Here is a 58225-nt window from a genome sequence, read left to right as displayed (position 1 = left end):
TTATATATAAAGCTAATTAGTTTCACATGAAGGAATTTCTTGAGCTTACTATGCGTGTGCCTTATTTCTCGTAATTGTTAATTAACAGCTTATATATAAAATTAAAATTCAAAGCGCTCTATTGAACGAAAATTGCATTGCAAATACTTATGCCAACAGTAAGAGACATGAAACGCATGTATTGAAATCAATATTTCTGTTAGTCAGACACCATGAGCTATCAAAGCTGTAGTCAGTGATACATTGAGCCCTTTGGCATGTGTATTGGATAGTGTTAGAGACAGTCTCTAGTAGAGACTTCTTTGCAGACTGCAGTTTCGAGGTTATAAGATGAAAGAATAAATGATTCTGAGCTGCAAATGTTATCAACTATTTTTCAGATTTCTTATTATATGACAATGCATTTTTAACTTTAATCTAATTTAAATTAACTAAAGATCAGTAGCAAGACAGATTCATTTGTTATGAATTGAACGGCTGTCTATTGCTAAAAGTCAAAAATGTTTTTCGCGCCTTCCAAATATTATATATGTGATTGATCAGCTTGTGTACTCGAGCTTAGTTTCTATGGTGTCTTTGATATTAAATTCGATTTTTAATGATGCCTTAAATCCAATAAAATTCGAGTTCAGTTTAACACTAAGCTAATTAATTTATTTTTCTAGAGTTTTACAATAAATTCGTTAAATATTACGCGTGTTATCGTATTGCTCAGGTGGTTGGTCCATTTGAGTTAGCCCATCTCTAGCTGAATGCCACTGTGTTGGAGGGTTCGCTGGAGGCCAACTGGCGCAGCGACTACATTTGGCACTTAAGCCAGGATTTTTATTATAAAAGGGTTACGCTATATATACAAAGATGTATAGAGCGCATAGTCGTGCGGATTGCCACACATAAAACGAGTAACTCCCCTACAGCAGATTTTTATTGCTAACCAAAGATATTGTCATAGATTTTGTGCCAGATACCGTTGCGCTGGAACATTGAGCTGACATTCGCCTGCTCCACATACAGTTGATAGCGCCTGAGGGTCTTGGGGTCGGCTGGCCCCCAATTGGGCAGTGGCTCAAAGGCTTTGCGTATGCGCATCAAAAGACCCAGCTCTACGGGTTGGCGCCTCACCGCGGGCACCGCCCATATTAGCAGTTGACCCACGCCAAAGGCGCTCAAGCACCAGCCAAAGACTGTGTGTACAAAATTAAATTAGTTGTGGATCTAATTGGGATTAGAGTAGAGCTTACCATAAACGCCTGACTGATAGGTGTAGTCCTTGTACTTTAGTGGCTCATACAGCGCCAGCATGTAGACCAGTATGATGAACATTAGCAGCGGTGTTATCACGGCCCAACAGATGCGGTAATAGATGGACGTCTTTATGCCCAGCATAAATTCTACATCGCGACAGACACGCTTTACGCCGTACACCCAGCCAATGGCAAGCAGCTCAAAGATGGCCAACACCAGGGCCACAAATGTGGCACCAAAGAAGTCCAACAAATTCAGTATGAACTGTCCACCGGGTGTGATATATAGCAGACCCAACAGATATCCTACAATCGATATGAAGACCACGATGTGCCACTGTTTGATCTGCGTAAACTGTTCCTTCAGCACGGTCGTCAGGCAAGAGACCATGCCCACGTTGCTGCCAATGCCCAGGACAAAGAGCATGAGGAAGAACAGCACCGAGAACACCTGCGGCAGCACTTTGAACTTTGCTATAGCATCCGGATAGGATATGAAAGCCAGGCCCGGCCCGCCATTGACCACACTCGATATATCAGTTGTGTTGTTCTCATAGGCCAGATTGCCCAGGATGCCAAAGATGATGATACCGGACAGCAGCGAGGTGAAGGTGTCCAATGTGGTCACAATATTGGCATCTCTGTAATGTTGATTTCCAGATTTCAGAAAGGATTCACAATGTTGATTTTAATAAATGAAGGCCCAGAACTTTGGATTTTAATGATTTCAAATTTTAAATAGAATTTTCCTTATGAATCGAGGATCGACTTGATTGAGAGTAAGAATTATTATGATTTATACGCTCTCACTTTACTCTTTTTCGAAAGACGTTCATGCTATATTTTTTGGTGAAGAACCATAAAATAAATAACTCACCTATATATGTTCTGGCCAAATCGGTTGTAGGAGGCATACATGATTATATTGCCAAAGCAAATGGCTAGCGAGAAGAACACCTGGGTGACAGCTGCATACCAGACCTGCGGCTCGAGCAGCTTGTGCCATTGCGGCTTCAGGAAGTAAAGGACACCATCAGTGGCACCCGGCAGAGTCAGCGCACGCACCAGCAATATGAGCATAACGACATAAGGGAACAGTGCAAGGAAGTATGAAGCCTTGCCAGAGCTTTTGACGCCACGGAACATAATGCCCGCTATAATGAGCCAAGCGACAGCCAAAGTCAAAGATAAAGTCCAGCTGGGATAACCGATGCCATCATCAATGCTTGACTTCTCACGCAAAATGATGTTGCTGAAGGAGCCGATAGAGAAGACGCATTGATATCGCACATTTTGCAAGCCGATTTACTTACGTAAAATAAAACTCAGCTGAGGTGGTGCGCACCGTTGACTGATTGCCACCCACCACGCTCTCCTGCTGTGGTGCCGAATCCAGACAGCTGGGACCCCACTCTTCGCGACAATAGCTCCACGGCAATGTGGGATAAAATGATTCCACAAAGTAGCGCAGCGTGAGCGCCATTAGGGTGGCGTAATAGGTCGTCACAATACCTGTGGCCAGCACCTGGCCATAGCCGATGCCTGAGAGGAAACTGTTATTACAGATATATATACACACACACACACAGTAACATGTACAACCCGGCATACTCACCTCGTAATATGGGCACAAAGTCGTACACCTTGACGCTGCCTCGACTCGAAAACTGTCCCAGCAACATTTCCAAATAGTAGACCGGCTTGCCCACCAGTATGAGCACAATGAGGTAGGGTATCAGGAATGCACCACCCCCATTTTCCAGGGCAATGAAGGGGAATCGCCAAACATTGCCCAGGCCCACGCTCAGCGCAATGCAGGACATGAGAAACTCAATATCATTATTCCAGCCATCTCGTTGCTTGGCCTGCTCCGCATCCGCTGCAGCGGGCGGCTCCTGTGCCTCGTTGGCTTTGATGCCATTAGTGAGGTCTTTCAATGGTGCTGGGCCTTCCGCTTGGGTCTTATAGGCACCAGGTATGGATATGGTAGAGGCATTCAATGAGCCGACATACGCGGGATTGAGGTAACCATTGTTGTTGTTGCTGCTCTGCTCCATCGTTGTTGTTGTTGCAGCTGTAAAATCAATCAAAAGCGCGCCACAAGCGAAGGTTAACTCTTATGGTCAAGTTGTGTGGTTCAATACTAATTAAAATACTACCGACTACGCGGCAAGTGAAGCGGACAACCGGTTTGAATGCCCAACAAAAACAAGCAACAAATATAAATGCAGCAAAGTCAGTGACCCACTGACTCAAGTGTCGATTGTATAACAATTTGTGTCGTTCATTTACTACGAAAAAGCATCAACTGAGTGCAGTTTAAAGTCGGCGACATAGGGATTCCCTATGATATACTAAATTAGACTAAATAAGATTTTATATATCGGTTTAAATTTAATTTGGTTGTCCTTTATATAGTAGATCGAAGATAAAGCGTTTGCCCCATAACCCTTTAAGCTCATCTGATATAAACAAAATATAAGCTAGGGATCCTAAGATCTAACAAGAATATGCGCTAATAGCTTCAAAGATTGATATATTTGTAAGATGAAGAGATTGTTAAGAAAAATGAAAACTAATGAGTTAATTGATAAGCTGATAAGCTTAGATATACTTGGATATGCATTCAATATACTCTTTATAATCTTTGTACTGATGATTAACATAATCATTATACCCATTTTGACTAAAGTTCAGCGAGTGCAGAGTGTATTGAAAACTGCATTTAACCAATAAAATTGCAGCGGTTTGTTGTCAGTTACCAGTTTGTAGGGCCAAACGAGTTTCTCAAGCGGGTTTCGGGTTGACTACCATTTGCATCTTTTCTCACCTAACTTGGATTTGGCTTTTGTTTACATTTCACTTTCTGAGACTTGTGGGATTATATGAATATCATTGAGCTTGTCTTGGATAACTGGAGTATCTAATTACCATAAGTAAAGATTTGTTTTTAAGTTTGCAATGTTAACACGTTACACAGCACACTATTAAATATCAGTTAATGGATAGCCATTTTTTATTTCCTTAATTGTGTGCAATATTTTCTTATTTCAATACTGAATTAATGATAAGAAAATAATAATTCGTATATTAACAATTGTGGGTTTAAAACAGGTCAGTTTTTATTGGACTTCGTTTAAAATTCATAAAGGTTTGATAACAAACGGTTTTTAATCTAAACAGCAGGCAGTCTATTTTTTTTTTTTTTGACTTGAAAGGGAAATTCTCAGTAATCTATTAAAAAATAAAACGTTGCTAAAAATACTTTAACAAAGGCCGAATATAATCATTTTTATTCCCAATTTCTTAGTATTTTATTGTGCAAAGCACATACTATAAATGTTGAAAGCAATAATCACAATAATAAAGAAGCAATAATTCACTGTTTGACGGTGCTTATGGAGTGAACTCAGTAATTGCTTTGCAATAATTTCTTCAAATCTTAAGTGCTTTTTATAATAATCTCTTTATCCTTTACATGCGCTATTTATATAAGAAATTGTAATTTCACTAGGTTTTTACCATGTCTGTCCTTACTGTACTGTCTGTTATGCTTATTAAAGACTAGAAGTTTTAAGCATGTCGTTGAATTTTCGTCTGATAAAGCGTCAAGATTAATTGGATATTGCGAATTAATATGACAGTTTTGAATCTAGATACATGACAATATTAATTAAAAATCTTAGCAGGCGGATCTTTAGACATCTCTGCATATCGATCAATATGTTATAAATGAAGCAAATAGAAATATTCGAATTTTGAATGAAAGTAAAAGTTTACGAGCTCTAAATAAGTACTATGCAGTCGGTTGTGCTCCGCCGTAAAGTTCCCATTTGCTTTTAATTATGATAGACAACGCTGTTGAAGTTGATAAGCTATAGATAACTTTTGATCAATTGTGTTCTGAATTCCACAGTTGCCAAGTCTTGTTAAGATATCTTGAATCATAAAGATTTACTATGCACTTTCTACGTCCCGGTTATCGCTGTCATGAATACAGAACGATATGTAAGAAAAGAGGAATAAAAGCCTTATGGGTTACATAAATATGTAACCCGTGTTGCTCGAATTATTCGCATGCATTAAGAGTTTCTTAAAATAACGAATATTCAAATTAGTGAAATTCAGGTTAAACAAACGAAGAGAGCGAGAACTTGTAAACTGTAGTTTATTATTTAAGCCCATAAATGTACGTAGTAACTGCTGTTCATAGTAATCAATTGTAATTTATATATATATTAATTGATATATGGAATGTTTACTACTATATTTATAAGACACATGCCAGTTTCGATAAGTATTATGACTTTTTTCTGTACAGAAGTCTTCGTATTTCATATTTATAGCTGTAAGTATGACAGATGTGGAAAGGGTATTCATGTCAATCTCATAGTCCTAATACAGTTTTCACTGTTGATTTTTTCAATTTTTTCGTTTATCTTTGTTACTATTGTTGTTGTTGATGTTGTTGTTATTGCATCAGCATTGCATTTGCGCATGCGCAAAGCGAAACGCGTTGCAGCTGCGTGTCGTCAAAGTTATTGTTGCTGTTGCAATTGTTGGTGCTGCTATTGCTGTTGTTGCTGCTCTTACTGCATTGTTGTTCTCGTAGTTAATGAAAAGTGAAGGTGTATAATGCCGTTGCCCTCGCTGCGAAATGTCAGCGTTACGTTGTAACCAGGGACGTGAGACGTGCTGCTCGTAATTACAGTACAGTAATTACAGTCACCAAAAGCACGTTTCTAACTAGTATTTAAATGACTATTCATACAGCTATTTGTATCTATATTTTAAATGAGACACGCGAATTCTTTGTTATTGTTTGGCGCCAGAACAATTTAGAACATTAACTATTTGGACACGTTTGGCTGGATATAAATTTGTTATCGTTGCGGGCGATGCAAACCGAACTGTGGAGCACAGATAAGGCTTTAACCAGACAAGGCTAGCTTGTTATGTTCATATAGAGTAATAAAAGTAAACAGCACAATAAAGTTTTAGTTGTCCCAGACAATGGAACACAAAGTTTTTGCTGCTTAAAAAGAATTTTAACAGATATTCGCCCAGAGATACAATTTCTGTTAGTTGGGATTCATGAAAGCCAGTTTGTCGGCTTTTTCAAACCTTGACCCATAAAACGTACATTATTATTTGGTTTATTATGCAGCACATATAAAAATGTCTCTAACAAGCGAAATTTCTAACTGTTTCAACAGTTGGCCTCTGGCGAAAACCAGATAGTTTGTTCTCTGTTTTGTTTATCAGTTTGTGTTTATTTTACTCTTTTTAATTTTTATTATTCACGCGACTGGAATTCTGTTTAATTCTCATTATTTCGAGTTATTTGCTTAACGATTAAGCCGCAACTATTGACAAACCAACTGTTGCCGGCGCATTATCTACAGATGCCAGAGTTTCAAACTCTTAACATACGAATTTATTTACTTTTTATTTTATGTAAATTTATTACATACAGCAGATTTGGCTGTTTGTGAGCACGTTTATCACACGTCAGTTTACCAATTTGGCTTTAAGCCTCAACTGTATAACTGGCTTTAAGCATATGTCAAACAATTTATCATAATTTTTGACTCGAGCACATTTCCAACTGCTCAATTATTTAAATTATGGAGCCCCGTCTGCATAATTAATTGTCATTAAGCCACAGATAGACGAATCTAATTTGCTTTATATAATTTTTGATATATTTGCAGAAAGATTTTCAGGTTTATTTTTGAACTCGATTTTAAAACAACGAACTGCACGCGTCAAAAGCCCAGTGATCACTGAACGAACTGCTTGGGCCTACAGAAACGCTGTCTATAACGTCGAAAACAGACGCCTCGCTGGCAGCGACGCCGCAACTGTGACGCTGGCGGCGACTGCGACAACGTAAAACGGAAGAAATTACTCACAACTTGACCTAACATAAGGTAAGCTGGGCGCAAAAAAGAAAAAAATTTACAAAAAAAACCAAAATAAAAGGTAAAATACCTGTATTGAAAGGCAAATAGGTCACAACTTTTCCATACGCTCTGTCTGTCTGTCTTTGTCTTGATTGACTTGGCAATGCTGAACACGTGATCCGTGTCAAACGCTTAAGTAATTAATAATAAATTATATAAGCCGAATATTTTGTTTGATGTCTGATTGACGGTATTTAATTTTGAATATTCATATAACGATAGATTTATTTCAGTTTGTGTTTATTTATTTATTTTTATACAGGTCTTTGGACAACAAGTGATATTTAAATAACATCGTATGTTTTGGGTTTTTTTTGTTATGTAAGCTTAAAAAATATTTTTAATTATTTCTTTTTAATATTAATTTTAATTAGCTTCAACATGTTTATATGTGACCCAAGCTCAAATAAATTCATGTATTGGGTGAGATTTTCAAGTTACTCTTAAAATATTTTTTAATCTTGAATATACATTGTATTCCTTAGTAAAAAAGGTAAAATAGTTGGGTTGGAGTGTCGTTAATCTGTGTTGGGGGTGGCTGTAATCGCTGAAAGCCAATTTAGATGACAATCAATTTTCTGTATAAAAAAGATTACCTGTAAGCCACATTCTGATAGAACGTGGGTTTTTTGTGTAACAATTGTCAACAAGTGTATTTATGTATTATCTTGACGACTTTACTCAGAAATGGTTTTATTATCGTATTGTTGATTTCGATCGCTGTCTAGACAATACAGTTAGATTAACTAGACTACAGTAAAGAAAGAAAAAACAAAAATAACTTTTATTATATAGAGTTTGAACTGCCAAATAGAACGCATTCAAATAAATATAATAAATATTGTGCTTTAATAAAAAAAAACATCACATATTTAATTATATGTTGAACAAAAGGATTAATTTTTGCTGGTCACCGCCATGGGTAATTAAGTTATCAATTAACTCAACTGCATATGTAAATTGTCCAATGTGATAGCTAACCCGTTCGGCATTCAATTCGATCTTTATATTTATGCCCAACATTTTTTTAACAAAGAGCAAGAGATAAGCTGGTTAAAATTATTAAAAATGAATTACATATTAAATAGTGAGAACAAAAAAATAAAAAAGAAATCAGTAATTAAATTACCAAAGAGACAGAGGGAGAGAGGCAAATAGCGAATGCACAATAAAAATTATTTATTGATGCGGGCACGATAAATGCAATTTAGTATGCTCTTCAAGCATTGATATATATGTATATGTATAATTGAATTGTTTAACGTGTAATCAATGTATAACGCAACGTCGCTCTCAGCAAATGATGAAATAATTTCTGCTGCGGTCAACTTCGTGTTAATGGCCCAAAAGCAAATTGTGCTTAAAGCAAAACTTTTTTGCCTGAATAAACATTAGTTGCTGCCAATTTGCATCCAATTAAAATTTAGTTGTTTTACCACATAGACACTCTTGCTTTTTCTGTGGCTTTAGCCACATTTTGCATGTACAATACTTGCAGACTTTATGCACAATTGTTGTTATATTTTTATCATACAATAATTATATAGCGACCCATATAAACACTTGCACAAGCAAGCGGAAATAGCTGGCCAGGGGGATTCTTATCGGTCGCCGGTGTCTGCGTTTGCTTAAATGGAAGAAGATATGTACTATTATATAAATAAATATATGTATGTTCACAATATAATCAGTTGAGTCTAATAAGGTTTTTTTTCCGCAGCTGAGTGCAACAAACCCAAAATTTCTAGTTATTTTTCATTTGTGTTTAAAGGACGTTGAATTAACAAAAAATGACTCAGCTGAAGCTTATGGAATTTTGCTTTTTAATTTAATTTGAAAAATATAAATGTAGTAAAACTTAAAAAACATATATATTTTAAAATATATAAATAATATTTATATGAAAAATAATTAAGTAAATTTAATTTTAACTTATATAAATAGGATGGCAAATATAAATTAATATTTGCAGAAAGAAAATAATCTGTTTTTGTCTAAAAATATTCAAATTTATTTTGGATAAAACTTAAAATAATAAATCAAATATATATAAATATATAGGTTATATGAATTAAAACAGGCAAGTGCTCGACTAGGTGATACCCAGATACCTGTCCGATCTGCGTTAAATATTTTTAAGCTCGTGTCTAGCATGAAAAAAATCAAGAAGAAAAACTGACAACATTAAGACATAAAGACAAAACTCTGCTACTCAATTCATGTTTGTGAAAAGAAAAACCACCAACACTGCCACTGCTTAAACAGTCACATGCGTGCACATGTAGAGAAAAATGCTTACGCTTGGCGCTGCTTGCCACGTGGTTTTGCGAATTGGCCAAAGGTTTCGTTTGATAACTTGTCTTACTTAACGGTTTTCATGAAATTGTAAGTGTATTATTTATATTGTATTACTGTATTGGATAACTTTTCAATTTAGTAAAACTGTAAACTCCTTTACATATTGACCTTATTTCCAACTGAATTTAAATTTAAAGAATGCATTCAAAATTCGGAACCGTATCCAAAAAATAACATAAACCAAAATTTTAGAAAATTTACATAAAACTAAATACAAAATTTGGAGAATCTAACTCTTAAACCGTACAATAGTCAACGACTATTTGAATCAAACTTAGTATGCGCGTATTTGCATAGCCTCAAGCTCTTATAGCAGCGCAGATGCGTTCACATATTCGGACAGGCCTAAACGACTCGGTTTGTCGTCCTGACCAAGAATCCATATATTCTTGCAAACATTTTAATACAACCAGCTTTAGAAAGATACTAAAATAGAAAAATAGCAACATTTTAATATTTCAATTAATATTACAAGAACAAACAACAATGAAACATAATTTGGGATATCTCGCATTTATTATTTTATTTTCTAAACATTAATTTTTTATATAGAAACATTTTAATAAAGAGAATTATGTGTACACGTCGATGTCGATGCCCATTTATTGTTTAAACTTATTTATTCTACCTCTAAAAGATCGTCTAATTAAGTTGTCTGCTTTATGGCCGCAACAACCCATTACATATTCAACGCAAACTTAAAATATCACCAATTACCTCAATGCTAATTTAGACATGCAGCCAACTGCGAATTTATGGCCGAGCAGAACGCTGAAAACGCTACTTGATGTCGACTCCAAGTAAAAGCCACTTAGAAATGCGTCCAGTCATTTATCAAGCGTCGGTTGGGCATAAATCTTGGCTAAGCAAATCGCAATGACAACTGCTTAACTGCCACCAACTGCCGACTGCCAAAGGTAAACGACAAATATCCAAAGGTAAACGCTAGAGGCTGCCGCCGCAATTCTGTTGTCCTGCCGCACTCAATTGCTGTTGTTTTTGTTTGTGTGTTTTGGCAGTACATTAAATTTTATAGCATTTGGACATTAAAAAACAAAAGAGACAAATGTCAGAGCGTAACTGTGAAAACAGATGGTTAAAGATTTTCGGGTCAGCAGCAGGGCAGACAGATTGCGCATACGCCGCGTTTGCCAGGTGGCAGCTTGTTGTCACTCTTGATTTATGCAATGAGGAGCATTAAGAATTGATGCTTTAAGTTCCAAAAGGCTGATTTTGCTTCAGTTACCATTATGGCATAATAAATGCTTCCTTGGGGTGTTGTTCTAAGCGTACTGGATTAGAGAATTGTTCAGCTTTAAAGTTAACTTAAAAATAGATATTGATTAAGTGATTTTAGGTATTTAGGCTTTTCATTTGAATAAGAATCTGGCTTATATGTACTATTCGGGAGTGCCCGACTAGCAGATATCTTTCCATGAGTTCAGGCCAATAAAAGTTTAGTTAAGCAAGCAATTCTACTTGTTTGGCTTTCTTCAGACCAGATAGCGAAAGTCTTATTAACCTAATTGAATTGGACAGCTTAGAACTTGCACACATCTTATCTTATTTAAAACAAATCTAACACAAACTTAGTTCAAGTTGATTGTAAAAGTTTTGGTCTGACAAATTAGTTTCAACTCGAGTAATCTCTCCGACTGTCTCGGCATGTGTCGAATTACGTTTGGGGGTCAGAGTTCACCTGAGCAATTTGTCTGAGCCAGCTACAAGTATATTGCATTAGCTATGCAGTCGCAATTGTGGCAGAGTGTGTGTGCCACAAGTGTTAGATTGTTGGCAGTTTATTGTTGCATACTTTTCGGCTGGCATTTGAATATATAGTGCATTAATCATACGCCCCGTGCTCGACAACTACACATAATTGAGCTGTTGCTGCTGCTACTGAAATTGCCTTCTTTTTGGCTGCAAGCTGCGGCCGAGGCATATCACGCATACGCCACATTGCACATATCGCAACAGCAATATATTAAGTCATTGTTAGGTCCCCCGTAAGCGACTGTTAAAGCCAAATTCTATAACAATGTGAGGCACGTTGGTGTAGTTGTTGTTGCTGTTTTGTTCTATTTCTACGCCAAGTGCCGCCGGCGCTGCCATAAAAATGACTAAAGCACACGCAGCAGCAACAGCAACAACAACAACCACAATGAGAACTCAACTCTACTCGAGTTGACTCCAGACGCATGCCAAGCGCAGCGCATTTCGTGCGTATAAAAATCTGCAATTCATGCAATTTTCATGGAAAATTTGCCACGCAAAAAGAAAAGTCAAAATAGAACAACAACATACTTTTGGTGGTGCATGTAAGAACGCTTGTTTGTGGGCGTGTGTGACTGTGTATGAGTCTCTCTCTGTGTTTTGAATGTCAAAATATTTGTGTGTTTGGCATTTTAAGCGTTAAATTTTTGCTGTCAACATTTCCACTCGTGCCAGACAATGTCATTCACTTGCCGCTGTGGCTTGGGTAATTCTCTGGCGGCTCTTGCACCAACTCGAGCTCTAGTCAGAAAATATAGCAACAGCAGTTGTCATATTAATTTGCTTAGCACGTGTCGCTTAAATACTTCGGATGCGTCTTCTTCTTCGTTTAGAGATTAGAGCATACGTGTTCGACCAACTGCTCATCTGACTTACGTTCTAATACCCTAACCAAAGTGGGATTTACTTTTTCTAGCCCTGTGCTCAAGCTGATTTTATTTAATTCTTTGAACGTTGTCCAAAAGGGTTATCAAAAAAGTTACTTAAGCTTTAAAGAGCATGTGGTAGGAATATTGTAAACTGATATAGTTTATATAGCCATTTATCATTGTCAATGTCAACCATTTGAAACTAGCATTTTACTTGCACATTCAAGCATTATATGCTATTTAAATTCTACACGTTCTACACGTATATTTATATAAATTTCCGTAATGGAGTATTTGCGTTCTCGCATCCATAAACAAGCAAACATGTGACAATTTGAGAAAATATGTTTGCATATGCAAAAATATCTATGTATGCGCTCATTTCCTCACACTGACATTGTATGCTGACTCATATTGAAAGAGACGTATGTATTTATGTTGTAACTCAATTAATGCAAACATAATAATCAAAGACAACTAGTCTGGTGTTACCTGCATACTCCTTCCTACTATCCTCTACTCTGGCATGTAGTTAGTGTACAATTTTTAGTGTCATATCTTTGCCTTTCTGTGCGCAGATATATCTCAATTACATGTCTACAAATGGTAAGTCCCTTTGTGCCACCATAGCAGTTTTGATCGCGGCTTAAGAGAAAATTAGTTCAAGATTCTGCGCTATGTTCAGCTTTCTCCTTTACTCAATATATAAGAAGAGTTAGAATACGTACAAAAAAATGCTCTTCTTACTTGAGTCAGACTGCATGAATGGATCAGATTTATTCTGGATCTAGCATAAGCGTAAAGCAGACGTAATTATGCGGATTATATTGCTTACAATAAACAAATTAATATTTACATTTGTTATACATTATATAAAAAAAACTGTCGTTGGGGGTGCAAAAATTGCACATACCATGAAACCCTAATTTAAATTTAATTCCTAAATTTAATTCTAATTTTACAAAAAATAGAGCATGTTTGCCAAAAAAAAAGAGAAGCAGGCAACCAGTTGAGCTCGACATCCTCATCCAATATATATTTTTTGTAAATAGAAAATTTTATATATGCACATGTATAACTTATAGTAATATTATTAATAAAAGTTAATATTTTAATTGTTTTAAATATTACAAATTTATGTATTTTTATTTAATTTACTGCGCATTCATATATAAAAGATACATCGAATTCAATTTTTGTTGGCTTAAACATAGTTGCCAAAATATGCCTTCGGCTCTGCATAGGAACTGGAAATATATATTGAAATGAAGATTTTATTCCTCTTAATAAGTTTTACGAAATTCTTTTTAATTTACATCCAGCATATAGTCGGGCGTGTATGGAGATAAGTTGTTGGCTTGCTGTAGCTCTCTTATTCCTACCGGCTGACGTTAAGCGACAATATTCTTCTTGATACCAATTGAAAATACTCACTGACATTGACCAACTAGGATGTTTTAGAGGAATGTTTCGCTTCATTGTTTGGAAACTTTGACAGTTTATCAATGAAGTCCAACTGCTGCAAGCGCAGTTGTGCCTCCTCTGAAGTGGTTGGGTACTTATCCATTATTTTGGGTTCGCCTAATGGCCTCGTTTCCTCTGGATTCATATCCGTGGTAGCGTCGTCATCTTTGACATCTATTTTTACTGTCTTGCCAGTCGGAGTGATGACTAGAATGTGCATCTTGCTTAATATTATATTTCAATAATTTAAAGGTTATGCAAGCCGAAAGCGTAATTTGGTCGTATAGAACCAAAATTATATTTTTATAACTTTTGTAATCAATTTTGTAATTTTATAAACCAAATGTACGTCAATGTTAATTCGAATATCAATTAGAATTTATCGCGGCCTACTACGAAGAAAATTGTATTCTGTTCTGTTAAACTATTTCCGATAATATAAAAACTATAAGCATTTGTTCAACGAAAAGATTTCGATTGGGTAAATGAATTGTTTTCATGTTTTAATTATGTCAAGTTTTCAATGTTTTAAATAGGCTTATGATTTGCTACACTTTAAGTATAAAATTAAGTTAAATAAAAACAGCTTTAAAATCTAAATAAAAAGCTTTATATGTTCAACTGTTGCTTGCGTTTCTAATGCTTGAATAAAGTTGCAACAATACTTTATTTTTATAGAACTTCTACGGATATTTTTGTTTCATTTGTTTGCGCTGCGCGAAAGTAGACAGCGAAAAAGGACAAAAACTTTGTCAGCTGCGAGCGGAACCCAACCAAAAGCCGTTCTTTATCCTGCCGTTCTGCGGCGAGTTTGTGGTTGTCTGCATTTGTGTGTGTACGTGTGTGTGCTTATGCTTTAGTATGCTTAAAACAAAAAATATGTCTCATTCGCTACGCCCCCAGACATGTGTGTGTGAGTGTGTGTGTTGTTTGCTGGCGACTGTTTGCTTTTGGCATGTGGAAGTAGAACATAATTAATTCAAATTAATTACAATTTGTGTGGAATTAGCGCTTGTGGCAAGCGGCCCGCCCACAGAACAAAAATGATGCTGATTATCATGATGATCATCAGCCACATAGTCATAATGATGACGATACTTATAATGATGCTGTCTATGCCCGCAAACATTTCGGATTTTTATGGGCGCGACCGTATGTGCGCTTCCCCTTCTTCACTGCGAGTGTTATCCTGTCAAGCTACTTGAATTATGTCCTGGCGAGTGCAGCAGCAGCCTTCATTTGGGGCGTTTTAAGTTCCCCTCGGCCATTGTTTGTCTGACCCAATTATCGCGAAATAGCGACAACGTCATAAACTCAAGTGCTCAACTCAATTGAGAGAAGAGAGAGAGAGACCGAATGAGAGAGCGAGAGTGAGAGAGCGATAGACGGATGGGTAGACTGGTGCATTTATAAATCAATTATGTAACGATTGCACGCTCATTAGTGTCAAACTCAATTAACGGAATGACAGTTTTGCCTGCGCCGCAGGATGGCTGACGACAAAAGGACATGCAACGCCCACAATGGAGCTTAGCTGATGTCAAATGGTGAATCAAAGTTCAATACGTTAATTGCCATTGGCAATTTAAGAAACTTGTGATTTGCAACATTAAAGTGGAGTTGGAGAAATTATTAGAGAGACATAAGAAGGTAGAAGTAATTCGTTTTCAAGCTTGTAACTCTGTAAGCAAATCGAAATTATGAAACTGACTTGAATAAATGAAATGATTCTAGTTTTTTATTGTATTTATTTAACCTTAACTTGTGTTTATTTTATTGTTTTTTTTTAATTACTTAAATATTTATTTAATTTTTTTACTTTTAATAATTTAATTTAAATTGTATTTATTTTATTTTTATTTATTTTATTTTATTAATTTGTATTTTATTTTTTACTTTATTTGAATTTTTATTTTTTTTTTTTAATTACTTAAATATTTATTTAATTTTTTTACTTTTAATAATTTAATTTAAATTGTATTTATTTTATTTTTATTTATTTTATTTCATTAATTTGTATTTTATTTTTTACTTTATTTGAATTTTTATTTTATGACCTTTTTTGTTTACGTTATTTTTATTTTATTTTATTTTATTTATTTCAATATTTGTTTATTTTATTTTTAATTTTATGTTATTTATTGTAATATTTATTGCATGTATTTTAATTCTTATCTTTCTTCTTCTTTTCTTGTCTTTTAATTTTAAAAATTAAAAAATGTTCATTTGACTCTGAAGTTCTTTCCAAATACCAAATATCAATCTCAAATTTGTTTGCTCTTGCTTTTCAAATATTTTACGACCTTGGGTCTTAGCTGCTGGCACATTAACTTAAATAATCAAGTAAGCTGGTTGGCCAGAAATCAGCTTTAATGCACTCGAGCGTTGGGCATACAATGCGGCAACATAATCATTTTTCTCTCTTTTTTTTGGAATACATTTCCTTCGAGCAGTTCGAGCACAACAAGTATTTTATATCATAATTGCAATCTTGCATAAATACGTGTTGTCAGACTTTTCAAGCACAATTACTGCGCATACAGAGGTGTGTGTGCGTGTATGTGTGTGTGTGTTTAGTGTGTTTGTTTGTCCTTCGTATTGCCATTTTAGCATGTGCCTTTTTTTATGGCAACGGCCACAGTCACAGTCACAGCATCAACTACTGCCAGCAGCCGTTGAAACACGTGTAAGTGTGTTGTACACACACACATACGCACGCACACACATCTATAATGCATACTGAGTAATGTCCATGACACACTTGCCAGCTTGGTATTGTAGGGATGTGTGTGTGTGTATGTGTGTGCTTTTCGTTACATATCTCAATGTTTGCATCTGTGCCCAGGCCTTACCCAACTCTGCAAACATGTTGGCTATGCCGCCCGCTTTTGTTGTTGTTGTTGATGGTTGGTGTTCCTTAGCAGGCAACGCATTGACACGCACCATGTTTACTGCTCAACCACCCAAATACACCCACCTGCCACACCACCTGCCTCCTACTGTGATTTCAACGAGGTCAGCTGATGCGCCATGTTATTACACATGTAAAGCCATGTTCTCTGTGCCGCTTTGATTCCTTTTCGGCCACGTTTACTCCATTAACACTCAATCATTAGCATTGGCTATCGCAAGGCACTCGTGCGTCAAATTAAATGCTAACAAAAATATGATCAATAACAAACGCGACCAAATGTTAAGCAAGGCGGCAGACGGTGACACGTCTTGCCTTCACGTGACTAATTAATTTTTGGCAGTCCAGCTACCAAGCAATTAGCTACCGAAAATCGACCAACCGCATCGACAACAACAGCAACAGAAACAACTACAGCAACAACTGACATTGTTTCAGCAATAAATATAATAATCAATGATTAGCCAATAATTATTCAATAAATAATAGAAGCTCAAATATTAAAATAATTTAAATGAAATTATTGATATTAATAATTTAAAGACAATAACATTTTTGCAAGAACATTTATAAGAAATAAAATTATTCTTATAAAAATGTATAGTTGAGGACTTCATATTTAGAACTCCTTAAGAAAATATATTTCATATTTCATTTTTATATTAATTATATATTTTAATTATTTAAATTACAATTAAGTGAGAGTTATTTGGGGTAAATTTTCGATTGCAATGTAAACTGATGAAATAGCTTTAAAGACAACCTCTTCATATCATCTGTATTAACCTTTTTAATTATTGACAATCTCTACGACTGAAAGCCACATTAATTTAGCAACAGTCAAAACTGACACAATTGCAGCTCAGAAAAAATAAGTATATATTAAATATACCTTCATTAAATGTTGAAAATTTTCTGTAGCGTGAGTCTGTCCAGAATAATTTGTATTATTAAATTATAATAAAATATTTTATATTTTAATTTGTACAATATTTAATTTTCCTAAACATTGAAAATAGCGTTCAATTTGTAACAACGTATCGTATACGTAATATTTCCATGGCTTAACTTAGCTTTTAAAGGTTTCAATGCCCGATTGTTCTATATGCATATCAGTGCAGTTGATATATCATGGGATTAGCTTTGCTAAAGCTGCGTGTTTTCAATGACATTCAGCTGAGACAAAGGGCGTATAAAGTGCATTTAAAATGGCATTATCAAAGACACACACACACACACAGACATTCCACGCAGAGGCAGTTAACGTTATGCAAATTTTTGTGCCACTCCCACATTGTGCATTTTATGCGTTTCAACTCGTTGTGGTGCTCAATTGGCCAACTATTCGATTTTATTGGATTAACATTTTTGGTTAGGGTTAAAAAGTTTTTGCTGTTAACGGTTAAAGGCAAACATTTGTTCGCACACACTCAAATAAATGCAGACACAAGCCATGCCTTGGCTTGTTATGTATATAAAACGCCATGGGCTTAATTAACATTAAATTTGTATATATTTGAAAAAATAAAAGAGGAAAACAAGAAAACTGCTAAGACAAAAGCAAATAGACACTAAATTGCCACTTAAGCAATATTGCTGAGCTGGCTAACGGGAAGGTCGTCATTGCTATGCGAGTCCTGCTTGAGTCCTGGCAGACTGTCTGGCAGCCATTTGCTTAACGGCTACACCGGTAGTCAATTAAAGTCCAACTGATGTTTAACAATTTAATTACGAGAGCTAACAAGTTTAAGTTGAACTGCCAGCGGCAGACAGCTCCAACCAACCATCCAGTCAGCTCTTTCACCCTGTGTGTCCACCATTCAATTGGAAATGTTCAACGAAATATGCCAGAGGCAGTTACAAATTATAAAATTTAGCCAGCAAATTGTGTCATTTGTGTGCAATAGCCAAAGTAGGGTATTCACTTGATTATATAAATATAAATTTGTGCACGAAACAAACTTTTGAGAGCAGAGCTCGATCTAAAACATAAAAAAAGATATTTTTAATACTAAAAATGATTTTTAACAAAAAGTCTGTATTTTAAGATTGAAGATGAGAAGCTAGAAATCAATGCTGAAGAAAAAATAGCATGAGTATAGAGAAATAAGGGAGGAGACCAGGGAAGTGGAACGACGAAAGAATATCCAAAATTTAAAATTAAATAAAAATAAAAAGAACATGCGGAGAACAAAGATGGGAGGAGAAAAAGAATTACAAAATTAAGCAATAGAGAAGCGTAAAGAGATGAAGTGAAGAATGGAACAGAGAAGAAAAGACAATGGGAAAAGTAACAAATTAAGAGAAGAAGAGGAAAGAGACAGGAGTAGTAAAAAGGAAAGAATCGAGAGATCACAATACTATCGTATTTAATACGTATTTGTCTTAAATTCTTAATCCACTAGTTCAACTTAATTTGTTGACTCTCAATTAAGAAGCTTTCTTAAATGGTGCTTAAAATAAATTCAATATAGATTTAGATTAGAATAAAGATATTTATCTGTGCTCATTGATTTGAGCAGTTTTCGGTGATAATTTTTAACTCTTCATTTGCTATTCGTGGCCTTCTATTATAAAGACCGCATTTGCTGATTTCTGTTCGCAATTATTCGTTAATTAAGGCGCCTGTTGCGGCACAAAGGTAGCCTATTAAAAGCTCCTTCAAAATGTTGCCGCTAATTATTGTGCATTTTGCATTTAGTTAAGTTTAGTTTGAATCGCTTGTTGTTCACTTTTCTCCTGGTCTTAACATTTTGTAGTTTTTTATGCATTTTACGTGGTAGCTGCATTTGCGCTATTTTTAATGAGTTTTTGTTGGAAAGAAAATGGCTACGAAATGCTCTCGCTGTTTGCTGTTGTTGTTGTGGGTGTTGTCTGCCGGCTGTTTGGCAAAGTTTACACGCTCGACCAACAGCGGCCAACTGACAAACTGACTGACTGACTGCCTAATGCTCGACCGACTGACTGAGCGAGTGCTTGACTTGCACTTGAGGCACTCCAAAAACTAATCAGCTTCGGTAAAGCGATGTCTTGTAAGTTTTGGCGCTGATTATGTTGCTGATACTCTAATGCTTTAGGGTATTCTGACTAAGTTATAGATTAGATGAGCTGCTATTATATGATATCGATTTAGTAGTAACTTTTAATATCTGCAAAACTCTATATTCAGGAGTATTAACAAAAAAAAAAACATTAATTAAAAAAGTGAAAAGATTTTATTATTTTGTCTATGTTACTTTTCAGGAAGAGTATTTTATTTGTTTGCTTTATCTCCAAATAGTTGTTATCTGAATACTTTTTTCTTGTCTAGCTTACCAGCCAAGACTTGGATACATAATTAAGTCTGTTGCAGTCAAGTTGAGCGCGTTTAATGAGCATGGCCTGAGACCGGGCATCGTTTGTTTTGCGCCACAAAGTTTGTGGGGCTAAAATGGTGAAATTTTTGGTCAGCTTTTTGGGGGCTCGTTACTTATCTTGCTCATTTCCTTTCAGTGCACTTTTGTATTGCATTAACATGGTCATTATCCTGTGCTATCCTTTCGTCGCTTACTCTGCTCCCTTTGCGTCCTTTTTATTATAAATTATGGCCGAGCTGGGCTCTCAAGTGTTTTCCTTCCGCTGCGCTCAATTGCATAGTTATTAGGTATTGTTTTAGCTTCCCTTGTTGTTCGTATCTGTATTACACCTCTGCACTCGCCTTCACCCGGCTAATGTGTAAAAAGTTCCGTACACGCTTCGCTGCCTTCTTCTGCCCGCTGGCGTATATCCTGGCGAATCCTTGCTGGCCATTGCTCGCCTTTTCGCATTTAATTTTCATTATAGGCACTTGACTGCACAAAATTATGCCCTCAGCCCGTGTGTAGGTGAGAGATGTACAAATAAATGCTGCTTATTAGTCTGTCGTTTGCTTGTCCGCTTTCTAAATCTACCTAAATAAGTTTTTAGCTCGGTCTCCGATTGTCTGCCACATAAAATTTTACAATTCATTTAACTTTTAAGGTATTTGCATTTAATTGCCTTTCATTTATTTACACAGGCATTTATCTAGAAATTGTGAAATTCGGTGTTTGACCAATCGAACTTCAATCTAGCTGAGCATTAATTATATTTTCTCTAGATGCATCAATAAATAATCGTATTTAGCATTCAAATATATCGATTTATTATTATATATTAATCTAAATAAAGCCCACAGAAATCTTTCACACTAATCTAATTGTATATTAAGCAGTCAATGATAATACATCTCTACTATCATTACTATACTCTCACACTCTTTTTGATCATGTATACACATTTAAATTATTATTTTCCTTAGTGTGGTTATCATCCTACCGCTTTTCATTTTCTATGCGTTACACCTTCTTCATTTTTTAAGTTCAAAACGTCTTTCTATGCGATTCCTTTGATTCGTTGACGTCTTTGTTCATTCACATCTCAGAACAGGGTATATATCCAGTCAGACATTCCTGTTCTCCCACACGCCTGTTGTTGCTTTTATACAGCTCGTCTACTTTCTTTCATTTTGTTGTCGTTAATGTAATTACATCAAAGAGCAGTCGAGTACACACAAAAAAAAAAAAGAAAACCAACAACAACAACAAAAGCAACCAGCCAGCTAAGGGATGCATGAATCCCAGAGCAAGAGAGAAGCTGCGAAGTGCAGTTGAACTGCGAGTTAAATCCTTTCAATTGAATGACATTTGGTGTGCTCTTTGGCACCGAGCGCCAACAAATTGGAAATGCGCGTATTGTGATATAGTTTAGATACGGCTGCACGACTGCCGACTACACGACTGCAAGGCGGGCATGGCACGGGTGGCATGCCGTGAGTCAAGTTCAATTAAACAAGTGACTGGCATAGACGCCACTGAGTTTAACATGGCAAAGAGCCATGGGACCAAAAAACCAAAATCCTATTTAAGCTGGCTCTTCTCGCTGCTAGTTTGTTTTTTTGTTTGTTTGCTTCCTGTGCTGGTGCTAAATGTCAGCGATGCAATTAAATTGGGAATAGGCAACGACCATGATGACGAGAACAACGAGGCGAGGGGTCAGCGGGCGGATGCGCCCAATGGGGCCCAGGACTTACTGCTCTGGCGTGTTATAAAATTATGAAGGAAAATTGGATTTAAAAACAGCTCCAGAACTGGCGAGAAATGAGGCTAGCGCCATTAGCGTCACTTCGGACGTCGTTTACTGGATCCTGCTGCTGGTGGCTTGGGCTGCTGCAGCTGCATTTGATGAGTTGGTAGAGAAAAGAAAATGAGCGAGCAGAAGAATATTGTAATTAAACTGCGTTTGTTGTCATTGCATTTATAAATAATAATAATAATTATTGCATAATAAGGCAGACGCCGCGCACAAGAAAAGAGCACGCACAAAGGAAATGAATTAAAAGACGCGCAGTGTGCTGAGGCTATGAATGAAGGGCCCTGGCGAAAGAGCCAACCAAGTTGTTTTCATTTAACTACTACAAAACTTTAACAGCAAACTTCATAAAATGACGTGCGAAAAACAGCGCGCAGTGAAATGAAAAATGTAAGAAAAATGCCATTGAAATCAAAGAAACCCCTTCTTCTCCTTCTACTCTGTACCCCTCCCGCTGGTGTGTCCTGCGCGTGCTAAAAAGGTTTTCTGCTTTCTTTTTTGTGTGTTTTTTTTTTTTTTTGGGTGCGGGGCGAAAAACACTTTAATTAAAGTGAAATGCAAACATTTCAATTAAGAGCCGGAGCTAAGCTGATTTCAATCTGACTAAAAGGGATAACTTCCGCTAGACGTTTTGCCTTTTCGTTGGCGCCTTAAGGGTTCTTCCTATTTAGTTTGCTCGATGCGTGCTCGAGCAGAGGTTCAAATGTTAGCTGAGCTACAATTAAAAGTGGGGGCACTGCTATGCCAATGCTGACGTTGGCCAAAAAGCGATTGACATTAATTTTGCATTAGCCCTCCCAGCCAGACCCCAAGTCCACTGCGCATACGCCACGTTGGCCACAAACTTAATTATGCGCGCTTGCTCATAAAAAAGGCCGAGAAAGCAAATGTGAAGAAGAAAAAATTGGCTTTTGTTAAAGAGGCAAGTGGTTTGAACCCAAGCAGACGCCAGCCCATTTTAGCCTATTTCAATTAACAAAAATTACTTAAGCCAGCTGCTTTTCGACGAACTATATAAATCACGTCGAGTTAAGGTCTAGAAGGGTCATCGATGATGCAAACGTCACACATCAATAAATGTAGACAGAACTTACTTATCGCAACTTCATCTGTGTGAGTGAGTGTGTGTGGATGTGGCTTCCTCTGTAGCATTTCATGGGAGGAATTCCCTCTTGTACAATTTCTCTTTAGCTTTAATTGATTCCATCGAAGCACTCTAAGCGCATTATTAGACGAGCCGCAGCGTCAATAATGATTAGTGTGCTTTGTTGTGCTTGTAGGTGTATGTGTGTGTGTGTGTGTGTGTGTTGGTGTTTGTGTTGGTGTGACACTGTCATCGCCTTTTGCGTTTGTTATTTCACTTCAATTTGTATTACATGAGCTGGCATTGTTATCGTTTTTATGCCACTCTTTAATGGGCTTTATCGATAATGTCTGCCCCGTTCTAAACGCGTTGTAATCTTAATGACCCCAACTAAATGAGCCAAATAACATATACATAAAATGTACAGATTATATGCTTTTAAGAGTGTGAACAGCATGACAATAAGAGCTCATCTTGATTGGAAACTATAGAAGCGGATGAGTTTAGTCAAGGCCATAAAGATTATTTGAAATATGATGAATTTCTATAGAAATTCTATAGTTACCATAAAAAAACGTGAAATATAGAAGAAGAAGTTAATCAACTGCACACAGATTAAGTTAATTGAGATTGATTGAAGACTAATGCTAATGGCAAGCTCTTCTCTTAGTTTAACTTTGTTTATTTAAGATTAAATTTTATGTTGAGCCAAGCAAAAGCAGGTGGTTGTAATTGTTTACAAATCAGTTCAGTTGGAGATAAGCTGTGCCTATGCTATACTGTTTTACATGTGAAGAGTGTCTTAGAATTAATTTTGGCTTCGTTATAAGCCAAAGGTGAAACTTGTCCTATGGAAAATCATAGTTTATGGAAATAAAGTAATAATAAAGTGCCTTAACCTGAATGAAAAGAAGAAAGACTGAGTTATGCTGTGATTCGAAAGAAAAATATTTATATTCTCGTCTTGATGCGATTGGGCCACTCTGGCTTCACATGCCGATTCAACATGCCAGAAGCTTAATTTGATTTTGTACCAAATTAAATACTTCATTCTATTCTGACTTTGCTTCAAATAAAATTACAAATGTTTCTTAGCTAAGCTTATTTAAATATATCTTAATATACTCAGAAAACTTTTAATTGAAGTCTACTTGCAAGTTAAGCTTCTTGGCTGGCCCATAATATAGTGGCGTTAAGAGTTGTTAATTAGATTAAGCTAAGTGTCAAATTTAGTACATTTTCACTTTGTCAGCCCCGTTGGGTGTGCTTAACCTGTGCCCAAGTGCACTTCAGCAACTGCAACAGCAACAGCAACAGCAACAGCAGTGTAGCAACAGCAGCAAGAACTATTACAATACAACATTTGTTTTCAATTGCAGGCGACAGACGGCTGGGCGTGGCACGCAAAGCTGGGGTAATAAACTGGGACAACAACTTTAAAAGTACAAACCAAGTGCACGGATTGAAGAGCACAGACCAGGAACAATGCAAAATGCGATGTCAGCAACAGAAGCAACTGCAACAACAACAACTGGAAACAAGTCAACAACAGCTTAAAACATAATACGCTAAAGGGGCAAGCAGGCAGCAGGCGGAGGGGCGAAAAGCGAAAGAGACTTAGAGGGAAAACAAAGGAATGATGAGAAAACGTTGTTGTAATTAGTAAACGGATGGCTGACAAGCAGCAGCACAGCATGAATCATAAGTTGAGGCGGAAACGGAAGTGCACGCCCAATAAAACTGACAGCCAACAGCAACAACTATAGCTGCAACAACAGTAAGGAGTCGGGGACAACTAAATGTTGCAGCAACAATTGCAAATGCCAAACAAATTGCGATCATGTGTGACGTTGAGCAGGCGTTTAAGAGCAATCAGAGCGACGACAATGATGACGAGCAACAGGAACTGGAGCAGGAGCAGCAGGAGCTCGACGAGCAGCTCAGTCAAGAGGCTGGCGTGAAGTCCAATGGTCTGGTCAAACGTCACGCCTCCGAACGCTGCTTGGGTCAGCTGCTAAAGCTGCTGCTCTCTACTCCCGGTCTTGTTTTACTGGTTACAGGGTATTCGGTGTTGGGTGCACTCATTTTTCCTCTGCTAGAGGCACCACAGGATCTGAGCAAATCGGCGGCCATTGCCAAGAGCCGCGAGGATTGTTTACGCGAATTGTGGATCATAACGGGTGAGCGAGCCAACAAATTTAGTTAAATTGTTTATTTGCCGCATACGCATAAATCAAGCGTGAATTATTTGCCGCATCGGCCATAAATATGAGCCAAAAGTGTTGTGTTGTATTTTACGCTTGATTTGTTTGTAATGGCATATATAAAACGGCTTTAACGTTTGTCTGTTAGTGGCAATTAATGCTAAACAAATATCAATATTTTAATTGGAATTAACTTTCAGTTAGCCCCGGAATGTAATTTGCGCCAAATTGAATAATAACAAAATATTTGCATTGCCAAACATTTGCTCACAGAGAAAACAATTTTCGCAAATTTTACGCAACGTTTGCCAACTATTTGGGAGTATGTGGTATGCATGTGTGTGTGTGGGCTCTAACTATGTCTAGTTGCAGTGATTTATTTGAAATTAATTACTTTGTCACCTAGATTGCAGCTGCCGTTGGCACTCAATTTGCACGGCAATCTCCATTAAAGTGCACAAGCATTTAATTTTTATTTTCAGTTTTTTCTTTTTTCAAAAGTCCATTGCGTTGCAACACGTAGGTACACTGGGCTACATAGGCAGTTTGATTGGTATATATAATTTACAGTTGTCTAAGAATATTTTAATTTTTTTTTCATGTTTTCTTTTATCTCTATTTTAGGGTCCAAAATATTTAGATTAACTCATTTTGGAATTTTGTATTTCGAAGTACAAATTCTTATTATTAATCAATGCCTAATATTAATATTAATACTTACGTTTATCAGCACTAACATATTAAAATCAACGTTTTTCAATTCATTACACATATATATAATGAATATCAGCAGTAAGAAGATATGGAAATGATTTCTACTCCACTGTTCTCTTCGGTTCAAAATAAGATTCCAACAGAGATTCTAAGAACTTTTTATCACAAAGTGCAGTATAAATATTATATTAACCAAGAAGTGTTAAATTTTAAATAAATTAAATATATTATACAACGCCTGCAAATATTGGAAACTTAGAATTTTTTTCAGTGCAATCCCTATATTATTCTTTATTCTAATGGGATGTTACTTTTTAGCACAAAAAGCATTTGTTGAATATTTGATAATATGTAAAATATTATGAGCTGAGATATTTAATTCAGCTCTTCAGTATTTTCTTGTTAATTACCTAACAAAAAACTTGGAATTATTCATTTTATGTCCAAAAAAGTGTATTATTTGCATACAGTACTCCGGCTGTCTTACCGCACACCGCCTCATTCCATTTCCTCTGTCTTTCTGGCATGTGCATTGGCGTGTGCTTATGTTGATTTAATGAAAATTTCCCATCATAAATAAACTAATTAATTTACGCGCATTTTGCTTTTTGTTGTTGGAGTGGCGCACCTGGCATATGATTAATTTATAAGACTTAATGATGTCGAGCTTGACTCCAGCTTTGCATTTTGCTAGTCACAATTCATTTGACAAATTCCCAAATTTCAGGCAGGCAAGCTTTAAGCACTTCAAGGCATATTTAATTAATAATTCTAATGACTAGATTAATTTAACTCTCTACAGGTATTATAGCAGATACTCATTATTTGATGGGCTAGCTTAATATGTAAATATTTGCGCAAAGGCCGTGTAAGGCGCTTTCTATACAAAATTAAATGGAATTTCATGCTTCAAGTGTTTTCTTAGGCTTTGTTTCCATCTTACAGATGTACAAATTTACATAAAATTAAAAGTTGTGTTAGTGTACTTAAAAGAAACAAATATATATATTTATATATATATATATATATATATATATATATATATATGTATAAAGTATATATTTATTTATAAAAATATAAAAATATACTATAGAAAAAGAAATTTAAGTTTAAAGGAAAATTTGATTTTAATATCTGAATTACTCCAAACAATATTTGAGAATTGTTGATATTAAGACCTTAAGAAGAATGTTTCTATTCAGCCAAGATATTCAGCCTTCATTGCAATAAATTTATCAGCAATTTAACTGAGCCACTTAAATTAGCTATCTACTTATTTAGTTTACATTAAATAAAGCTGAAGGCTAAGAAACTCCTGTGGCTTCCACTTAGCAACGTGAAGGCAGCAGGGTAACAACTTATATTACACAAACAGTCACGTAAAGTGCTTCCCGACTTTTTCCAGCATGAAACCAAAGGCGGAGAGCACTTGCGCATTCATTTGCTATTAAAATGAGTATATATTCACATATATATATATATGTATGTATGTATAGGAATTCGACTTGAGCACGAAGCACATTTGCTTTGGTATTTACATCTGGCAAGGATCTCGAGCTGCCAATACAAGGACCCAGAGTATTGAGTGTTTCATTTCCAGCTGAAATGGATGCAGTCGCTGGTGGGTCTAAATTGTGCCTCCGGGGCGGCAATGTGGGCATAGCCAAGGCCAAATGGCGTCAAGTGGGCGTTGGTAACGATTGTTGTTGTTAACAAGCTGTGGCAGCAGCAACCTCTGCAATTTGCTGTAGAGGCAAAATCAAATGCGAGCAGCGCCCCCAAGACAAACCAAGTAAAATCGAAAGGAAGTGGCAGCCAAGTAAGAGGCGTGGCTTGCGTTGCTGGGCGACACTTGGTAAAGGTCGCGCGGTTAGAGCTTAAAGGTTATCAATGCACTTTGCACGGAATTGCATAATTACAAAGGTTACACTTAAGATTTTTACTGAGTGCAGCTGGCAATTGGCCAGATTCGGGACTTGAGTGTCAAAGGCTTTTGACCCAATTAGATACATTTGTGAACAGCTATTTATTTATGCTATAATTGCCATTTCTAATTGCAGAAAAACTCAACGTGCTGTATGAGCGGAATTGGACGATGCTGGTCCACGAGCAGCTACGCCGCTTCGAGGGTTCCATTGTGGCTGCGACGCGTCCTGGTGGCGCAACTGGCGCTGTGGCAGGACCTGGTGCGAGTGCCAGCGCCAGTGCACTGGGTCACTTTGGCTACGATGCTGGCGACACGCAGAGCTGGACCTTTAGCGAGGCTTTACTCTACTCGGTGACTGTGATAACAACAATTGGTGAGTGGCAACATTTTCATTTGAAGTCGCTTAGCTATTGCTTTTTACTTCGAGACACTGTTTGCTTAGTATTTACAATCATCTTCGGGGCATTTTGAATTTATAGCAGTGGGCTGTAATAACTGCTAATATTTACATTGCAGTAGGGCCATCGGCTATAGCAACATCAACGACAGCCAAAGACAAGACAACATACATATTATGTATACGCCCAGTGGGCTCAACCAAAATATTTGCATATGGTTAAAGCCTGTTGTCTGTGCTTACTGTGCCAACACAACTCACTCTCTCTCTCTCTCTTCTCTCTTTATATATATATATATTATGAAGTGTTGTTCGGTTGATAGTTAAGCCCTTTCTCAGTAGGGGCTACAAATACTCTAGCAAATTAAGAGCAGCTTAAGTGTTCTGTTTAACTAAGTGCAGCAAATACAAAACTTAATTTTGGCACGCGAATCGCTAAGGATATAGCCAAAATAGGATTAATTTGCTTAAGAAAGCAGTTGACTAAATTGGATATTTAAATGAAAATTAAAGTTTTTAAGTGGAGCTCAGCAAGTCTTTCAGGAAAGTGAAGAAAAAACATAAATAAACACAATATGTAGACAAAGTTTAAATTATGTTAATCTTTCTTTAGGGAAAAAAACTAAACAGTTGGAAATACTTACACAAGTTGCCTTACACTTTGTTTATATGCTAATCAATTTGATGATTAGGCAAATAATATTGAAAAGTTTTAATATATTGTAAGTCTTTGTGGACTTTGTGGACCCAGGTCAGAAAAAATTAGGGAACAGAATAGAGAGAGACGTAAATTACTACAATTAACTACCTTCTAAGTAATTTAAATAAATTAAATAAAATATGTAAATACTAAGTCTTTTGTCAACAAATATTTACAATGCAAGAGTTATTATAAGCTGCAGCTTGGGTTGATATTTTGTAATTCAAAACACAGAATTGGCTTTTTATGTGTACCTTAGATTCATTTGTAATATAATATGCTGTCATTATATAAATGATTATATTGACTCGAGTCTATTTACTTGTCTTCCATAGGCCATGGCAGCCTGACACCACGCACAGCAGCTGGCAAGCTGGCGACCATTTTCTATGCGCTCATCGGGGTGCCTTTGATGCTGATGTGTTTGTCCAGTTTGGGAGCTCTGCTCGCTGAGGCGCTGCAGTGCACCTACATGCGGCTTTGTTGCCAGCTGCAGCACCGTCGAAGTTCTGGAGTGGAAAAGAATGCGACGCTTTCAACGACAACGACGACGGGCACATTGACTAAGAGACGTCATGGCGCTGGGAATGGGGTAAGTCAAACATTGCGTATGATTGATATTGTTCAATTGCTGATGCAACAGCTGCCCCGAGTAAATGCTGCGAAGTAAAAAGGTCAAGTTACTGCAACTTTATCGTGTTGACTTTTTTATGGATCTTAATTCGATTGCCACGACTGTCAAAGTTCTCGCACAGCTGCAATAACACCGTGAACTGTGTGCCTCAAAATCTTGGCTTAAGTGTTTGCTGTCTAAAATTCCTCCCACTCTACTTTCAAAAGCAAAAGTTCCTGCATTGTTGCTCAGCCCGTTGATGATGGCCACAGTTTTGGCCACTGAGGCAGAGCAGCGAGCGCTTTTGTTGGGAGAAAACTTTCACTGGCTGCTCACATTTTTGCGCTTCAACTTTTTTGGTCTGCTGTAACTAAAGCTACGTGAAATATTTTTGGTTTTTCTCTTATTGTGCGTGTAGTTTATTTTTGAAGATTCTCGCAGCCAGTTGTTAAAATGTGGAAGTTACTTTGAGCTGGAACTATGCAAGCTGCTCACTTTATTTTTTTCGCTGTTTGCGATAAAAGCAAGATTATGTAGAATTCGATGGAAACTAGGAGTTTTTTGTTTGCTTAAGTAAAGTTTTAATTTTATATGTTTATTTTAGTTTTGTCTTATTAATAATATTAATAATTTATTATATTAATAATTTTGTCAATAAGCATTTCATTGAGAATAAACATGTTGAATATTCGAAAAGTCTCTTATTCAAAGCGCAACGTTTAGGTGAGCTTGCAGCTGGCTTCTCTTACAGCTTCCACTGTCCGCACATTTCGCGCTGCTCTAGTTTCCCAGAATTTCAGCCTTGAAGTTTTGCATTAAGGTTTCAGCATGGTTTTGAATTTCGATAGGGCAAAACATATTTTTAATTAAGACAACGGAAACCTTTTAAGTTTTTAGACCCATTTTCGGGTTTGCAGCCGGACTTGATACGTATTTTTTCTGTTTGCAAGAGCAAACTGAAAGTTTGTAATTGATTTGAACAAAAAATGAGAGAAAAAAGAACTTTTTGGGATCGTGCTACAGATTGCGAGCTGTCCAGATTGTTTGCTGTTCCCCTTTTTCTTTTATTTTGTGTTATTGTGTGTGTTGGCAAATCAGGCTACGTTTTTTTATTTACTGTGATAACAAAAAAGTTGGCTGTCGCGCTTACTCCGCACGCCATATACATATATAATTTGTAGACCCGGCTAAAATCGGTGGTTGCTGGTGCCTTCGGCCTTCGGCATTCTGTTTGCATGTTTTGTGCATTCGTGCACAAGTTTTGTAAGCCATTTGTTTACCATCCACGACTCTCACTGACATTTTTATTAAGCCCTGAGCTATGAATTCCGCTTTACTTTCTGAGTGTATTTCCTCTACCTATGATATACGAGGTGCCCAGAACTTAAAGTAGAGAGAGAGGGAGATATTCGTTTAGAGCAACTTTATCAATTTGGTTACAATATTGTTTGTGTCTTTTTATGTGCTGGCAGTTTATGTGAGTCCTCCAGCTGTTTATATGTGTTTAAATATAGATGAAGAAAATTCTGGCACTTATATTCAGTACATGCATTTATATAGACATTGGTATAGGCTTCTTATCGAACTTAAATTTAAATTTAATTTTTTGAATTTATTTATTTCATTCTGATAGCATAAACTTGCGTCATTTATGAACACATTTCAATTCTAAACTTTAGTATTTAAACATATCTTAAAGAATGAAAAGTAAACTATGTATGATATGTTTTGTTACTGTGTATTATAATACAATAAATTAAGCTAAAAATTAATTATTTGCTTGATATAACCAACTTCGCCTTAAACCGATAAGCAAAGTGGGTGCATAAAGGATTATCATCTTATAGAAATATAAATGATTTTTTTAAATAGGAATATATGTTTCTGTGCATTAGCTCTATAAATGCTAAATGAGCTAGGCAACAATATGATGTTTTTATTTATATCTAATATATACTTAAGTTCATCTGCTCTGTTGTTGAGTCGCACTAACAGACATGAGCAAAACAATGGAATTTTCGTTACCTTTCTATTACTTTTATCCTTTGCCCTTATTTGTGTATATAAAAATTGTCTTCAAGCAGCAGTTTTGTTCTCGATAAATTAACTATTTCAACACGAATGAAATAAATAAAAGCTAATTAAACTTAATAGACAAAACATATATATATATTATTGGCACCCTAAATTTTCTTCTACGATACTATTCAGCAAATGGTTTTTAAAAAAATTTTAATAAAATGTAAAGAAAATGGCGAAAAATCGGTCAATCAGCGATAATAACGCAATCACTGATTTTTTTTTTTATTTTCAACAACCAAAGTTTTAATGGTTTCATATTTTATAAATTTGTAACCAACATTAAAGATGGCACATATAATTGAATAAAATTGAGGACCCAACTTATTTGATGATTTAAAGATACTCTATACAATATATGAATTATATATTATATATATATAACATTTAAAAAGATTAAATATTTTTAAAAAATCTAACCACCGCTATTCATTGCATTTAATTATCTGCATATTATCATTTGCATCTAGAGTATTTCCTAGCACATCAATTACAGGCAGATAACTGTTAAACTTTCCGCTCATGTGGACATTTGCAAAGTTGATTTATCATCAGACAATGTTTTATTTATGTCACTCATTTTGCACGTTTGTTTGTTTATGGTTGCAGAAATTTCTGTTTAATTGGAAGATAATAAAAGAAGAGTGAATCACAATAAGAACAACATTCAGTGGACCACGTGCGTGGGCAAATAACTGAATTGTGGTTTGCACTGAACTGAGCGGACTTCACCAGCTTGTTTGTCATTTAAAAAATGACTATTTAATTTGGCTCTTGGTTAAAATTTATTAACATAAACATTAACATTTACTTTGAAGTGCAACGCTGCACGGGCAGAATACTGATTTTAGTGAATAGAAACTTTCGTCGCGACCAAGTTGGGAGCTCTGTCAGCCTTAAGGGCTGACAATTTGAGCATGGCCGAAACTTTGACGCCAGTTGCAATTTGACTTGCGCCCCTCCTGGTTAAAGGCCACATAAAGTGCCAAGTTAAGTAAATTAAATGAGTTTGCGTTCACTTTAAAAATACTCTGGAGCAAACTTTTGCCCAGTTTCGGACCTGCAAATTACGCTGGCCAGGCTAAAAGCGTGCAATAACTTTTCATTTCCCGTTGCACAATGCGAAATATAATTGATTTTTTTATGAGCCGCTGTGGAAAAGTGCTGCAGACGGTTTGTTTGTGTTTCCGGTAGAAGGGTTGGGGCAATTCCGAAAGTCATATATATATATAACTTGAATGCTTCAAGAAATGGAAAACTAATTGGCTCCATTTTGAGGACATTATCAAGCAATTCATTTATTAAAAACTTTCCAAATATAATGGTAATGGAAAGGAGGGCAAAGTAACAACTCGTCTTTCCTATTATAGAAGATATTTTAAGCTGATAGGCGCTGCTTTTAACAAACATTAAATTTAATTAACACCTTAAATTTAATCGGATTTAAAGTTTTTGCGTTTGTTTTTGCTTATGAATTTAAATTTATATTTAATAATTATTTTAATGTTGAATTTAGTTATTATTTATTATATTTATTTTGAGCTAATTTATTTGAATTTAATTTTCAATTTTATTTGCAGTTTTTTCTCTCTAAAAACTTTCCACACTTTGCCTAAAATGGAAGCACTTTTCCATTGTTGTTCGAAGTGAAAAGCATAAATTTTTCCATCGCTGCTACATTGCTGTACGGTGCCACATTGTTGCCACATGCAGCACGTGGCAATAAAAAATTCTACTCGGTATGCACTTTACGAATCTCAATTCTTGCCTCTCTTAGGCTGAGACGTGTTTGGTTCAATATGCTCGAAAGTTGTTCAACAAGTTTTTTGCATTTGCTGCCGACGAAACGTAATTTGCATAGAGTGAGAATGTCTTGCTTGGTTAAATCGAATTGAGAAAGTGAAAAAAGGATCTGGAATCCTTTTTGCACATAACTCTCATTTAACGACTCATTAGGGCTTAATTCAATCTAGGCAAATCACAGCTGCTGCTGCTGTAACAAGCAGATTTTTAGTCCCATTGAGGCACTGGCGCTGTCTATTGATAAGCCCTGCGGTTAACGTTGGGGCCTTATGCGTCCATCGCTTGAATTATTATCAGCATGTTGACCGTTGGCATTTGGCATTTTGGCATCTGGCATGTTCGCCTTTTGCCCTGCTCGTTATCCTTCGTCGTGGCTGTTGCCATTTGCAATTATCATGATGGACACTGCAAATGGTTTTTTGGGCAGCCGCAAAGTCACAGTGGCATATCATTTGAGTTATGCAAGTGTATGCGTGCCTCTCAGTGTGTGTGTGTGCGGTTGCCTCAGCGTCTCATCATGGTGCCACAGAACCGCAACTAACACGATGGCAACATGACAACGTTTCGCATAACAGCACGCAACGTTGAACATTGAACCGCAACAAGGATTAGAACAAGGATATCAACTTGAGAGTATGTATCAGTGAGTATAAAGCTGCAAGCTTTTCAAATGTGTCAATTACAATTTTATTGAGATTTTATGGCCACGCTCAACGATTGTTAAAAGTAACCAAATAAAGGTGCAAATACCGAGTGTTGTGCAGCTTGTTAAAGTTAATTGTGCTGCGGTCTTCAAATAGGTCTGGCTGCCTTTTGGTCTTGATTAGAAATTAGATGAGCGGCTTTTGTGTGGGCATTTAATCTTGTAAACGACAAAGAGATTCGTTATTTAGATTCTTAAATTAAATTTTACATACTGTACAAGACAAGTTGCTAACAAAGGGCTCTTATCCAACTAGCTGTCAACTCAAGCGGATGTCTACCTTATCCAACAATCGAAATACTTGTCAGCCTTCATGTTTTTGTCAATTCCCAATCAAAATATCATGTTAATACAGATAGCATGCACTTAACAGCCTATCACACACAGAGCTTTCACATTATGTTGACATGAGGAAATGAAACGACAACGCAAATGTGCGAGACATAAAATTGAACTTAAGAAAACTGGCATTTAATATAAATGAATGCATAAAGCTTTTAAACTTACATCACCAACTCCTATATATTTATGAACTGAAATAACAATTATTTATATCTTCGCTTGGCAATACAGCTGTGCGGCATTAATGAAATTATCCGGCTTAATTGCAGGCGAACTGTAAAGGCTGCAGCAGCGAGACGAGCCTCTGCGAACGCTATGAATGTGGCCAAAGGACAGCGGCAACGACAGCGACTACGACAACAATGAAGCGCAAGTTGTCGTTGGAACAAGGCGAAGGTAGGTAACAAAGGATCAAAGTGGTTGGACGATGGGGCGGGTAGTTATAAATTGAATTGTCAGCATAACAATTGGCAAATCGTTAATCAACATTCATATGTCCTTTTTTTGACTGCACTCTCCATTGTCCTGCGGTCAGCAGATGCCTGTCAATTGTTGCGCAATGCGATGCCAAGCAAGTTGAATCAGCAACAGCAGCAGCAGCAGCAGCAGTTTTACCAGCAGCAACAACAGCAGCCAGATGTCATGCTAATGACAACAACAACAACTGGCAATGCATTGCTGAAATATGCACCGTTGCCACAACAACAATCGCTGCAGCAGCAGCAACAACAGCAGCAGCAGATACAGCAGCAGCAGCATTACATTAACGCATCAGCAACACAGGCATCACAGCAGCAGCAGCAGCATTTATCGACAACTTTGCCGCGACAACACCAGCAACAGCAGCAGCAGCCACCAAATTTTGTCGCCGTGCCGAGCAGCATGCTGCGTTTTACTGCTGCACCCACGATGCCCTTGACTACAGCTGGGCCTCCAAATTGCTATGCTCCAGCCACGGCCACAATTTACTTTCCATTCGCGTCTGCTACGGGCAGCACAAGCAACTGCGCACAGCCGTTGGTCAAGTACCATACGATACACTTGCAGCCAGCTGCCAAGCAACAGCATCGATTGCTGAGCACTCTGGACGTCGCGCCAGCAGCTACGGCAGCGGCAGTCGACCTGACGGCAGCAACATCTACACTGGAGGCCATCACATTGCCACCTCCACCGGCCTATCAGACAGCCAATATGCATGGTAAGTACAAGGATTATGCATAGCTAAGCTGCAACTTATCCAAATGCCATTATGATTATTTAAAGCTGTTTAAAAGCAGACTAATAATGTGATTCAGAGGGTAAATGCTGTCGATACAGCTATTCTATTCTGGTAAGATGAGAGGCTCTGTACTCCAGACTGACTGCACGATACTAGCTTAATCCGAAAAAAGAGAATCGTTAAATTTAGTTAAATATCAATATAGTACTGCAGTCCCGATTGGCTCACTATAGCCATTATAGTCAACGTAATACAATGATAAAAATCTCTTTGATTCCGTAATCAAAATATCTGAATATTAATATTACTTTCATTCAGGCCATCTGTTTAATATCTTTACTGAAATTCGCGTTAATTTCCTTTATATATGCCGCAAATCTATTATTAACACATCAGCTCAACATATACATGGGTAGACCACAGAGATGTGTGTGCATCTGTGATTGCAGAGCTTTGAACGGGATGAACGTAAAGGCCACAAATGGAAATGATATTCATCAATCATACGCAGCGTGGTACAGCGTGTGCGTCTCTCTCTCTCTCTCTCTCTGTCTCTTCCTTCGTCTCTCTGCTCATTTGTGCATATAATTATTTTAACAATTTGCTGTCAGCAGCAAATTATCATTACAATCATCATTATTGAGAGCAACAGCATAATGAGCAGAGATGAAAGGAGAGCGTGCTAAAATGACAGAGTTAAGCTAGCGCACTTAGCGACTTTTGCCTGTACTTTATAGTGGCGACGGCACATTAAAAGTTTTCAACAGCTCGTCTCGGCAAGGACATGACAAGGACAACAAGAACAACATGCACTCCAGTCAAGGCGAGACATGTGCGACAGCTTTTATTGACGATAATGATGACTTGGCACTTGGCACTTGCCACTTGCCAGTTGCCAGTTACCAGTTGCCACATGCCACATGCCACTTCGACGCAAGACGTCAGCGGCCTGTATACGACGGGCAGACAACACGTCCTCTCGACCGTTACCCCTCTCCTGTATCACGCTTTATTGCTGCGTGTCAGCTGCATGCAAAACTCATTAAACTTATTTTACTTTTTGCTACGAGCACGTGACAGATTTACCCAAGCGATGTGTCCTCGCCTCCTGCTCTGTCTTTTCTTTATGCTAGCTGTCACAAATTGCAGTCAATACATCAATATAGTCGCATCCATATCCATTCCAATATGCACCTTAATTATTTCAGCTGTGCCAAATAGCGCACAAAGGACACCGACACTCAAAGCGTGGTCATTGTCCTTCTAGACCCGCCTTCTCTCTCTTCGCGCTCCTCTTCTGCCTCAGTGGTTGACCACGCCATTAGCGCTCCACAAAAAGTTGCAACAAACTGTCAGCCACATTGCACCCAGCCATGTACAAAATGCATTCCACACTCTAATAAATGTGTGCGTGCGTGTGTGTGTGTGTATTTCAGCCAAGTTTAAGTAAATATTTTGAAATTGGCCATGTCCTGTGCTGACCACAGCCCAACGCGTTCCACGCGAGTTCCGTGAACAGTTGCGGGTCTAAGTGAAAGATGCCATTACAGTCACTTCCTTCCGGTCTTTGGCTTCCTTATTTTGCCATTTTCAGCTGATATGAGATATGAAAAATGTACGTGACGGGAAACTGTGGAGCAAATATTTAAATGCGTTAAAAAAGAATCAATTTTTCTTAAATTTTTCTACATTTCTTTAAGTATCAGAATTTTAGTAATTTTGGCTCAAAAATAAATATAAAAATAAATTAAATGAAATTTAACAACGTGACAGAAAACTGTGGCACAAATATTTAAATGCGTTAAAAAAGAATCAATTTTTCTACATTTCTTTAAGTATCAGAATTTTAGTAATTTTTGCTCAAAAGTAAATATAAAAATAAATTAAACATTTTTTATCAGAAATAAATGAAATTTAACAACGTGACAGAAAACTGTGGCGCAAATATTTAAATGCGTTAAAAATGAATCAATTTTTCTCAAATTTTTCTACATTTCATTAAGTATCAGAATTTTATTAATTTTTGCTCAAAAATAAATATTGGATTATTAAACATTTTTTATCAGAAATAAATGAAATTTAACAAAATATTTTATGTATTTAGAAAACGAAATTTTTATTGTTCGTGGTCTTTTATAATTTATTTCAATTAATTCCTGTTATATATTTAAGCTGTGTCTATCTTTTGACTTGAAGAAGAGCTAAGGTCATTAACTATTTGATATTTAAAGAAACACAGATTATTAGCTAAAAACAACAATAAGTATATAAATAAATAAATTACATGGAGTTATTAATGCAAAATGAGTAAAGATACATTTTAGTGCTTAGCAACCAGATTATTAAATATTTTTGGTAAATACTGTGATAAACCTGGCAACCCTGACCACAATGTTTGCCAGCTGTTGCAGTGGCCTGTGCCAGGCGATGGCCACAACTTTTGCTGTGCAAATTCGAAACCAGCCGCTACAAAATGCTGCTCAACTTTTCGAGCAAAAACAAATAATTTTACTAACTAAGTACAGCATGTGATGTATAAATATATATGTTTATAGGCTTGCCTGTATATGTGTGGGGGTCAAACAAATGCAGTTGCTGAAAGTTTGCAAAAAGTTTTTCCCATTTTTTTGTTGGCTTCTCTTTGCAGTTCGTTAGCCGTTTGGTTTTATTGTACTTTGGCCAGGCAAAAAGTGTGTTTATTTAAATTATTTTGAAAAGTATTATTTAATCAACACATTGTTAATTCTACTGACTTTTCTGTTACGTCTTCTTGTTCTTCTCGTTGCAGCCGTGCGACGGGCCAAATTTGTGACGCAGCCGCTGGCACCAGAAATCAATGCGCTGTTGAGTGGGGGATCGAGTGATTTATCCTGCAGGCATGATTTATTGCCGCATGCATTATCTGGAGCTGCCGCAGCAACAACAGCTACAGCAGCAGCAGCAGCAACAGGCGCTGCATTGTTAACCTATACGGCAGCAACAAGCAGCCCGCAACTGTCAGCCGGCATTAAGCCAGCAGCAGCAACAAATGCAACAATGCCCGATAACAGTTTTATAGCCGCAGGTGTCTGTGGCGTTGGAGTCAATGCAACAGCAACTGCAGCAACAGCAACAGCAACAGCAACAACATCTCCAGCACTAGCAGCAACATCGACGACAGCAACAACTACAGCAGCAGCAACATTGTCGGCGCTGCTGAGCTCAGCTGGCAATGTAGACATTATGGAAGACGAAGATGAGCTGGAACGAGAGCGTTCCAGGTATGTATGTGTGTGTGTGTGCAGCTCAAGAGGCGATGTTGCCCTTTCAAATGAGGCTGTGAGGCGTGCTGTTGGTCTTGTTAAACAGAGACGCTTCAATTGGTCAGTTGATGTTGGCGGCAGACCCTAATGGTTGTAGCCATGGCCACATTCCAGACATAGTTAGGCAGTTGGCAACGACAACCACAACAGAGCTCAAGCACGAGCTGTATTTGGAAATTTGTGCAGTATTTAAAATGTTTTTAAGAACAAATTCAGCCCAAAAGACGCGTTAAGAATACTTGTTCAATTTTAAAATTTAAATTTTTAAAATATTTTAAATACTTATTAATCTATTTAAGCAGCAGATGCTTGACATATATCAAATTTAAAGTATTTGACTTATGCTAAAATTTCGTATAACTTTGCAAACTTCTTAAAATTGATTAAATCAAATATTTTATGATTTTGCTTCACTTTCAAAGCTTTTTAAAAACATTTTAATGTTCCTTTACTCACTTAAACTATTATTTAATGAGATTTGTTTATGCAAATTTATTTTGCAATTAAATTTCATATAATTTAAAGTGTTACCAAATGTCTTAAATTTAACTTAGTTGCAGCTTAGATCTAATAATTTCTATACAAACTTGAAGGCTCTACAAAGTTTTACTTTCTATTTTCGCCCTGCATAGTGGGTATAATAAAACTGAGCTCTTAATTTTATTTGATAAACAAACTTTCTGCACGTCGACTACACTTTGAATCAACACTTCAGAATTCTCGCTTGCATATTGCAGCGGACACTTGGCAACCGAGCCAAACATTTGCGGCAACGTCTGTGGCTCTGCCCGAATTTCACAATTTTCATGATTTTCGTTGCGCTCGTTACTTTTTGTTCTGTTTTCTTTTTTCACTCGTATACATTTTGCGCATTTTATTTAATAAAATCCAGCAGATGGTAATTAATTTTGACAGTGAACCTGTGCACGCGCTTCTGGCGCCCTCTTGCGGCAGGCGGCGCGCACATCGTAGCTTCTTCAATTTCAGCTGCGCACTCACTGAGCGTGTGTGCGTGTTTGTGAGTGTTTGTCTATGTGTGTGTGTGCGTAATTAATTGTAAGCCGAGTTGCGAACTGAATCAGGTCATTTAATTTCATGCGAATTGTGTGGCTCCACCTCCATCTACTGTGCCGCTTCTCCCTTTGCTTTACTCGTGGGTTTTGCCTGCTTAAATTTACAGAAAATATGAGCTTTAAGTCTAACCCATTTGTCGACCTGGCCAACGTGCCTCCCAAATCAAAAGAGTTGACTGGCCCAAAGGCCTTGGCTGCTTCTATCTTTCTTTCTCCTTCCCTCTCTCCACTTCGCTCTCAAGTGCGCTGTTGCTTGTAGTTTGCCAAGCTGCCGGCCAATCGCACATTAAGTGCTAGTCGAAGTGGCTGACATCCTGCCAGGCTCGACCAGACCGAACAAGGCTGGTCCAGTCTAGCTGCCATTGCTGGTCATTACCACAGACAAGTTCAATAAACGTACCGCAAATTGATTTGACCAAGCACACTTGACAGCCGCTCTCGACTGCAACTCAAGTGGACTGCTTCCCTAGCCAGTTGCAATATGCATTAGCTATAGCATTTGAGCTGTTCAACTTTTAAATATAGCTACATTTTTGTTAAGTAGCGGTCATTTGGTTAGCTCATGATTTCAAGCATTATATTACATATATTTTTTGGCTTACTTCAGATCGAGGTAATAATATGATAATAATTATAATTAATAATATGAATGCAATAAAATATATAATTTTCGCATGATGTGCGACTTAATATATTGCGTTAAGCAATATTTGACTATGTAAATCAGCATTTAAAAATATTTCAAGCCGGAGTCAAAATAGTTCGTAATCAAGCATTGCTCAAAGTTCTTCAAAATCTGCACTCAAACTCTGTAGAATACTATTGCAACCCGGATACAAAGGCAACAACAAATAACTGTGTCAATGCCTATTCACTATTTAATAATTTAATTTCTAAAAATCACATTGCAGACTTTTATATTTGAAGTGAGAATACCATTCTGAGGAACTGTTCATAGTCTATGGTAATAACGCCTTTCATATCCGTATCGTATGTCCTAAAAGAATCTGTCAGTGTTTGCAACACAATGCAACATTGGATGAAATCATCAAATAGAATATTTCCCTGGCCAAAACGATCAAATTTGTTTAGTAGGATTTCGATTAAATGATCTGTTAAGCGGAATCCAAATGTGCAGAGAGCGTTTTTCAGTTCTTGCTTATCTATTTGGCCAGAGTTGTCCGTATCAAATGAGCGAAAACAATTTTGCCAGTCGGTCACGTACTTCCAAAGTGCTCCGAAATCCTGAAAGGATACTTTGCCACGGTTCTCATGGTCGAACATACTAATAATCAATCTGACTGTTTCTGGATTGAAGGGCGACCAAGTGCCATTCGAAAGTGCCACCTGCAGTTCTTCAGCGGAAATTAAGCCGCTCTTGTCCTTATCAACACGTTGAAACACATCCCACAGAAATTTGTTATCGGGCATGCTATTGTACTCGGCCATCTTGAGGGTCTGGAAATAATATTAAGATAAAAATAATTTTAGATATATACTATTTAATTCTGTTTAAGTATTATCACCTTTATTATATATTCGGCTCTGAGCTAATAAGCAAACTTTTCATGGAATACCGTTTTATAATTTTTACATGGTGTAGTGTATTTTGGGCATCACTAAAAATAACTTTCTTGGCAAGCTGTGATTGCTTAACAAAAATAAGCCTATGAAAACTTCACAAAGATTAAAGTTGTCACGAGGTGCTAGAGTTACCTTCAGATACAAACCAAAAAAAAAGAAAAGTAAACGTGTGAAAGAGGCTGAACGAAAAGCTTCAAACAATATTGACAAGAATCAAAGAATTCATCTTTGAAATGCACGTAAAAAGGTCTAAAATACTTTAAAAGATAATTGAAAAGAAGAAGATCTTGAAATACATTTTTGCCTTTTCAATGTATAGCCATAATCTTGCTTTGTTTGATGTTCGTGAGCATATTATTGAAGCTCATAAGGTTTCAAGTTCAGGTCCTTAAGCTAATAACTGGCCAAAAACATTTAACTGGTTGAGGTAACAGCTACGCCCATAGTGGCTCCCACTTATTCATGAATACAATCATGCCTTTTTGCGATCCAATTAAATTTCGCTTAAAGCCTTCTAGTAGCTAAATCACTTGGCTGACTGGGCGTATACACAATACAACATAACGCATACGCCACGTATAGCATGCCAACTGGTTGCTTTTATGGCTTATTGATTGGCCACTGACCGCATGTCGAACGTGCTTGGGCATTATTTTTTATGGCCTTTAGCTGTTTGTTCTTGGTGTTCTGGCTGCTTTAATTGAAGGCGTTTTATATCCAAGTGCTGCGTAAATATTTATTAAAAGGCTGGCTAACACTTACGCATGTCTTTTTATCGCTTCTCTTTCACAGCAATTGCCCGCATGGCACACCGTCTCGTGTGCCTCTGATAGCGAGTTCCGGTTGTGGCACGTTGAGTCTGCCCCACGAGCTGCCGCCAGCGGAGAAGTCAAGCGGCGGCTATCAGGCGCGCGGTCTACTAAATGCGACAGCGGCCAGTTTCAATCGCCATACGCTGCAGCCGCTGAATCGCAAGACTCTGATGCTGACGCGTCGCTGCCAGAAGCATGCGACTGCGCTGTACGATGCCACCGCCAACACGGAGACCTCCGAGGACGAGGAGTACATGCAGCACGGCAGTGAACAGTTCGTGCTGAAGAAGCTTAAGCACAGCCGTCGCAATGGCTCCCATGAGTGTGTGGAGCACCAGCACCAGCAGCAGCAGCAGCAGCATCAGCACCAACAGCAGGAGGACGATGACGATGATGATGATTATAATGAGGAGTCGCAACGACAGGTGCCCATTAGCTTGGTGCTCTTTATACTGATGTGCTACATATGCGTGGGCACCGTTATCTTTGCTCTGTGGGAGAACTGGTCACTGGTGGATGGCGCCTACTTTTGCTTTGTCACGCTCTCGACAATTGGCTATGGCGATTTTGTGCCAGCGCGCAGCTTCAACGGACCCGAGCTGCAGCTGTACGCATGCTGTGCGTATCTGCTGTTGGGCCTCGTCCTAGTGGCCATGTCCTTTAGCATACTGGAGACGCAGCTCATGTGGAAGTGCAAACGCATTGCTGTGCGACTGAAGCTGACCAGCGATTGATCCAGCTGCGCCAACTCCCATGTTGTGTATATGTGTATGTGTGACAAGGACACGCTCCTATTAGACATAGTTGTTAGTGCTAAATGTAATCAATATATGCTAATGCATGCTTAATCAGCTGTATAATACCTAGTCTATATATATAATATATATATAATAAACAGACATCGACACGTGAGTTTGTTGTCTGCTCTACTCGTAAAACAAAAATGTGTAAATAAAACGAATTTTTGCAAACTTTTAACAGGCTCATCATTTTTATGAAGATGATTATCATTATTTTTGGTAATTTGATAGATTTCTGTGTACGTGTATGGCATGCATAGAGCTCTTCCCAGCTCAGCTCATAGAGCATATTTCCCTCTCAACTTCTCTATTTGACAATGAATGTCAAGCTGCCTGTGGCAACTGTGCGGGTGTTTGTGTGTGAAGTAGAGATTGTTTGTCAGAGCTGCCATATGAAAGGACATGACTGCTAATAGTTTATGACATATTCGTGTAGCATATTTATGGGCGCCTCGTTTGCCTTCTCTTGTGCCCTGAGCACAATTGGCAGTGAAATATGCTTTTGGGCAGACGCTGACAGCGACTTGTGTAAGTGGCAACAGGCTGCACATAGGACAGTTGCTTGAATGCCAGAAGTTGGTGTCATTGTGAATTAGAGCAATTCAAAGATATTGGCAAATGGAATTTCCAAAGTTTCACAGATGCAAATGACTCAACTCAGTTCATTTTAAGACAAGTAGTTAATTATTTTACAATTATCAAATTTTTTCGGGCTTAAGGTATTTTGGGTAAAATTCAATTTACAATTGTTAAATTATTTTTATTATTTTTGAGCTCCTAAAAGATATTGGCATGTGGAATTTCCAAAGTTTCACAGATGCAAATGACTCAACTCAGTTCATTTTAAGACAAGTAGTTAATTATTTTACAATTATCAAATTTTTTCAGGCTTAAAGTATTTTGGGTAAAATTCAATTTACAATTGTTAGATTATTTTTATTATTTTTGAGCTCCTAAAATGATTTGTAGATGATTCATAAAATATTCAATTCCACACAAAAAGCTTGAGTTATTTTAGAAAAAGCACAAATAAACAATAATCTCATATATATATCCTATATCTGGTGGGGTATACACACACTTAGGTTACTTTTGTACTACAATATGGCTTCGAAATGGCTTCCACGCTTTACGTTGACTACACATTTATTAGCTATTTTACAGGGCAAATTTCATATTTAAATAAAAGCTTATTTCAAAGATATAAAATAGTCAAAGCCTGAGGCTTCTGATACAATTCAAATATCTTTTAAGCATATATTAGTCTGTGTAGAGGAATTCATATTTGTCTGAATTTATTCCAGGAACTTACCTTGCTTGCCTCGTGTTGTTTCTTGGTGCGTGCTCAAAATACCTGCGCTTATCCCCTACTGACAGAGCGAATCAGCTAAAAGCTTCAAATTTCATGCAGCACACACAACGAGACGCACACACACTCTGTGGCATCTACTTGGACTGTTCGTCATGTTTGCCGTGGCATTGAGCGCATACAAAGTGTGTTTAGAGTAGCGCATAAATTTCAAAAGTGCCACGCGTCATCAAAATCAAATGCCAGGCGCAGAGAAAAACAGCCTCAAAAAAAAGCGTATACACATCTGTATATAGGGAATACCCCTACCACTGTACGGAGGAGACGTCAGCGTTGTGTGTTTGCAGCTTGTCAGCGACAAAGGCAACAAGATGTATCGCAAAATCAATTGATATGACATCAAATTGAATTTGTAATTTTCCTGCCCAGCTCTTCGTCTTCTGGTCTCTCCTCATATTCTTCAATGGCCCACGGCTAAGAGTGGCGTTTAGCTCTCCGGGCGACTTGTTTATGTTGTTGTGTCTTTATTGCGTTTAATGCTGCCAGCTTAGGAATTTACGCACGTTTTGCCTTTCCAGCCGGGCGCAGATGGTATAAAAAATCAACCAGCCGGAAGGGTCGCCCGCCGAGACATGAGTTCGCGTGTCTATTGCCATCGTCCAGGCCATACGATTATATGTAAATGGCTATATTGGCGAGCCTATTAGCCGAGCATAGTACATCTAAGTGAGGCATGTACATTTCATGGCAGAGTTTGTTTGTCAAATTTAAAAACGCGTGTCTATGTCTTAGCTTTAACTCAGCTGAATAGCGAACTAACAAGTATTAAGAACACAAAGAAATTCAATATATTTCAATCAAATTTTAAATATAATTTTCTGGCAAAGAATTGCATTGGCTATGTCTGCTATTCTAAATGGATTTATTATAAACAACTTGTTTTCAGATTATTGACTCCACATTGAATTGACATAGAGATATATTTCAAGTTTAAGAAAGCAATTTTAACCCACGACACTCATCGCTTACTGCAGATTATGATGGACGCTGCAAATATTTTTAACTAATCTTCAAAAATATGAATAGATTTTTTTGCACTTTCGTGAGATCTTAAATTGATTGTATTGGCATCATCATTATCATTGAGGTCATATTAATTCGCAGTCTGGCACTCTCATTTTTACAGGGTGTTTTTGGTCCCATTTCGATTTAAAACGCAGACACAAATTCAAATTTTACTGCGCTCATTTGTTCATGGGAATTACGTGTGAATAAATAAACTCAAATTTGTAATGAATGCCAAATGAATGCAGAAATAAAAAAGACATTTGACTTCCAATTTGTATATGTATATAATTTTTCTGTTATTTGTAGTAGATATTTGATGGCTTGGTATATGTTACGCTGTAAGTGGCACTAAAGCCGCAGCCTGTTTCGGGGCCAGAGGCTTATCACAAGGCGCCACGCAAACGAAGCATTTAAGGATTCGGCCGCTTGGGACTCATGCTTAGAGTGGAGCTAACATCGGACATGTTATCCTTATCAAATGCAGTGCTGCTTGGGCTGCGCTCATCCAAATCCACGACATGTATATCGAAGGCATTCGAATGGGCCGGCTGCACGCGATGTAAGTTACCTCTGCCACGAGCAAGCTCCACAGAGAAGGGCGTCGTCGCTTTAGCCCTGTGACTATTATTAACTGTTGCTAAGGCTTTGGTTGCTGCCGGCGGAGGGATTGGGGCAGACGGCGCCGTCTTTTTGGCGGTGGGTGCAGCAGCCGTGACCAGCTTACTTGGGCATAACGGTAGCTCGCGTGTGCGGCTACTGCTGCGACTTGGCGCTGGCTGCGCCACTGTTGCCGACTTGCGATTCAGCTGCAGCTCCGGCGCCGTATTGGATCTGGACCACTCATTGTTTGCGGCCAACGCACGTGCGGGTACGGTTCGCAGTGGGGGACGCCAGCAGGGCTTACGGCGTGGTCGCTCGCACACATTGATCTCCTCGCTGATCTGATTGAGCAGTTCCAGCAACGTGCTGGTCTTCTCGTCCTCGAACTCAATGCGAATGGGTGACTCGCGCCCCGAGGCGCAGCCGGGGTTGAGCAAAATGAGCCTTTAGAGTATTTGGTTAGAATCATTTATTGAGTTTACCGTAGAGCTACCTACTTTCTGGCCTCCTCGATGGCCTTGCCCAGATTGTGCAGACTCTTGCGCTGATACTTAGTGCTGCGTCCAATCTGTGAGTTCTGCAGCGTGCTCTGCAGCACCACATTCCACTTGTGTGTGCTCGACTGTAGCAGCACGGTGCGTGCTACACGCTGGAAACGCTCACGTGCCGTCTCCTTGGCCGGCCTCGAGGGCATCGACTCGACCTTGACCTCACGCATTTCGCCGTCGCCATTCACATTGCTGAGCAGCTCCTGTTCGCCGCTAACCTGCACCGGTGCCACTTGGAAGCCCTTCATGAGGCGTCGCTCCCAAACTTTCATGCGACGTGGTCGCGGATCTGCGGGAAATATATAATATATATATTAAACATAGGTCAAGTAGCAGACTGTGGCCACTTACGCTTTTCCTTTTTATTGGCTGACGACACATCCAGGCCGCTGTTCTCAAATATCTCTAGCATTTCATAACGCATCGTGCTTATCTCGCTCTTGACCTCGTTGATATCATCCTCGGTAACCGGATTGTTCTCAAACTTGCGATGCATGGCTGAGACATAGCGCCAGACCAGGGAGCGCATGATGTTATCATATTTGCTATACTGCTCCTGCTCCTGACGTTTCTGTTGGTGCAGGGATAATTGGCTTTAATGTGAACTGAAACAGTTGAGGGATTCGGAAAGTGGCATTCACCTTGGAACGCTGTCGATCGATGGCCTTGCTGGACTTTCTAAACACCCTAATGAGCCACTTAACCGAGGGCAGAACATTAAAAGGCGGAGGCAGCGTGGCGCTGTCCTCAAAGTAGCTCATCCAGAGCTTGGTGCGTGCAAACTTCCACTCGGTGTCCGAGTGCTCCTGCAAATCACGCAATCAATGTCATTAATGAAGCCCGTGGTCAGACCTTTAGCTTCCGCGACTCACATCAATCATGGCATACGAATTAGACATCATTGCTATAAGAAGATTCAGCAAAACAATCACATTGATGACGCTGTATGAGCCGAACATGAGCAGGCCCCAAAAACGAGTGTATGACTTGATGCCGGTCAGCTCAAAGTCATCCAGGCCGACCATGCCAAAGCTGGCCCAGAACAGCGACTGCGATGACTCAAAGAGGCTGCAAAGCACGACCAGTTACGATTACATATGCCTTCTAATTAACTGAATGACTGGACTGACTTGCCAAAGCGTCGCCATTTCATGCAGGAGTCGCCATGCGAGGCCCAGTCCGCCTCGCCATTGGGCAGCACATAACACTTGCTCTTCTCCAGCGCCGCAAAATACCAGAGCAGCTGATTCAGACCACAGGCGAAGGCGAACAGCACGAGTGTGTAGATAAAAAAGAACTTAACTATGTCAATGACCATGCGTCCCAGCGATATTTGTAGCGGACCCAAATGCGGATTAATGCTGAACAAGTGCACCAGCTTGAGGGCGGAAAAGACATTCGCCGCCGCAAACAGACCCTCGGCAATCAGCTGTGGGTCAAAGTCGTGCCACTTCTCCCGCGGTATATAGGCCATCTGCGGATCTCGCGCGATTTCCGTTGCCTGCTGTATGTAGGCGAAGGCGCTGCGGCGTTTGTCGTGAATAGTTTGTTAGCTGTGTGACGTTCACTTTGAACCTGAACTTACCGCAAGCACATGACACTCACGTAGAGGCTGTTGCGTAGAAAATCAATGAAATTCCACATGTTACGCAAATAGCTTTGCATGCCCACGGCAAAAATCTCTTGGATCTCCTCCCACATGAACCCAATCACATAGAGCGCCACAATCAACTCCAGTTTGCTGGGTGCCTGACCACGTTGCCGTTGCTCTTGCTCAGCCAGCTCTGTCTTCATTCGTGCCGTCCCGAAGAGACGCACCAAATCATCGTCCGCACGCTGAGATACCAATATGAGGATAACTGCAAGGTAAACAGTCGGGATATAAGCTGGCTCTGGTCCTGTTATTATAGCATAAACGGTTTACTTGACCCACGCCCCAACCTACTCGTTGCTCGACTTTTACTTACACAAAAAGAACACATAGGAGGACGCATGGATCAGGAATTTCATAAACGGTTTTCGCATCAATTGACCCGTTCGACAGTTGGGCGCAAACATATAGATGCAACAGTAGAAGGGAAACAGTAGTGCCACTTGAGCTATACAGATGAACCTGTCTACGATGCCTTTGCGCCTGAACCCGGGCAGTCCGTCATACCAAATCGATGACAGCAATTGTTGGATGTTCGAATGGGCCACAAACTGCAAACAAAATGTAGAAATGGTATGGACAAGCAGGAATTAAACACAAAGTTCATCTTTGAGATAAAAAGGTATCCAAGAGCCACAATAGCAAATGCTAAAGTATCAGTGAGATACAAAGCCATGTGCTTATTGGCAAGAATACGGCGGCTTTGAAGTATCTGTAAAAAGCCAAAGCGCAAATTAAAAAGTATCTGTAAGATATTTAAATATCTGGAATACTCTAAAGTAATATTGACACACTTTATATATGCTAAATATATGATATCTGACAGATACCAGCAAGAGCTGCTTATGATGTAAGAAGAGTATTTACTATAAGTTAGAATCTGTATCTTGTAGAATGAAACTTTCCTAAGTTTTTGCATCTTACCAACCTTTTTCTGCTTGTACGATATGGCCTGCACAAGACGCGTCAGGCTCATCCGATCACCCGGCTCATAGCTAGATATACTAGGATCATAGTTCAATATGATGGCTAGCTCATTGGAAGAACGTGTTTGATCCAACAAGCAGCAGGCAAACTTCTGGCACTGCCGCCTCAGATCCATGTACTCCGACTTGCATTCCTGCTCGGTTAATGCTAGATTGCGCAGCTCCCAGGAAAGTTGAAAAGCGGTCAGTATTGGATCGCTCGACGTGAGGCAAATGAGGGATGGACTACAGAGCGCACGATAGATGTTCACGCGCGACAGCGAATGCCGCAGCGAATCCTCGCCCATGAGACGCACACATTCCTCGCAGCCGCAGCTAAACAAGTCAGGATTAATGGCGACTCCTGCAGAGGCTGGCACGACTCACCGTATATCATGGGGCACAGGCACAGCGGCCCCTCGATCCAACAGCATCCGCAATATCTCAAAATTATTCTTGTGCGCCGCCAGCATCAGCGGCGTCACATCCGGCGCAAACATCGCTGTGTTGATGTCCACCTTTTGCCAGCTCTACAAAAACAATTTACAGTTAAGGTTAAGGTGGGCCAACTCTCGAAGTGTGTCAACTTTCAAGATGATATTTTGGCCTCATTAAACGTTTTATTGCATATGAGTACAATTGTAATTTTCACGCTTCGATTGCGTCCAATGGCTGCTTAATGAAGCGTGTGGTCGTATGTACATAAATATACGTGTGTGGCATGAGACTAGGAAGATGCCCGCCCGCACTCATACAACTTTACTTTGAACAGGAAAATAATAATAAGGCGTCATAGTGGAAGTTTAAATACCCTTAAAATAAAAGTTGAAAATAGTGGCCTTACATAGACTGCGAGTTGTAAATGGTAAGCCTATTAAGCTGAGATAAAATATATTAAACGCATCACGGCTTCAACTTTAACTGGAATTAACATATGGCTATGGAGTTTTTTATTTGATAAGGGCAGAGCAGTTGGATAAATTGTGGTTTTATAGAGTGTGAGTTGCTAATGGAAATCTCTTTTAAGCTGAGCTAAAGTAAAACTTGAACTGGAATCAACATATAGCTAGGCCAGATTAAGCAGTGAGCTTGGCGTGGTAAAGTTTTCTATGTGATAATGATTCCTCACCTGATCTTAAGGAAATGTAAAAGTTTCTTGTATTTCCTATACATTTATATAAACTATATAAAAATGAAGCTACAACTTCTTATGCTTAATCTATATAGAGTTAGCTAAACATATACAGTTTATCTTCGTAGCTTTTGAAATTGAAGCATCTGTCATGAAATAAAATCAAATTCAGAATAAAATAAATTTGAGCTGTCCACAGCATAACCTTACATATAGAACAATGAAATTATAGGATCCAAAGCAAGTGTATAATGTAGATAAGCAGAAGCACAGACAGGGATTATCGTGCATACGTATGTGGCATATAGGAACAGTTGGAGGCGGAAGCATTGGCTCGCACACTCCCAATCACTTGAGCGTCTGTCATGTACGTGCCTAACGAGGCCACACAAAACTGATTAAAATCGTGTTAGCTTCAGTTTCGAGCAGCAACTGAAAGCTGAGCCACTCGATGTGTGCCGCAAATTAGCTGAGTGCAGCACCAGGATATAGGTATGATAAGAAAAGTGGGTAGCTGTATTACTTACGTAGAGTTCGCCCTCCTTGAAAATGAGCTCCTCGTGCTCGAGCAGCAGCTCAACGGCCTCAACGAACTCTGCATTGATGGCATGCAGTAGGGCATCCTTTGTCTCCACGCCCATGATAACCAGCAGCTCGACCATCTCTAGATTCTCGTTGTCGATGGCCAACGTTAGGGCTCGTCGGCCCAGTGGGTCCATACAGTTAATATTGATGTGCTGGTGCCGCAATGCCTTCTGCAATATTCTAAGGAAAGATGTGCCACAAGTGGGAGTGGCGAATAATTAAAATCAATTGGCTAAGAAAAAAAAGAAAAACAAATTATTGGAAAACAGAAGCGGCCGAGAATAACTTTTGCTCTTGCGTTTTTATTCAGCTCTCAAAGTTTTTAATTATATGCGACTCCAGCGAAAAGTTTGCCAATCAATCGAGTGCCAAAAAAGCACTCAAAATTGTTTGGGTATTCCGTATTTGTTTTTACAAAAGGCAACTAGTTAGGGCTGTAAGTGGAGCCAAATTTAATATGAAAAAGTTTCTACAAGCTCCTCAAATCAAGTCATAAATAAATTAAATTTAAAGAGCAGTCCAGTATTGGCAAGCGCTGTGAGCTGTTGTGGTATTTGGTGGTGCGTTTTGCAACACTTTTCAATTGACAGGGCAGTCAACGTAGTTACCTTTGACTTGCAGCTGTCAAAATTTCAGTTTAGCTACCTTGCGGCAATATCTAGAATATTCATTTTACAATTGTTCGTCAACATAAATTGTTGTAAAAAATTCAAAGAAAAACGAAATATATATTGAATAAAACGCCGAATAAAACAAACTGTTTTGGCACTTAAATTATTTGTAAACCTATTCCAAATCAATAACAACAAAAAAAAATAATTAGAATGGACGCTACTAAGGATCAAGGCTTGGTCATCAAGATGGCACAAAAAAACAAGGGTGAGTGCCGCAGCCCGACCTTTAAATAAACAAAAGGGTGTGTTCATACATCCATCCATACATCCATTCATTCATCCATCCGTCAATTAGAAACGCAAACAGTTAAAATAGGTGGTGGCAATTGGTTTGCTGTCCCACCAAATGGAGCTGGACATGAGTTCAATCAAATGCCCGCGTTCAGCCGGATCTCCTGGCAGTTCTACAAGGATCGCGAGGAGGAGCTCTACCGTCGTGCCTGCCAGCTGAAAGGCATTCGAGTGCAGCGCGAGGAGGAGGACGACTCGATTGGCTCTGAGGAGGAGCCGTCCAAGGCACACTATCGTTACACCTTAGATGAGATGAAAAGCTACAATCCCTATCGTTTTATTAATCTAAAAATGTAAAAAAAAACTACATCAACTACATCAGCAGCAGCAGCAACTACAACAACAAATGCATCTAACAATTAGGCAACAGCAAATACCACACTTTCAGGCAGAATATAACCAACAACACCACCACCACCAACAGACACCACCACCACCACCATAACCATATCGACATCCAAGTTACACACTACACAAGTTGAGTCTGTTGCCCCTAATGACTCGATGTTTTTACACTTTTATGATTTCATATTTAACAGAGCACACATAGGATCACATGTGTTAAATGCTTGTACTCTTTCATGTTTAAAACAATTGATGATTGTTCATAAATGGTTATTTGACCAAACCAATTGCGTTGTTGCGGATGTTTAGTGGCCCATTAGCGGAAATATTTAAATGGCTGTCTAGAAGCAATGTTGATAGCAAAATATATTTATGCTTTGGGAAATTTGGTGACTTCTTCGATTGTTCCGCATTGTTAGACTTAATTTTACATTTTAAAAAAATTTGTAAAAATGTAATGGAATTTAATGACAAAAGTTGCCAAAGGTTCAGTTTGATTTGGGATGCAAACAAGTAAAACTAGATCAACGAATGTCGGCTCTGTTTGGAAATATAAGAATCTCTGATACGTTTAATACAAATTTTGGAATATTTATCTGGATCTCTGGATTTGAAAAATGACAGCTTTTTGGAACCTTACGCCTCACAACTATCGATTGGCATTTAACCAAAAAAATCTGTTATGGCCTGAGCAGATTGAAAAGGGGAATCAGGTATAATAGTTTTGTATAAATGTATGTAGCCCTGTCCGTCTCTCCCTATGTATTTCCATTTCTTTATTTTTTGTATGTCTGTCTATAGCCCGTTCATATCAAGTATGTTTGTATCGATAACTATTTGCTTTTTATTTGTGTCAGTTAAAAAGATAGTTTTATAATCATAAGCATATTGGGCTAGAGACTGAAATTTATAGAAATATAGAAAGATTGTCTCATAACAATATATACTATATTATATATATATAAATATATAAATATATAAATATATATAAGATAATGCAAACAGTAAACGAAATATTTTTGAATAGCAAAAAGCTTCCGCTCTCAGCACTTATCGTCAAATGAAATTTAAATGAAATTTTGTTTAATCTCATTTGAAAGTTATAAATATTTAATTTGATATTATTGTATGGTAGTTTAAGTGTTCCGCCCACTCAACAGACTGTCTGCGCTCTTAAATATAGAACGAAATTAATTGTAAATTTATTAAAATGCGCTTTTAAATGGCATGGAAATGGCAAACAGGAGTCGTTTCCGCATATTGCTTATTAAGTGGCACATAAGATATGCCTCAGGGCAAACAAACAGGCAGCTATGCAAATAATTGAAAACACCCAAAATACACAGCCAGACACATACACAGACATCCCTCAGACACACACACACACAAAATGACATACAGACACACACGCCCTCGTGCTGATAGGATTTATACGTTTACCGCACATCCCGCTGAGGGTTACGAACGCGGATACGGATACGACCCATCGACACCTGCGCGTCCCCTGACGCAACATTTATAAAAAAAAAAACCGGCCCGAATTCGGCGGTACTGCAAAAAATGTAGAAGAGGAAGCGCAACGTCATTGCACGGTACTCACCTGCGCACATTTGGTATATCGCCACGCTCGACAGCCAACAAGAATTTCTTTTCCTCAAGCAGCAAAGGTTGCGGTAATCCCAGAGGCACACAACAGCCGCCCACAGTTTTAGGGGCGCCACCAGCGACACCACCGGGCGGCAACTGAGCCACAAAAAAATTTCAAAAATAATGCAGAGTAAGTATGTGAAAGTACACACGCAGGTGTAAATAAATAAAAATAAAAAAAGAAAATAAACGTAAACATATAGGGAAATTAAGTGCAAAGTGTTGGATGGTTGGTTGCCTGGCTGAGCGGTTGCTTTATTTGCACCACTTAAATGGCATGGAAATGAAATGTGCCTTTTGGAGCGTTTAAGCTAAGTGCCGGTAGCCGGCAACAGCAGCAGCAGCAGCAGCAGCAGCCAGCAGGCGCCCAGTGGCAACGGCAGTAGCTAATACGCGTGCAATGCGGCGTATGCTTAATATGCACATAGAAGCTGGCAACTACTTGTTACATGCAATAGTTGAGCAACTACTATTGAATACTTACGCCCATCGGTTGCTTCTTCTTGCGACCCATGTTTATAGCTGTTTTATGATATCTGTGTGTATGGGCACGAGTGTGTGTGGGTGTGTGTAATTCACTTAACAAAAAGCGACTTGTAATTTATTTGTGTCTGTGTTGTTGGAAAAGTTCTGAAGCTCATTTATTGCAGATTTCTCTTTTTGCAGCTGCTTGTCAACGCATGGGCTTAAGCACACTCACGCCCGCTCACACACGCTCACAGTCCAAAAGCCAAACCAAAAACTCGCAAACACTAAGCCCCACTGCATTCAACTCTGAAGTGAAGTTATTTTCACTTTTTTGTGATCACACTTGTTTCCAGTTCACCATGAGGCAGTAATGCATGTGTGTGTGTGGGTGCAGTTGGTTTTTGTCTTGGTTTATGGTATTTGGTCAGCGTCTGTTCAAAGCTGTCCGTTAAGCTGTTTATAATTTTAATTTATTTTTATTTTATTCAGTTTTAGCCTGAACTCTGCTAAGCTCTTTTTAAGTTTTTCGACAATTTTATTCATTAAACTTTTGAGCAATTTTCAGCTGCAAGTAAATTGATGGAGTTATTTTAGAGGAAGGAGAACTGAACTTATCATATCATTGATATTAAAAATTAAATATGTAGTAATCTATCATTTCTTAAAATATATAAGAATAAATTTTATTATTTTAAGTATTTATTTTTTTATATATATTTGATTATTAATTTAATTATTAGTCTTAAATTTATATATTATTTTTACTCATATCTTGTGCTTTCGTATATAAATGTCTTCCTTTTAGTCAGTGGATATTAAGTTTGAATAAAAATTTAATATTTCCGATTTACACTAATTTTATAACTCATAATTATAATTTTAATTTAATTATGATAATTTTCACTTTTTCATTTTATCATATTTATTCAGCGCAAAGAACAACTGAAAATCACATGCTTTCAGTTTCAAAGTTAGTTTTCTTGAAGATTTTCCAATGTTAAATTTCACATTTGCATTTTGCACATTTTTTGCTCAATTTAATTTGATTTTTCTTTTACTTCGCACTTGCGTTTGTTTATAGCTGCATTTGTTTACACACGCCCGCTGGCCACCAAGTGTTTCATTTCACAAATAACTCAATTTACAAACGAAATATTGTTTTTAGTTATTGCTCGCGTCGCAGCTTAACTCGCACATCAAAATATTTGATCTTTTACTTCAATTACTGAACATGTTGATTTTTGCAATTGTCCAATCAATGCATAAATATTTATTTAAAGCACGCGTTTTATTTTAAAGAGCATTTGCCTTTGAAGTGTTTTCGTTGTCGCATAAAAATGTTGCCAGGCAATGCAAATTTTATATGGCCTCCCTCGGCAAAAATGCACTTCCGCCGAGGCCAGCAGCAGGAGGTATGTGAAAAGCTTTGGAGTAGCCAGACAAAAGGCAACAATTGCATTGTTTAATTAAGTTAATAGAATTATAAGTGGGCCTCTCTCTTTTTTTTCCATTTAACATGCATATAGTTTCATTTAATTCTTTCCTTTTGCCGACAAGGAAACACATAAAACTGCCATCATAAATTCGTTTTTATCTGCAAATACAGCTGATATATACGAAACTATATACATATATCTTTATGCATGCGTCAGCTGTTGGCTGTTTAGGTGTGTTCGTTTAGTGGGAAACTCACGTATTGTTGCCTTGACAGCTAGCAATTGTCTATGACACTTTCTACGCAGACCAATAACATAATTTTTGAAGGCACTTCTTGGTTATGGTTAAGGATGCTGAGGGAAGACCTTGGTCACTAGAAACTCTTCATCTAAAGATACTATCTAAAGACGTCTATGAAATGTTGTCAATAGTTATTGACAGTCCATGTAAGTGTGTAATAGAAATTGATGTTTTAAATATGCTTTCTTGTGTAATGTTTAATTATATTTTCATAAATACAAAATCTTTACAGGCAGGGGAATTCTAAGGAATTTTCTATTTCAGCATTTAGATTTTACAGGGAATTCACATTACTAAGCAATAATAATAAATACTTATATAAAACAATTTCAAAATTTCTAATAGCTGTGGGTAGAACATGCTTTTCTCTGGGTCTTTGAATACCTGATTTACAAATATTTTCATATTTATGCCTGGAGTTTTTTAAAGTTAAGCCTCAGCACTTTTTGCAGTCTTTGTTAGTAGTCAATTTCAATATGCAGTACAATTGCACACACGCACACACACACACACTTGCACGCTGATATGTGTGCAGACAATGACCGGCAGCAGCTTTGTTCGGTGATTTTTTTCAATTCGTTTGCTATTGCGCTCTCTGTCCCTCTATTTGTCTCTCTCTCTCTCTCTGTCTCTCGGCCCGCTCTGGCTCACACCGTTGGCTACATAATTCACATGGTCGCTGGGACACTTAAGCCACTTACTTCTTGCATTCTGGCGCATAAAACCGTGTGCAATTGTTCAGCTCGGCCGCACAATGGACGTCGGAATTTCATGTGGCTTAGAGGTAAAAAATATTGTGGCTTAACTTTTGTATTGCACACGTTGAGGCGCGCAGCAGCTATTTTTATTCTTTACACAGCAATTTAGTGTATAATATTATTTAACTATTTCTCTCAATATTCTCAGCGAAAATGAAACATTGTAGCGCTTTGCTCGCCGCACTGTGAGACACTGTGTTTAGTTACGCGTCGGTCTTTGCGAATTTTGAACAGCGTTTGGCCAATTGGCCGTAACACAGAAATTTATACCATTTTCCCGAGGGCCAGCGCTGTGTTCTGAGCTAATTTAATTAGACTAAAACGTCAAATATTTGTATTCGGTTTGCCGTTGTGCCGTTTCGCCGGCGTGGCAAATACGCGGAGACGCTACAAATACGATACGAGGCGTGCGTTACAAGGGCCACAGAACCGCCTCTGACCAGTCCGTGTACTTGAACTCAACATTCCAGCTATTGTTGTTGTTGATCACCTGTCTGGGTCGTCGGTAATCAACAAGTTCTGGTTGCCCCCGCCTCTGTCTCTCCTGTTCGCTTTAAGGCGATTAGACCAAAACGCATGCAAAGTAGGCAACAATTCAATTACAGCTAATTTGCTGTGATTTCATTTTCAATTCTTGCTGGTGTTGTTTATCGCTGTTCATGTTTTTTTTTTTTTTCTTCCACACTTATTTCTGCTGTCAAATGCAGCGTGTTTAATTTGATTTGAAACAAGCAACGACGAAGTGTAAACATTTTGCGTGTGCTTTGCTTTGTCTTTTATGGACCCTGGCAAAGAGAAGCGAAAGGGCTTAAATGAAGGACTTTCTTTTCTGTTTTTACATTTATATATGGCCATTGAGTAACAGAAGCTGAAGGGAACTTGTCATCATTTTCCACTGAACATTTAATTTATCCGTTCAAAAAGTCTTTTCTAAGTTATTTACTAATCACAGTTGTGGTCATCAAATCGGTTAAGCAATATTTACCTATGCAGATACCGAAGTTAAGCAGCGTGTGATGGCATTTTCAAAGAAAGCTCTCAAACATCTAAAATTAGCATTTCATATTTACTACTTGATAAGTATGTGTGTGTGTGTGTGTGTGTGGGATGGGGGTGTGTCAAAAGCAGCCTTTTGGCTGTTTCACAGAAATTCGTTTTGGGCCACAACTGCGCAGAACGATGCCAAATGCCGAGGGCGAATCTCAAGCGCATGGTACGTGCATCAGGAAACCGACAAGCAAACAAAATTAAATCAAAAATCTTAAACTGGATTTTGATGAGAGCGGCAAGCAGCATACAGCACACAACACACAGCACAGGCAGCGAGCGAGCAGGCAACCAACCAGACAACAGACAAC

At 38.1% G+C, this 58225-nt stretch overlaps 4 protein-coding genes and 1 pseudogene across 8 annotated transcripts; 2 read left to right on the top strand and 3 right to left on the bottom strand.

The window, feature by feature from the left end:
- Window positions 1-699: 699 nt before the first annotated feature.
- Window positions 700-7110, bottom strand: LOC111592177 (sodium-dependent nutrient amino acid transporter 1). 3 transcript variants are annotated; one of them, XM_023304240.2, is made up of 6 exons: window positions 6719-7110; window positions 2860-3318; window positions 2558-2786; window positions 2122-2496; window positions 1242-1885; window positions 700-1184 (listed from the first exon to the last, which is right to left on the bottom strand). In XM_023304240.2, exons 2-6 carry the CDS (start codon window positions 3299-3301, stop codon window positions 931-933), a joined length of 1944 nt encoding a protein of 647 aa, XP_023160008.2. In that variant the 5' UTR covers window positions 3302-3318; window positions 6719-7110; the 3' UTR covers window positions 700-930. The 3 variants fall into 3 exon arrangements, with proteins under 3 accessions (XP_023160008.2, XP_023160007.2, XP_023160009.2); XM_023304239.2 differs by having other exon boundaries at window positions 6690-7108; XM_023304241.2 differs by lacking the exon at window positions 6719-7110 and adding an exon at window positions 6388-6682.
- A 17253-nt stretch (window positions 7111-24363) lies between these two features.
- LOC111592135 (putative GPI-anchored protein pfl2) lies at window positions 24364-43066 on the top strand. The gene is made up of 7 exons (XM_023304175.2): window positions 24364-24997; window positions 27796-28035; window positions 29095-29351; window positions 34569-34695; window positions 34838-35497; window positions 38307-38778; window positions 42270-43066. The coding sequence occupies exons 1-7, from the start codon at window positions 24658-24660 to the stop codon at window positions 43021-43023; spliced, it is 2850 nt and encodes a 949-aa protein (XP_023159943.2). The 5' UTR covers window positions 24364-24657; the 3' UTR covers window positions 43024-43066.
- LOC111592136 lies at window positions 40755-41542 on the bottom strand (annotated as a pseudogene).
- A 2664-nt stretch (window positions 43067-45730) lies between the features above and the next one.
- LOC111592109 (transient-receptor-potential-like protein) lies at window positions 45731-57097 on the bottom strand. Of its 3 annotated transcripts, XM_023304140.2 has the most exons (14): window positions 56811-57097; window positions 54389-54937; window positions 53858-54000; window positions 50890-51127; window positions 49618-49760; window positions 49194-49566; window positions 48582-48816; window positions 48200-48473; window positions 47745-48137; window positions 47487-47682; window positions 47256-47420; window positions 46966-47185; window positions 46564-46903; window positions 45731-46510 (listed from the first exon to the last, which is right to left on the bottom strand). In XM_023304140.2, the coding sequence occupies exons 2-14, from the start codon at window positions 54416-54418 to the stop codon at window positions 45877-45879; spliced, it is 3384 nt and encodes a 1127-aa protein (XP_023159908.2). In that variant the 5' UTR covers window positions 54419-54937; window positions 56811-57097; the 3' UTR covers window positions 45731-45876. The 3 variants fall into 3 exon arrangements, with proteins under 3 accessions (XP_023159908.2, XP_030081969.1, XP_030081970.1); XM_030226109.1 differs by lacking the exon at window positions 54389-54937 and having other exon boundaries at window positions 56494-57097; XM_030226110.1 differs by lacking the exons at window positions 53858-54000; window positions 54389-54937; window positions 56811-57097 and adding an exon at window positions 51234-51566.
- On the top strand, window positions 51676-52544 carry LOC111592111. The gene is made up of 2 exons (XM_023304141.2): window positions 51676-51826; window positions 51917-52544. The coding sequence occupies exons 1-2, from the start codon at window positions 51772-51774 to the stop codon at window positions 52207-52209; spliced, it is 348 nt and encodes a 115-aa protein (XP_023159909.1). The 5' UTR covers window positions 51676-51771; the 3' UTR covers window positions 52210-52544.
- Window positions 57098-58225: the final 1128 nt, after the last annotated feature.

Source organism: Drosophila hydei, unplaced genomic scaffold, assembly GCF_003285905.1.
Source record: "Drosophila hydei strain 15085-1641.00,03,60 unplaced genomic scaffold, DhydRS2 tig00000060-arrow-pilon, whole genome shotgun sequence".
NCBI lineage: Eukaryota > Metazoa > Arthropoda > Insecta > Diptera > Drosophilidae > Drosophila > Drosophila hydei.
This window is presented reverse-complemented; position numbering and strand designations above follow the sequence as displayed.

Coding starts and splice junctions, on each gene's coding strand:
- LOC111592177 (XM_023304240.2), bottom strand. CDS start 3,301: ATGGAGCAGAGCAGCAACAACAACAATGGTTACCTCAATCCCGCGTAT. Junction 2,787..2,859: donor CTTTGTGCCCATATTACGAG/GTGAGTATGCCG, acceptor GTTTCCTCTCAG/GCATCGGCTATGGCCAGGTG. Junction 2,497..2,557: donor TCAGCTGAGTTTTATTTTAC/GTAAGTAAATCG, acceptor CGGCTCCTTCAG/CAACATCATTTTGCGTGAGA.
- LOC111592135 (XM_023304175.2), top strand. CDS start 24,658: ATGTGTGACGTTGAGCAGGCGTTTAAGAGCAATCAGAGCGACGACAAT. Junction 24,998..27,795: donor CGAATTGTGGATCATAACGG/GTGAGCGAGCCA, acceptor TTCTAATTGCAG/AAAAACTCAACGTGCTGTAT. Junction 29,352..34,568: donor GTCATGGCGCTGGGAATGGG/GTAAGTCAAACA, acceptor GCTTAATTGCAG/GCGAACTGTAAAGGCTGCAG.
- LOC111592111 (XM_023304141.2), top strand. CDS start 51,772: ATGGACGCTACTAAGGATCAAGGCTTGGTCATCAAGATGGCACAAAAA. Junction 51,827..51,916: donor GATGGCACAAAAAAACAAGG/GTGAGTGCCGCA, acceptor TCCGTCAATTAG/AAACGCAAACAGTTAAAATA.
- LOC111592109 (XM_023304140.2), bottom strand. CDS start 54,418: ATGGGTCGCAAGAAGAAGCAACCGATGGGC. Junction 48,474..48,581: donor CTCCTATGTGTTCTTTTTGT/GTAAGTAAAAGT, acceptor TTTACCTTGCAG/TTATCCTCATATTGGTATCT. Junction 47,421..47,486: donor ATTCGTATGCCATGATTGAT/GTGAGTCGCGGA, acceptor CGTGATTTGCAG/GAGCACTCGGACACCGAGTG.